The following is a 70,973-nucleotide window of genomic DNA, read 5'->3' on the forward strand; positions in this document are numbered from 1 at the left end:
TGTATTTTCTTTCTTCCATTTGAATTTTGAATAGACCTTGGATTTAGAACCTAAAACAGGGGTCCCCAAACTACGAATATGGCCCGCCCACGCATTTGGACCAGCCCTCAGAACAATGCCAGAGACATTTTTTGTCTTAAAAAAAAAGATATATACTGTATATATATATATATACATATATATACTGTATATATATATATACATATATATACAGTATATATATAAAAAAGAAAACCATTCACACTGATTAATATGCATAAGTAAGTAAATGTCTTGATTTCAATAGCAATGAATATGAAAAAAAAGTAATTATGATAGTAAAAATGCTCTTTTAATAGGCTATTTATCCCATGATGTGTACGGATGTACGGTGCATAACAAAATAATCTAGCATAAAATACATTTAAAATCATAAAAAAAACCTCCACAATAATACTGGTAGTCACTCCGGCCCATGTAATTTTCTGTTACAGACTGACCCGGCCCCACATTAAAGAAAGGAAAAATGATCTGGCCCTCACAGAAAAAGGTTTGGGGACCCCTGACCTAAAACATTCTAATTGTGGATGATACGTATGTTTTTGGTCGAGGAACCTTTGTCTTGACCCTGCTGGGTGTCAGCCAATCAGATCTGGACCTGCATGTTTTTGTGTTGGAGCAGGAGTCTAGCTTTCGTCCGTGGAACATGGTTTAAAAGACTCCGTAGTGATCTTGAAATATGCATTTAGGTGTAGTGGTCAGTGGTTTATGTTCAGGCACCACCAGTAGGCCTACAGGTGGGGGGTGGCGTTGTGCAGGAGAAGCTCTTATTCTTTACTCTGTGGTATCAGCCAATCAGATCTCATTCTTTTAGAGATTTAGGGCCTCGTACTAACGCTTTTGCACCCACTTCAGGCGTATTTGTTTCGCAATTTGCGTGTAAAAGCATGGCGAGATATGTACAAACATGATGCACTGAGGTAAAAGCGTGACTAAATGTAAATGTAAATGTAAAAGCGCAGACTGCCTGTCGCGGGAACTGAAAATGGCAAATTGCGGTTTTCCATGTCATGCATATGCATTTACTGGAGGGTCAAGGGGAAAGTTGGAGGAGAGTCGTAAAGTGCGCCTCATATATGTATTCCACGGTATGTACAAAAAAACGCCTGTAAAAGTCCACCTCTATTTTGCTGTGAAAATTCTCCGCCTGCTAAAGATCCTGTAAAGTGGACCTGGAAACGAGTTTTAAGTTAGCCACACCACAGAATAATGTGTTATTAACTACCCATCCAAATTCGAATTAAAAAATAACACCGACAAGTATGTTAAATTAGGCTTTGAAATCGTGAAAAAATCAGAAGTCTTCTCTGCTTGAGACTGGGGGGCGTGTCGCCTGAAGGAGCTGAAGCTCCGCCCCTCGCTGCCTAGTGCCTACCTCCGACCCAGATAATGGACGCTATGTCAAGCCGAACAAAACCGTATAGAATTAGAATTTATTTGTTCAATGAGTGAAACATACAGATGCATATAAATGAAATGTTCCCGTGAGCTGTGACAGTAAAAATGGACACCAGAGACAGCAGACAGTGAGCTCTCCAACTAGGCTACTTCTAACACATTAGCTACCATTTCACCAAAATACCATCATTCTACACCGAGTAGCCTAATATCAATTTAGCGGTTTGCACTAACTCATAGCAGAGATACCTCTGGAAAAGTTATCTAGTATAATTATAACAAGCACACAGAACTGAGTGATGAACTGCTGGCGGCGGTGGATGGTCCAGGTGCGACCTGAGGATGAACGGCCGGAGGGGCGATGCTCGGTACGGCTCCGCGCTGCAAGAGAAGCAGTGTGTTGGTGAACCCCGTCTGTCTCTGGTCCATGTTAAAACTGTCCGCTGTGAAATGGTCAGTGCAGAGGCGGCTGTTGGACTTTATCCGAAGCTTTCCATGAGCGTGGCTCTTCACAAAATCTATCCACCTATTTTTCATTATCAATAGGGAACTTAAATGGTGTTGCAGCGCAGCTGGAGTTCTTGCATCCAGGGAAGATGCAGTTGCGGGTGGTGGGAGACATCCAGAAGCTAGCTAGCTAGCTGATGTAGGCTACAATAACAGTACAGCAGGAGGAGCCATTCAGTGATCTGACGTAGATAGGGCATTTTTCGGCTCCGCCCATTAAAACCTGATCTGAAAACGGAAGAGAAACTGTTCTTCGGTTTAACTCCACATTTCAGTGTGACAAAGTTTTAGCGCTTTGCACATGCTTTCAGGAACTCATTTCACATGTATATAATGTACTTAGAAGAAAAACATGGAATTTACTTTACAGGATCTTTAAAAGCAGGCTTAAACCTATGGAAGCAAATCGTTACCAAAATTCAAATGCAAATGCATTTCCAGAAATGCATTTGCATTTTAAGAATGTGGCTGCATTATTTGACTCATAAATGAAATTAGTAATCAATCATCCTATTTGCATTTTAATTTTCTTCTTCAAGAGTGCTCAATCTTTCACTTAATTAAAATGAAAAAGAAATAGACATTTGAGATTTAATTTTCAAAACATGCCCCAGCAAATAGATACCAAAATTCAATTTGAAATGTAAAATGCATTTTAATTTTCAAGAACGTGGCTGCAAAATTGTGACCACAATTCAAATTCATTTCCAGAAATGGATTTTCATTTTAAGAACGTGGCTGTAAAATCGTGACCACAATTCAAATTCAAATGCATTTCCAGAAATGCAAAATGAACGAAAAAGCACGGCGCAGCAGAGTGGCGTCAGTAGCCGCTCTTCTTCAGCTCCCCGCTGACCGAGCTACCCATCTTGTTCGGTAGGGAGCGGTGTGCACATCTGCATTGCATTACATTGCAAATGTGCCGGGAAATTGATTGAATTGCCGGGTCTTTAGAATGTGCGATGATTTGGCCTAGTTTATTGGCAATGGGGCTAACGTTATTTCATGTTCCTGACTGTTTAATTGAAATAAATAAAAGTTTTGTCATGTAATTCTACAATTCAAGACGCATGTTTGTCCAGATCTATTTTTCAGTAATATAGCTAGAGCTAACTGAAGCTGAGTTGAATCACGATAGTTTGTTTGCTGTAGTGCTAACGTTACCCACCTAGGGCAATCCTGTTTGCTTCGACAACAGAAGTGGAAACAACTAGCGTAATCATTTCAAATGATATCTAGTCAATCTGTTGAAAACAGTGTTGTGTAGACACAATAGATTTATTTCTACGTTTTTATTTCAAGTCTCCACCTTCATGTTTCAGCGAGTGTTGGTAGTGTCGCGTCTTTGGTCCGCAGCTTTCTTTGTATTCTTTGTAAACCAACCAATCAGCGCGCAGCTCATGTATATATTCACGAGCATACCATAAAAGGAGAAAACCTAGCGTTTTTTCCCGGGAAAATTTCAATGGCTGTATAAGGGGGCATAGAACAGCACCCGGGCCATTTTCAGCCCAACTAATGTTACATACCCTATTCGGAGACATTAAAGGAGTCATTGATTGCAAAACCGATTTTACCTTGTCATAGTTTGAATAACGACAGTTCGGTGGGTAAAATGAACATACAGTGAACCTCAAAGTCCGTTGACACCTCTTTCCTATGCAAATCTCAAAATGAAAAAATTTGGTTGTAAAATGGTAGCTTTTCAACAAAGCCACCGGACTGACGTCAGTCCGGTGGCCCGCCTTTTTTTCCCTCTGGTCTGTATCTTTGTCACGCCCCAAAATGTACATCCAGACCAGCCCACTCACTGGTGTTCTTGCCCAGTCCGAGGTAGAGTAGATCTCCGATACTAGTTTAGCTGCGCGCTGTTCTGTGTAGGCTTCTTCTAAGGAACTACAAAGAAGAACGTTTTGAATTATAACAAGGATATTGAATATGGACCACGGTCGTAAATGCTGTGTTCCAGGCTGTACAGGGAAGGCTAACACTCATAGTCTTCCCAAGGAGCCAAACATTCGACAGGCATGGCTGCTGTTTGTCTATGAGAAGATCCCGGCGAAGTTCGACACTCAATTATTCATTTGCTCTGAACATTTCACCCAAGACAGTTTTGACAACCTTGGACAATTTCAAGCAGGATTTGCTAAGAAGCTGAACCTGAAAAGATGTGCTGTTCCGACCGTACGCTCATCTAACTGTAAGTAGGCTACAGTGTGATTGTCGCTAACAGTTATTAGCAATGCTAACGTTTCCTGTAGGCTATCTAGCATAGGTAGAATGCTAAATACGTTTCTAAACACATCAACATACTTTACTTAGCAAATGACTCTAGCTAGACTAGCTGTAGTCGGCATTAGAAGGGAAGCTTCCAAAAAAATATCCAGAAAACAAATAGCAGTCTGGCCTATTGCTAATGCCTGTCTAGATTATCTATTTGAAAGAACTGGAGAAAGGCAGGTGCTAGATACAGGATACGTTAGCATTGTTAATAACTGTTACCGACAATCATACTACAGCTTGCGGTTGTGATGAACGTAAGGTCGAAACGCACCTCTTTTCAGCAACAGCTTCATAGCAAATCCTGCTTTAGCTACATTGTCCCAGGTTTTCAAAACCGTCCTTGGTGAAATGGTTTGCGCAAATGTGTGGAGGGTCGAACTGCACAGGGATCTTCTACGCTATGGTATAGACAATCAGCCATGCCCGTTTAGTCAATGTTAGCTAGACTCTAGCTCATCTGCTTTTTATTAACGCTGATTTGCAAGGAATGCAAGAACAGCTAGATAGCAAAAACACCTAGACTGTTGGCATGTAAACTAGTTTAGCTTGCTAACGCAAGAGCATAGCTAGGTAGAATGTGTGATGATTTAGCCTATATTGGCAATGGAGCTAACGTTGTTTCATGTTCCTGACTGTTTCATTCAAATAAATAACCCGTGTTGTTATGTAAATCTACAATTCACGATGCATGTTTGTCCAGATCTTTGTCAGGTTATTTTTCAGCAAGATGTCTAGAGCTAGCTAACTGAAGCTGAGTTGAATAACGATATAGTTTGTTTGCTAAGCTGTAACGTTCTACCCACCTAAGTCAATCCAGTTTGCTTCGACAACAGAAGTGGAAACAACTAACATTATCATTGGGTGTGCTTTGCCTTCGGCAAGGGCACAACCTTTGTTCTCTCACATATATATTATTATTGTGAGAATGCTGCTGTTAAGCATTCTCACTATTGTTTTCCTGTTTCTCTTTATTGTGAGAATGCTGTTCAGCATAGGTATTAAGTATGCAGAACTAGTTAACTAGTTCTGCATACTTTCACCGATTCCTACAATTTTTGTATCAAAACGTTCAGCTCCTTCAGGAGATGTTGGCTATGACTTTTGGTATTTCTCACTTTTATACTTTTTAAGACATTAAGGTTTTAGTGCAAATTATTCTCCCATTAAAAGTAATGGTAAATCCTTTCAAATCATTAAACAGCGTCCTCCTCTTTCAAACGTAACTACTTCAGCATACTTTCAGCTAGAGACACCATTCAACCTTTAAAATGTTCACGAGACATTCAGCTATTCCCAAATGATTCAGCTTTTTCAAATATTCAGCCAATTTTGAATTATGACAGTTTGAAATACATTAAAATGTTTGCTCCTTCTTGATTTTTATGAATGAGCAGCCAGCAGAGTGGCGCACTCTGCTGGCTGCTCTTTTTCTGATATTCAACTAAATTGTCAAACAAATTCCTCTAACGTTCATATAGTTTAACTTACAGAAACAAGTTATACCTTAAAATGTAGGGAACATTGTCCTCTTTCAGCCAATGTAACTACTAAAGAGCTCACATTTACAGATTTTCAACTATGAGCCTTGAAGCGAGAGCAGCCTTTCAAATTCTCTCACTAACTTCAATGGAGAGGTGGGTAAAATTTGTCAGAGAAAGCGGTAGAGTCGTATTTCTGACCGCACAGACATATAAAGGACATCTCTGGTTTCGGCAGTGTCTTGGGTCTCGGAAAATATCCTTATATTTTGGATTGGACGTATAGTTTTGCGTCTAGGTTAACTTGTTTGAGGTGTGGATTCTAGCTACATTAGTTATTCTCTCTGCCCAGCTTGTTAGCGATCACAGCTGCTCCATCGCCGTGGCAACCAAACAAACACGCAGAAGGAACATGTTTTTGAAACTGCAGGTAGAGTCGTATTTCTGACTGCACAGACATATAAAGAATATCTCTGGTTTCGGCAGAGTCTTGGGTCTCGGAAAATATCCTTATTTTTTGGATTGGACGTACAGTTTTGCGTCTAGGTTAACTTGTTTGAGGTGTGGATTCTAGCTACATTTCTGTTATTCTCTACCCTCAGCGCGTTAGCAATCATAGCTGCACCATCACTGTGGCAACGACAGACACGCACCACTCAGTCTCTCACACAGGTGATTGGTGCGTTTACTTGACCATGAGAAACCCGATTACTAGCAATTGTCGGTTTATGCCAATTATACGATTACTCCGTTTAGATGTGTAATTAGTTATGCGATTACTCAATAAACGCGTCTACATGATTCTTTTTTATTAATCGTTGTATGCTCCACGGACAAAACTTGCACCATCATCCTTCTGCAACAAAGTGTCGCCATGTCTTCCTGTATCGGCCCTACTGCTGTATGTTTCATTCCATCAACACATTGAATCCTACTAAGAAAGCCGAGTAAACTCACTCAATGTTAGGCTACATCTGCTACTGCTATTACTATCCCAACTATAATTTCAGCTGTTAAAACGATAATATTCTTGTTACGACTAGCTAGCCTACTTCTTCTTCTGTTTAACAGTTCAGCTTTCAGCTTCTCCCGCATTGTAGGCTATTTTAGCTCTTAGCTTTGTTAAGATGATGCAGATGATGCAGTTCAGCTTCCACACTGCCTCTTTTGTGTCACTCACACATTTTTGAAATTCATTTCAGCTTGCGGGTATTTTCTCATTTCTCACTTTTATACTTTTTAAAATATAAAGGTTTTTGTGCAAATTATTCTCCCTTTAAAAGTAATGGTAAATCCTTTCAAATCATTGTTGGAATGCTGCTCCAGCCCCTTTCAAAAATACCTTTCGGTTGCTTTGAAGCTTCAGCTTATAACTTTCTACTAAATTTTCACTATTTTCAGCTTTTTTAGCATGGTCAGCTATCCCCATTCAGGTTTTCAGCATTCTCACTGCTGTTTCGCAGGAACAGCCTTTTCTAGTTAGTTATGCGATTACTCAATAAACGCGTCTACATTTACATTTATTCATTTAGCAGACGCTTTTATTCAAAGCGACTTCCAAGAGAGAGCTTTACAAAGTGCATAGGTCACTGATCATAACAACGAGATAGCCACAAAACATTGCGAGTAGCCAAAACATGAAGCACACATTGTGAACAACCAAAAATAAGTGCCAAAGGGAAGAACCATAAGAGCATGTAGTTAAACAAGTTACAATTAAACAACATGAACTGCTATAAGTGCAAGTGTACCTGTGGAAAAAGCAAGCAACAATAATAAAAACAATATATCACAGCGAGTACAAAAATTTAAGTCAGTTACCACTAACCACAAGAGCAACAAGTCTCTAAGCAAGAGTCATTGTGATCCTTGAGGAAACTAACATCGGGTCAAGCGAACCATTCCTAAGTACCGTTGTACTCCCGGAACAAGTGCGTCTTGAGCCTTTTCTTGAAGGTGGAGAGACAGTCAGTGTCTCTGATGGAGGTGGGGAGTTGATTCCACCACTGGGGGGCCAGACAGGAGAAGAGCTTGTGTTGGGACCGGGCGGTCTTGAGCGGTGGGACCACCAGGCGGTTGTCGGAAGAAGACCGTAGGTGACGGGTGGGGGGTGTAAGGCTGCAGGAGAGACTTGATGTAGACGGGTGCAGTCCCGTTCACTGCTCGGAAGGTCTACATGATTCTTTTTTATTAATCGTTGTATGCTCCACGGACAAAACTTGCACCATCATCCTTTTGCAACAAAGTGTCGCCGTGTCTTCCTGTATCGGCCCTACTGCTGTATGTTTCATTCCATCAACACATTGAATCCAACTAAGAAAGCCGAGTAAACGCATAGGCTACATCTGCTACTGCTAATACTATCCCAACTATAATTTAATCTGTTAAAACGAAAATATTCTTGTTACGACTAGCTAGCCTACTTCTTCTGTTTAACAGTTCAGCTTTCAGCTTCTCCCACATTGTAGGCTATTTCAGATCTTAGCTTTGTTAAGATGATGCAGTTCAGCTTCCACACTGCCTCTTTTGTGTGACTCACACATTTTTGAAATTCATTTCAGCTTGCGGGTATTTTCTCATTTCTCACTTTTATACTTTTTAAAATATTAAGGTTTTTGTGCAAATTATTCTCCCTTTAAAAGTAATGGTAAATCCTTTCAAATCATTGTTGGAATGCTGCTCCAGCCCCTTTCAAAAATACCTTTCGGTTGCTTTGAAGCTTCAGCTTATAACTTTCTACTAAATTTTCACTATTTTCAGCTTTTTTAGCATTGTCAGCTATCCCCATTCAGGTTTTCAGCATTCTCACTGCTGTTTCGCAGGAACAGCCTTTTCTAGTTGTGAGAATGCTGTTCAGCATTCTCACTATTGTTTTTCAACTTCTCAGTTCTTCCGCCGTTTTTTGGCCTTTAACTCGTTCTGCATACTTTAACCGATTCCTACAACTTTTGTATCAAAACGTTCAGCTCCTTCAGGAGATGATGGCTATGACTTTTGGTATTTCTCACTTTTATACTTTTTAAGACATTAAGGTTTTTGTGCAAATTATTCTCCCATTAAAAGTAATGGTAAATCCTTTCAAATCATTAAAAAGCTTCCTCCTCTTTCAAACGTAACTACTTCAGCTTACTTTCAGCTAGAGACACCATTCAACCTTTAAAATGTTCACAAGACATTCAGCTATTCCCAAATGATTCAACTTTTTCAAATGTTCAGCCAATTTTGAATTATGACAGTTTGAAATACATTAAAATGTTTGCTCCTTCTTGATTTTTATGAATGAGCAGCAAGCAGAGTGGCACACTGCTTGCTGCTCTTTTTCTGATATTCAACTAATTTGTCAAACAAATTCCTCTAACGTTCATATAGTTTAACTTACAGAAACAAGTTATACCTTAAAATGTAGGAAAAATTGTCCTCTTTCAGCCAATGTAACTACTAAAGAGCTCACATTTACAGATTTTCAGCTATGAGCCTTGAAGCGAGAGCAGCCTTTCAAATTCTCTCACTAACTTCAATGGAGAGGTGAGTAAAATCAGTCAGAGAAAGCAAGAAGGAACAAGATTTTGAAACTGCCGATAGAGTCGTATTTCTGACCGCACAGACATATAAAGGACATCTCTGGTTTCGGCAGAGTCTTGGGTCTCGGAAAATATCCTTATATTTTGGATTGGACGTATAGTTTTGCGTCTAGGTCATCTTGTTTGAGGTGTGGATGCTAGGTAAATGTTCATTTTTCTCTCTGCCTAGCTCGTTAGCTATCACAGCTGCGCCATCACCGTGGCAACCAAACAAACAAGCTCCAGGAAAGCAGAAGGAACACGTTTTTGAAACTGCAGGTAGAGTCGTATTTCTGACTGCACAGATATATAAAGAATATCTCTGGTTTCGGCAGCGTCTTGGGTCTCGGAAAATATCCTTATATTTTGGATTGGACGTAGTTTTGCGTCTAGGTTATCTTGTTTGAGATGTGGATTCTAGCTACATTTCTTTTATTCTCTGCCCTCAGCGCATTAGCAATCATAGCTGCACCATCACCGTAACGACAGACACGCACCACTCAGTCTCTCACACAGGTGATTGGTACGTTTACTTGACCATGAGAAACACGATTACTAGCAATTGTCGGTTTATGCCAATAATACGATTACTCCGTTTACATGTGTAATTAGTTATGCGATTACTCAATAAACGCGTCTTCTTTTTTATTAATCGTTGTATGCTCCACGGCCAAAACTTGCACCATCATCCTTCTGCAACAAAGTGTCGCCGTGTCTTCCTGTATCGGCTCTACTGCTGTATGTTCCATTCCATCAACACATTGAATCCTACTAAGAAAGCCGAGTAAACGCATAGGCTACATCTGCTACTGCTAATACTATCCCAACTATAATTTAATCTGTTAAAACGATAATATTCTTGTTACGACTAGCTAGCCTACTTCTTCTGTTTAACAGTTCAGCTTTCAGCTTCTCCCACATTGTAGGCTATTTTAGCTCTTAGCTTTGTTAAGATGATGCAGTTCAGCTTCCACACTGCCTCTTTTGTGTGACTCACACATTTTTGAAATTCATTTCAGCTTGCGGGTATTTTCTCATTTCTCACTTTTATACTTTTTAAAATATAACTCAATATAACACTCAATGGTAGGCTACATCTGCTACTGCTATTACTATCCCAACTATAATTTCAGCTGTTAAAACGATAATATTCTTGTTCCGACTAGCTAGCCTACTTCTTCTGTTTAACAGTTCAGCTTTCAGCTTCTCCCGCATTGTAGGCTATTTTAGCTCTTAGCTTTGTTAAGATGATGCAGATGATGCAGTTCAGCTTCCACACTGCCTCTTTTGTGTCACTCACACATTTTTGAAATTCATTTCAGCTTGCGGGTATTTTCTCATTTCTCACTTTTATACTTTTTAAAATATAAAGGTTTTTGTGCAAATTATTCTCCCTTTAAAAGTAATGGTAAATCCTTTCAAATCATTGTTGGAATGCTGCTCCAGCCCCTTTCAAAAATACCTTTCGGTTGCTTTGAAGCTTCAGCTTATAACTTTCTACTAAATGTTCACTATTTTCAGCTTTTTTAGCATGGTCAGCTATCCCCATTCAGGTTTTCAGCATTCTCACCGCTGTTTCGCAGGAACAGCCTTTTCTAGTTAGTTATGCGATTACTCAATAAACGCGTCTTTTTTATTAATCGTTGTATGCTCCACGGACAACTTGCACCATCATCCTTCTGCGACAAAGTGTCGCCTTGTCTTCCTGTATCGGCCCTACTGCTGTATGTTTCATTCCATCAACACATTGAATCCAACTAAGAAAGCCGAGTAAACGCATAGGCTACATCTGCTACTGCTAATACTATCCCAACTATAATTTAATCTGTTAAAACGAAAATATTCTTGTTACGACTAGCTAGCCTACTTCTTCTTCTGTTTAACAGTTCAGCTTTCAGCTTCTCCCACATTGTAGGCTATTTCAGATCTTAGCTTTGTTAAGATGATGCAGTTCAGCTTCCACACTGCCTCTTTTGTGTGACTCACACATTTTTGAAATTCATTTCAGCTTGCGGGTATTTTCTCATTTCTCACTTTTATACTTTTTAAAATATAAAGGTTTTTGTGCAAATTATTCTCCCTTTAAAAGTAATGGTAAATCCTTTCAAATCATTGTTGGAATGCTGCTCCAGCCCCTTTCAAAAATACCTTTCGGTTGCTTTGAAGCTTCAGCTTATAACTTTCTACTAAATTTTCACTATTTTCAGCTTTTTTAGCATGGTCAGCTATCCCCATTCAGGTTTTCAGCATTCTCACTGCTGTTTCGCAGGAACAGCCTTTTCTAGTTATTATTCTTTTTGCCCCCCTAAAACTCAGTCAATATTTGGCCTACATAGACAACCTAGGTGTCAAACGTTTCGTCCTGGTACCGATTGAGTTGCTTCTATTGGGATTTATGTTCCGTTGCACGGTTTAAGTAGAAATTAAGTTTTTGTGTCGAAAAGTGAAGCTAACGGTGGCTAACTTGCTAACCACAGTCAATGACGCTACTTACGTCACTAACGTCACGAAAACTCGCGTGACTACCTCTAGCAGAATATTAGTTTAGCAGCTCGTTAACTTCTGGGAGATAGCTAGGCTAACTATAGCTTTACTGCAAGGCAGCTGCAGAAACGCCACAAGCAAAGAGGCCAGGGTGATAACTATTTACAAATTTTACTTTGTGATATGACACACAATTGTGATGTGTAATGTACAATATAAGCTGATATTATTAAGGAAGTACATCTACTTTCGGAAACAGTAGTCTACTATAACATCCTGGAAGTCTCGCAGTCAGGTTTCAGGAAATATCACAGTACTGAAACTGCTCTCACCAAAATAATTAGTGACCTCAGACTAAACTCTGATGCAAATAAAGTCTCTATCCTTATCCTGTTAGATCTCAGTGCAGCATTTGATACAATTGTTCACGACATCCTAATCAATAGACTGGAAAAGCTTATTGGGTTCACGGATAGTGTATTGAACTGGATGAAATCATATATCACAGGAAGGAAGTTTTATGTTAGTTTAGGTGACCATAGGTCCAAGAAACATGAGAACTGCTACGGGGTTGCTCAAGGAAGCTGCTTAGGTCCATTACTTTTTTCTCTTTATATGTTACCACTCGGCGACATAATCAGAGAACATAACATAGATTTCCATAGCTATGGGGATGACACACAACTATATATATCCACTGAACCCAACGATGCAACGGCCATCAATTCCATTACCAACTGCCTGTTGGCAATAAACAAATGGATGAACGCTAACTTTCTTAAATTAAATGAAGACAAAACCGAAGTCCTACTATGTGGCCCCAAATCCAAAAGAGAGATGCTTATTAAGAATCTTGGAGGTTTAACCCCCTGTCTTAAACCAGAGGTGACGAGTCTCGGTGTAATCCTGGACTCAGATTTGAATTTCAACTCTCACATTAATAAAGTGACCAAAACAGCTTTCTTTCACCTGAGGAATATAGCAAAGGTACGACCATTCATAAACCAAAATGATGCAGAGAAGTTAATTCATGCTTTTATATCCAGCCGGCTGGACTACTGTAACGCACTTTTCACTGGTATTCCCAAGAAAACCACTGAAAGACTACAGCTCATTCTAAATTCTGCAGCTAGATTATTAACCAAAACTAAAAGGAGAGAACACATTAGTCCTGTCCTAGCTACTTTACACTGGCTCCCTGTTACCTTCAGAATTGACTTTAAGGTCCTTTTCCTCACATACAAAGCTCTAAACGGACAAGGACCTAGCTACATTGCTAACTCCTTTATAAACTACACACCAGCTAGAACACTGCGATCATCAAATGCAGGCCTATTAGAGGTCACCAGAAGCAGTCATAAGAAGATTGGTGACCATCTTAATTTTTGACTTTGACACAGATACGCCTACCTCCTGGAGAGTGTTCTTGATCTGGCCAACTGTTGTGAAGGGGTTTTTCTTCACCAGGGAAAGAATTCTTCTGTCATCCACCACAGTTGTTTTCCGTGGTCTTCCGGGTCTTTTGGTGTTGCTGAGCTCACAAGTGCGTTCTTTCTTTTTAAGAATGTACCAAACAGTTGATTTGGCCACACCTAATGTTTTTGCTATCTCTCTGATAGGTTTGTTTTGATTTTTCAGCCTAACGATGGCTTGCTTCACTGATGGTGACAGCTCTTTGGACTTCATATTGAGAGTTGACAGCAACAGATTCCAAACACAAATACCATACTTGAAATGAACTCTAGACCTTTTAACTGCTCCTTGTGAATGAAATAACGAACTCCCATGAGGGAATAACATACACCTGGCCATGGAACAGCTGAGCAGCCAATTGTCCAATTACTTTTGGTCCCTTAAAAAGGGGGGGGCCCACATATAAAATGTATTGTAATTCCTACACCGTTCACCTGATTTGGATGTAAATACCCTGAAATTAAAGCTGAAAGTCTGCACTTAAAGCACATCTTGATTGTTTCATTTCAAATCCATTGTGGTGGTATACAGAGCCAAAATGATGAAAATTGTGTCAATGTCCAAATATTTATGGACCTAACTGTAGGTATTATCCTGCTAAGCATTACCTCCTTAGGTTTAAGCTTGACATTTGTGTTAACTGCTCTTTTTGTGGAATATGTCCAGAAACAATGGTGCACCTTTTCTGGCAGTGTCTCTACACCACCACTTTCTGGAAAGATCTCTCTCGATACATTTCTGATAAACTTGTCTTTGATTTTTCCTTGTTGTGGAAAGATGTACTGTTTGGTTTCCATGACAATGAAAATAAGAAACAGAAAGAAATATATCTAATTAATTTATTGATCATTTTAGGCAAATATCATATTCACAAAGCCAAATTTAGTAACTCTAAACCTTCTTGTATTGCTTTTGGTAGGGAAACGGAACAGTACATCAAAACCATCTATGATTCAGAAAATAAGAAAGCTGCTAAAACCAATCAGTTCAGCTCCATTTTTAATGTATATATTTGAAACTCCCCCTGGCTCTCCTCTTGACTTATGTTTTTTTGTATCAATGACTCTGTTTGCCTGTCTTTACTGTTTGTATCGTGAAGATTTAATAAAGATTTATAAAAAATAAAAAAAACAGTCTCGGAGCAAGGAAAAAAGCGAGCCACTGTTTAACGCAGGACCGGAAGATCCGGATCTGGAAAGATGGCGCGGTCCATTTCGCGCTCTCGCTTGCCTCACTGCGCCACTGAAAACTTTTCATAGAAATGAATGGGGACGCCATCTTAGAAGACAGAAGTAGCTGTGTCTGTTAATATATAAGTCTAGGGAGTAGGAGTCTGAAAACAACTAAACAAAAAAAACGTTATTCCCTCTATCTAGATTGCAAACTTTCCAGCGGTCTGTGAACTATGTCGACCTCTGGCGATGACGGCTGTGTGCAGCAGGAGCGGAACAGACAAACCATCCTCCAATGCTGTAGAGGGCAATGTATGCAACAATGTCGATGTGGCATTGTTGTTGACTTGATGCAAAGAACTGAAGCACACGAGTTAAATGACTGACGTGGACTTTCATTGTAACTACAGACCGGAAAATTCAAGATCTACCAGAGCTCTTACATTTATATTTACAAATAGGTCTGTCTCGCCTTTCCTTTTGCTGGTTTTCAAACTGTCAACTTAAAACAGGTGAGTGTGGATCTTCTTGAAAACCATCCCACTTTATTGTATTGTCACTGTGCCTGTCATCGTGGGAACTGTTACCTTTTAGCCAGATTAGCTACATAGTCAGGTAGACAGAAATGGTTTAATTATGAACTGGCAGAAAAACGGATACACCAGGCTTACTTTTACGATAAATTAACCATTATGCAAACAAACCAACCGTGTCCATAAGCTTACAGTTTTTTGTACATTTTGTGTATTTTTCTTATACAGCTCTTAAGCCAAGGCCACAATGAGTAAAAGCAAGGTGATCAATCTGAAAGACAAAATCAATGGCAACGAAATGGACCTAAGTCTCTGTAACTTAACAGAGGTACCAGTCAAAGAACTGGTAAGTGCTTTTTACAAGTAGAAAGACTAAATTGACAATTAGTTTAGCAACAGACCTGTATGTTAAATTTTCTTAAATGTGCCACCACAGGCAGCATTCCCCAAAGCAACAGTTTTGGACCTGTCCTGCAACAACATCACCTCACTACCTGTGAGTAACACTTGCATCCTAACACACATTGTCTCTCCTCAAATTATTCTTAATGGAATATGTGGTTCTGACTGTGTGCAGCCAGAGATCTGCAACCTGACTCATCTGGTCAAGATAGACCTGAGCAAGAACCAGCTGAGCAGTTTACCAGAGGACCTGGGTCACCTAAGCAACTTGCAACATCTGGACCTGTACGACAACAAGCTGAGCATCCTGCCTGTTAGCTTCTCAGAGCTCAGGGTATGTACACACACACACACACACTGTACAAACTGGAATTAATTACTGGATTAATAACAGACAAATGTTCCTTGTGGTTTGTATGTGGGTCTGTAGAATTTGAAGTGGCTGGATCTCAAGGATAACCCTCTAGAACCACAGCTAGCAATGGCTGCAGGTGACTGTTTGGACGAGAAACAATGCAAGCAGTGTGCTTCTAAGGTAAGAAGAGAGAGATGTCATGGACAGAATGCTGCAAAGACAGTGAGACAAGAGAGAGGGAGAGAACTGGAGTATCTTTGTTGAAAACAGTGTTACTGGTTTATGGTGAGAAGGCTGTATTTTTTCAAAGGTTCTCCAGCACATGAGATTCCTTCAGGAGCTGGTGGATAAGGAGAGAGAGCGGCGCCTGTTGAAGGAGAAAGGTGGGTACTGCAAGTGTGTTTATCCCAGAGATGGTTGGCTGTTGGCTCATGAAATCAAACCTGCAAACCTATAATATTAGAGGTTGGTTTCTGAGCTTAGACATTTATCCACCAGTCTAGTGTCAGATTACAAAAAATTCAGTTTTTCCAGATGAGGGATTGATGATGATGATGTTCCATCTGCTAATCCTGCTTTATTTCATCTTTCTCTCCACTATCAAAACTAGAACTAGAGAAAAAGAAGGAAGCCCAGCAGAGAGCGAGAGAGGCAAAAGAGAGAGAGGCTCGTAAAAGAGAGAAAGCAGAAGAGAAGGAGAGGAGGAGGAAAGAGTACAACGCTCAGATGGCTTCCATGGCTGCTCAGGAACAACAGAAGAAGAACAAGGAGGAGAAGAAGAGGAGAAACGGACAGGCTGCCGGTAGGAAAGCTGCATTGCACTGTTGGTCAATCCATGTAAACTTGCTGGTCACCTCATCATTCATGTGTTATTTATTTCATTCACATCTCAAGACAAACAAGCAGTGGTGGACTCTTTCCCAAAAGCCAAACGCTCTCTCATTGGCCTGCTGTTCAAGATCTTCCTCCTGATGCTTCTGGGATTGGCCGGAGCCATAGGGGCTTGTCATCTGACAGAGCTACAGAAGGAACCTGTTTGTGTGCCAATCAATGTTGCTGTGGGTGACAGCCTGTTGTGGGCACGGGAGCAGGAGAATGTGGTCAGACAGCTGGTGCACAAGCTGTCCACTCTGGGTCAGGATCCACTGGAACGCCGGGCTCCGTTTGAAAACTAACCGTCTCTCTGCCTCCATGTCCCCCTCTTTACCAGCCCATGGCTCCCACTGGCCTTTACTATGCTCAAACATGGATTAAGTCCAAAGATCACATTTGAACTTTACAGGACATTGGGGTATGGGATTTGATTAAAGTGGGGGCCTTGCATTCTTTAACTCGCTGGACTGTGATGTGTGGGTTTGGATAAGGGGGGGTGATAAATTGGATGATCATCTTAAATTCCTATGGAATTGTTTTTGGTTCTTCAGTACAAGGTCCTTGTTTTTAAATCATGGCCTAGTATTAAAATGGCCACCTCTCCTCTGTATTACGCATGTACCTACAGCCTCACATGGCTATGTAGTGCCCTAGCATAGGGCTTGGAGTTGGAGAAGCCCAGCCAAACAAGTGGCCTTGTCTGTTGTGCATTGAAGTCCTCAGAGCCATCAGGACCAGATACAAGACACTGGTGTGTTAGGCATTCATGAGCATTTCCAAACCTGTGTGAATGTTGAGTTGTGTCACATATTTAATTATAACATCTAGCCTACTCTGTTTCAGACAATTCTTTAATCTATAAAGTCTATTGATGCCTCCAAGTTTTGCAATGGCTGTAATGCTTGACCCAAGTCCAAGGCTATAGCAGTACATTTGTCCTTGCTGATATTCTATCATGTTTCAGCTATGCTCAAGATATGTATGTCAACATAAATAAATGTCTGTGTGCTGGGCAACCATTGCAGTTGTTTTCTATAACTAAATAACCTTAATGAGGTGTGTTGGTATTGAAGCATAAAACGGATCAATAAAACAACTATTCTGCAGCAGCTGCAATACAATGTGAAAAAGAAATACAAAAGTTATAAAAAAAGAAAAAAAGACTTGGATTTAATATGCGCATTATATAGTAAACATTTATTACCCAAGCCCAATCGTTTACAGTTTCCAATATATTTGTGGAAAACATGAGATGTCCATGAACCTCAGAAAATCATCTACCCAATCGAGTATAGATCTGTAGAGAATACATCCCTAGATGGACTCTCCCATTCTCTGTCTTGGTGACCATTTACAGACACAGTAAACTAATACTTAAGTACTGAAAAGTACTCCACTTACACTTGGCACATGTACATTTCTTAAAAGTTGAAAGAAGGCTCGCCTCTGAAATGAGTCCCAAAACTCTGTCATTCTCTGACTCAGCCAGAGACCTGTAAGAAGAGTATAATTAGGTCTAAATGTATATTTGGGTCTAGGACATCTACTCATGTTCTTCCTTCCTGACTTTGACCAGAGCAGCATTACAACAAACATGTAGGACTACAGAAGGAGGTGGACCCTACATACCTGTGTATGTACAATTCCTGGGCATACAGTTAGTAAAAACAACAAGAGTTTCCAGTTCAGGTCAATGGTAGCCTAATGCAGCTGTATGCCTGGGAACACTTTGACCGTAGTCACCAGTTTGAAAACAGGAAGTTGTCGGGCAGGGTTCACAGGGAGGCATGTGATGTGTTTGGTAAGGTCCCTTCCTGCCGGCTCTCACGGGCCTTCCTGTACTCCTGCTCCTTCATGAAGGCCATGTCGCCCATGAGCTTGGTCCGCATGGCCTTGTCCACGGTCAGCCCCAGGGTCACCTCCTTGAACACCTCACTCACGGACAACTGGAGGACAAGAGTTGGAGCAGGATGACTACACATTGCTACCATGTCACTGACATGTCCCTCCTTCCGTTTATACATGATCATACTTTGACTGCCATACCTCATGGAAGTGGAACTTTTTGAACATGGCGATGCTGACTTTGTTGTCCAGTCCGATTTTTGCCTCAAACTTCTGGATTCCCAGTTTAGTCACCCCTAGAGGACAACACCATTGTCACCACAGAAGTGGGGGAAAAAACCTTCAACACATCTAACATATTTAAAGCACATCTTCTAATACAGGAGGGGGGGGGATTGACTGTACTGTGAAACACAGTACCATAGCAGATCATCATCCATGTAACCTCTTTCCCCAGGCCCTTTCCCCTGTAGCATGGCTCTGGAACAACATAAAAAGACTATCATTATCAGCTCTTATTATTCAGATCAGTTGGTGAAGAACCAATTGTAATTTTGTTGCTGTTTACCTGCGATCATTATCTCGAGCTCGGCAAGAGAGGGGTCGCTGGGATCTGTCAGGAAGATGTTGACGTCGCCCACCATACACTGCTCTTCCTGCATCGCTGGATCCGCCCAGCGCTGCTTGTCCAGGATGATAAACGTGCACTCTGGGAGAGGAATGAAAGGAGGAATGTAGAGAGACATATCTCCTGAAGACAAAAAGGCCACTAAGTAATAAAGGCTGACCACCGTTTCCTTTCTTTGGGGTGTGTGTGCTTGTGTGCTCACTATCATCATCCTCCCGCCAGCTGCTCTGCATGTCATACTCCTGTTCCAGAGTCAGAGGTTCTGAAGCAGTCAACTGCTGCAGCTCAGAGGACTCCATCCACTGGTGGTACCTAGCAACCACAGGGACATACAGAAGATACCTAGCAACCACAGGGACATACAGAAGATACCTAGCAACCACAGGGACATACAGATGATACCTAGCAACCACAGGGACATACAGATGATACCTAGCAACCACAGGGACATACAGATGATACCTAGCAACCACAGGGACATACTGAATATACCTAGCAACCACAGAAACATAGATGAGACACAGCTTACAAAAATTAGCTGAGCGTGGACAGGTAGCCTATTGGGTCTGAAATGTGTGCGGAGATGTAGTGCGCCTGCACTGTAGACAGAGGACGTTGTTACAGGTCCCTTAAGAAGCAGCACAGACATAGGGACGTAGTCTATAGTCAAATCTAGGCAAAACCTTTCAGTATAAAATACCTGGGTACATGATCTGCGTTGTAAGGCACCAACACAACATTCTTCCCCTCCAGTAACGTATCTTCGTTTATTCTCATGGTATGCCACCTGTCATACAACGGGTAGCGAAGTAACTGTTTATTAGCATCCCAACATTGCGCTCTAAGATTTACTTCACCATTTACTTACCTTTACAAGTACTGTTTGACTCACTTCCTTGTTTGCTAGCTTCGTTGGTTTGGTCCAGTGATGTTGGTCGTTATAGACAGCTAAGCGATCTAACCCGCCACCTACTGGTCTGGAATCGATAGTAGTGAGACCTGTGTCGAATCCTAGTGATCGTGATGTATTTTGATTTGGTGCTATGAAACAATAAATGTTTCAATGAAGTAAAACTTTATTATTTAGGTATCAGACAGCCTATATGTCTGTCTGTATCTGTCAGTGTCTGTCTGTGCTTTGTAAAGCAAATGAACCTTGTATTACATGAAAAAATAACACAAATTATGATATCAACAATATCGATTAAACCATTCTAAAGGTGGGAGAGTTTGTTTATTGAGCCAGCGAATGTATAATCAAGAGAAGTTGATTAATGAATGGTTGAATTGAACTTTATCATCAGGAAATAACATAAAATGTAGAGTAGAACAAGCAGAAGCAACTAAATAAATTATACTATAAAAGAACAAACGAATTTCACAAAAGAGATCCAAACTAAATGTAGGCCCTAATAACATTGTATTGCCAAATGTCAACAACAATGAGGATTTTAATCGTACAGTAGTTATGCCATCCCAAGACAGGGCAGATCTGACTGACAAAGCCAGCTCCTGTACAGTGTGCAAGGTTTATTTGTTTGTCTGAGGGTTAGTAAAAAAAAACATTAAAAAAAGTGTTGTGTTACAGTTCAGATGTGAGCCAGTTTTCTTGGGAGTTGTTTTTCTTGTAAAAAGGAATAACAAATGTTATTGGAATTTAAAGCATAACAAAGTATTTAATCATATGTCCCAAGAAAGAGGGAAATAATTGTGGAATGTTGGCTGGTGCACTGCAGAGTACCAGATTTCAACAATCACCATTGTTTCTGCATATTATACAACTCGGCTGCGCCTCGTGCCTATGACTGCAGCACAACCCATGGGTTGTTTGACGATATACCACACCCTCTCGAGGTTTATTGCTTTAGACATTTATAGCATATTTGGCTGCTATATGATACAAATAGAACCTGGTGCTTTGATAAGTCAGTCCCATATACACCTGTACAACTTAGATAATATAAAGCTTTTACAGGAATCCATCCTTACGTTCCCTTTCTAACTGAACCGAGAAAACAGAAAAGGAAACATTTAGTCTACAAGCTACAACCTAAACATCTGATATTCTTTTGGCAAGTGGTTGACTTAATTCCACTGGAATCTTGACCTACAGACATATTTATCTGCAGCTCCTTATCTCTTTAAAACACACAGTTCAAATAATACAACCCGTACTGCATATGTTAAACATTACAGTAAATATTGATGATGGAGAAGGGTGCAGGGCACAGGGGGAGCCACAGTCTAGACCAGCTGCAGGTGTGCAGTGCACAGGGGGAGCCACAGTCTAGACCAGCTGCAGGTGTGCAGTGCACAGGGGGAGCCACAGTCTAGACCAGCTGCAGGTGTGCAGTGCACAGGGGGAGCCACAGTCTAGACCAGCTGCAGGTGTGCAGTGCACAGGGGGAGCCACAGTCTAGACCAGCTGCAGGTGTGCAGTGCACAGGGGTAGCCACAGTCTAGACCAGCTGCAGGTGTGCAGTGCACAGGGGGAGCCACAGTCTAGACCAGCTGCAGGTGTGCAGGGCACAGGGGGAGCCACAGTCTAGACCAGCTGCAGGTGTGCAGTGCACAGGGGGAGCCACAGTCTAGACCAGCTGCAGGTGTGCAGTGCACAGGGGGAGCCACAGTCTAGACCAGCTGCAGGTGTGCAGGGCACAGGGGTAGCCACAGTCTAGACCAGCTGCAGGTGTGCAGTGCACAGGGGGAGCCACAGTCTAGACCAGCTGCAGGTGTGCAGTGCACAGGGGGAGCCACAGTCTAGACCAGCTGCAGGTGTGCAGGGCACAGGGGGAGCCACAGTCTAGACCAGCTGCAGGTGTGCAGTGCACAGGGGTAGCCACAGTCTAGACCAGCTGCAGGTGTGCAGGGCACAGGGGGAGCCACAGTCTAGACCAGCTGCAGGTGTGCAGTGCACAGGGGGAGCCACAGTCTAGACCAGCTGCAGGTGTGCAGGGCACAGGGGGAGCCACAGTCTAGACCAGCTGCAGGTGTGCAGTGCACAGGGGGAGCCACAGTCTAGACCAGCTGCAGGTGTGCAGTGCACAGGGGGAGCCACAGTCTAGACCAGCTGCAGGTGTGCAGTGCACAGGGGGAGCCACAGTCTAGACCAGCTGCAGGTGTGCAGGGCACAGGGGGAGCCACAGTCTAGACCAGCTGCAGGTGTGCAGTGCACAGGGGTAGCCACAGTCTAGACCAGCTGCAGGTGTGCAGGGCACAGGGGGAGCCACAGTCTAGACCAGCTGCAGGTGTGCAGTGCACAGGGGGAGCCACAGTCTAGACCAGCTGCAGGTGTGCAGGGCACAGGGGGAGCCACAGTCTAGACCAGCTGCAGGTGTGCAGTGCACAGGGGGAGCCACAGTCTAGACCAGCTGCAGGTGTGCAGTGCACAGGGGGAGCCACAGTCTAGACCAGCTGCAGGTGTGCAGTGCACAGGGGGAGCCACAGTCTAGACCAGCTGCAGGTGTGCAGTGCACAGGGGGAGCCACAGTCTAGACCAGCTGCAGGTGTGCAGTGCACAGGGGGAGCCACAGTCTAGACCAGCTGCAGGTGTGCAGTGCACAGGGGGAGCCACAGTCTAGACCAGCTGCAGGTGTGCAGTGCACAGGGGGAGCCACAGTCTAGACCAGCTGCAGGTGTGCAGTGCACAGGGGGAGCCACAGTCTAGACCAGCTGCAGGTGTGCAGGGCACAGGGGGAGCCACAGTCTAGACCAGCTGCAGGTGTGCAGTGCACAGGGGGAGCCACAGTCTAGACCAGCTGCAGGTGTGCAGTGCACAGGGGGAGCCACAGTCTAGACCAGCTGCAGGTGTGCAGTGCACAGGGGGAGCCACAGTCTAGACCAGCTGCAGGTGTGCAGTGCACAGGGGGAGCCACAGTCTAGACCAGCTGCAGGTGTGCAGTGCACAGGGGGAGCCACAGTCTAGACCAGCTGCAGGTGTGCAGTGCACAGGGGGAGCCACAGTCTAGACCAGCTGCAGGTGTGCAGGGCACAGGGGGAGCCACAGTCTAGACCAGCTGCAGAAGTGTGCAGGGCACAGGGGGAGCCACCATCTAGACCAGCTGCAGAGGAACCTTCAGATTCAGTTGTGTCTGCATAGTCCCTCTGACTCCTGATGGACAGGAGAAATAGGCTCAGTGTAAAGGTGTTGTAATTAATCTTTTGCCTAAAGTGCTGGTTAAATAATTGGACTAGAAGTGCACAGTTCTCAAATATATTACAGTGGTTAATTCCAAGGAACGGTTTGTATTTGACAAGACTCTATTACTGGTAGAGCAGAAACGTGTTGCCACAGCAATAGAGTTTTTACAATTCTTATTGATACAATATTTATATATATTGCATTTAACAAGGAACCATTTTATTGGTAAGATAGATCAACTATCTTGAATCTTCTATCTATTGGTGAACAAAGCATAAAATTGTATGCAGTCTTTGGGCCTCTAATATATCTATAATATTTTGTTGCATCTGTTTACCATCCACCACTTTTCAGAAATATTTTCAGAAAACTTTAATTGATCTTCTTCACTGATTCCGAAATGATTAATTAATTATCCTTAAGGATGTTTATCATGTCATCTGTCCCTCTATTCTCATCGCAGCAATATGTTTCTAATCTATCTTTCGACCATGCACACATCTGATCTTAATGCCCTATAGGTCGAGTCTTAAGGATGACAGAGATTGGGGGCTGATCCTATCTATGGCCAGAGGAACTACAACCTGGGTAACCTTTACCACCTACACACTCACACACACAGACACAGACATACACACAAGCACATACACACAATCCCCTTGTAGAGATTGGTCAGCTCGAACCACAGCTAATGAGATGAAAGGTTGTTAATCCTTGGAGTTAATGCTAACGTACTGCTATCACACACAAACACACACACGCATACACACAGTCAAAGACCCACACAGCTACTTTGGCACTATGTAAGATAAGCGCTTAAGACAAAGAGGCAGAGAAAGATACTGACCAAAAGGGAATAGAATGGAGAACATTTTAAAATGTTAATTAAATGAATTGTTGCAAAAGACGGCAGGGAATACAAAAAATGTGTGTGAGAGAGGAAGGGAGGTCGAGAGGAGAGGGCATACTGTGAGGTGTGTGAGGTACAGAAGAGTGAACACTGAGATAGAACACAGTTGTTCAAACTGGGGAATAAAGAGGAAACAACTCAACAGTTGTTGTTTTTTCAAAGGTAAGAAGTACTTACATGTGTGTGTTTGTCTTTAGGTGTTTGAAGTGTGTTTTTGTGTATATACTTTATACACAAATATACTTTCTTTGAAAGTATGTGGCTAAGATAAGGGTGTCTATGTTGGTGTTGGTTGGTTTGAGTCAGATGTTTGTACTGGGTATACGTAATTGGATAGCCACTTTTACAAGCAATGTCACAGAGGGCTTCACATATGCCCATAGAACTGCCCATCGATGAAAGAAAGTGAGCAGGTATCTGGGTGTGCGTGATTTAGAGTGTGCCCTTGTGTGTATGCATGTTCGTGAGTGTCTGAATGAGCTCCCCATGTTAAGCTGAAAAGCCATCTGCAGGGCAGCAAAGCCACACAGTCAGTACTGGACTCAATCAATCAATTGACCATTACACTTCCTTGAGTCACCTGTCTCCTCTTCTGCCCCTTGAGCTGTTTCTTTGACACCGACTACCACATCTAGTTTTATTATAAGGTAAGTTAGGGTCAAAACGATTTGGAAGTGTAAAACTGGATGTAAGCGTGGGATAAATACTTGTATCTTCAAAAGTGCAGAAAAATATGTAGGATTTAGGACCTGGAACCAAAGTTTACACTTGGTTTACTGGTACAGTAATTGTTTGACCTTTATTTTGAAAATCCTTATGGCTGACTTATCACCACCGTCAACAGCTGACTTTTAGCGTAAATAAATGACTCACATACAGCCTATCCAATTTATTGCGTTAAAAGGACAACTTCAATACTCTTAATTTAGAATGTTAATTTTGTATTTAGAAAATGTGTGATATTATTGTTTTCCAAGAGCACATAACAAACCAATTCAAAGCATTCACTTTGGAGAAGAATTTGTGGAACTATTGATGTAATATGCTAAGATCTGGTCCATCAGTGGGATTGCTTGAAACTCTCAACCCAAAATTGGCAATGAAACAACAGACCTATCACCTTAAAAAAATATTTGTTATTATTGCAAATATCACATATAGGCCTAATGTTAAAGAACAATATTTCTTACTCAAGAAGTAAACAATATAAATGATATAATTATTATAATTATTTTAAATATAGCTGCAAGCAGCAATGAGGTGGCCAAGCAGGTCAAATGACCCAAACTTTAGACATCCTCAGAACAGGGTTCCAAGTACATGCAGCAAGTTTTGGTGTAAATACATCAAAGAATTGCTGAGAAACGACCCAACTTCCTGTTTGGCGGCTTAGCTGCAGATTTTGATTGGATGTACCGGCCAAACGGTTTTGAAAATTAAAATCCCTTTGATAATTGGAGTGAGGATTGCTCTGACCATGATCTGTGTCAATTCTGGGGAAGATTGGACAACGGTTGTAGGAGGAGTAGCGAAAAACTTTTCCCTTACAATTAAAAATGGCGGAAAATCTATATAACCGAAAATTGACGCCATAGAGTGTTGAACTTGTCTTGATCCAGGGAATCCAATGTTACCTCATTTTGAAAATTGGCCATACAGTTCAAAAGTTACTTGTGTAAACACACATCCAACTTTGACCCGTTGGTGGCGCTAGAGTGCTGAAACTTGGTGAAAATAATGAGGAGGCTGTCCTTAACGAGTGTGCCAAATTTCACAAGTTTTTAACCATACGGTTCTAGGGGCTGCCATAGACTCCAATGCAAGCAAGAAACATCATAATAATAATAAAAGGAAGAAAAAACAAAAGGTGGTTTCGCAGCTTCGCTGCTTGGTCACCAATTATAATAACAGTCTGCTCCTGCGCGTCGAGAGGAGCCAGTTGTTCGGCCATCTCACTAGGATGCCTCCTGGGCGCCTTACAATGGAGATTTTCCAGGCACGTCCAACTGGGAGGAGAACCCGGTGTAGTCCCAGACTTCGTTGGAGGGATTATATATATCCTCCGACCTGGGAACACCTAGGGATCCTCCGACCTGGGAACACCTAGGGATCCTCCGACCTGGGAACACCTAGGGATCCTCCGACCTGGGAACACCTAGGGATCCTCCGACCTGGGAACACCTAGGGATCCTCCGACCTGGGAACACCTAGGGATCCTCCGACCTGGGAACACCTAGGGATCCTCCGACCTGGGAACACCTAGGGATCCTCCGACCTGGGAACACCTAGGGATCCTCCGACCTGGGAACACCTAGGGATCCTCCGACCTGGGAACACCTAGGGATCCTCCGACCTGGGAACACCTAGGGATCCTCCGACCTGGGAACACCTAGGGATCCTCCGACCTGGGAACACCTAGGGATCCTCCGACCTGGGAACACCTAGGGATCCTCCGACCTGGGAACACCTAGGGATCCTCCGACCTGGGAACACCTAGGGATCCTCCGACCTGGGAACACCTAGGGATCCTCCGACCTGGGAACACCTAGGGATCCTCCGACCTGGGAACACCTAGGGATCCTCCGACCTGGGAACACCTAGGGATCCTCCGACCTGGGAACACCTAGGGATCCTCCGACCTGGGAACACCTAGGGATCCTCCGACCTGGGAACACCTAGGGATCCTCCGACCTGGGAACACCTAGGGATCCTCCGACCTGGGAACACCTAGGGATCCTCCGACCTGGGAACACCTAGGGATCCTCCGACCTGGGAACACCTAGGGATCCTCCGACCTGGGAACACCTAGGGATCCTCCGACCTGGGAACACCTAGGGATCCTCCGACCTGGGAACACCTAGGGATCCTCCGACCTGGGAACACCTAGGGATCCTCCGACCTGGGAACACCTAGGGATCCTCCGACCTGGGAACACCTAGGGATCCTCCGACCTGGGAACACCTAGGGATCCTCCGACCTGGGAACACCTAGGGATCCTCCGACCTGGGAACACCTAGGGATCCTCCGACCTGGGAACACCTAGGGATCCTCCGACCTGGGAACACCTAGGGATCCTCCGACCTGGGAACACCTAGGGATCCTCCGACCTGGGAACACCTAGGGATCCTCCGACCTGGGAACACCTAGGGATCCTCCGACCTGGGAACACCTAGGGATCCTCCGACCTGGGAACACCTAGGGATCCTCCGACCTGGGAACACCTAGGGATCCTCCGACCTGGGAACACCTAGGGATCCTCCGACCTGGGAACACCTAGGGATCCTCCGACCTGGGAACACCTAGGGATCCTCCGACCTGGGAACACCTAGGGATCCTCCGACCTGGGAACACCTAGGGATCCTCCGACCTGGGAACACCTAGGGATCCTCCGACCTGGGAACACCTAGGGATCCTCCGACCTGGGAACACCTAGGGATCCTCCGACCTGGGAACACCTAGGGATCCTCCGACCTGGGAACACCTAGGGATCCTCCGACCTGGGAACACCTAGGGATCCTCCGACCTGGGAACACCTAGGGATCCTCCGACCTGGGAACACCTAGGGATCCTCCGACCTGGGAACACCTAGGGATCCTCCGACCTGGGAACACCTAGGGATCCTCCGACCTGGGAACACCTAGGGATCTCCTTGGAAGGTGTTGCCACCACGACCCACCCTCGGAAAAGCGGAAGATGATGGATGGATGGCTCGTAATAATAAAAGAAAAAACATGAAAATAAATATATAGGACGCATGAGAAATATTAAAATAGAATGTTAAATGTAGAACAAATGTATTGATGTATTCAAATAAAGTTTCAATTCGTTAAAAAAAAACTGAGCAAAGAGGCTGATAATTTGTAGCCTATAATTACATTTGTGGATGTAAAACAATAATATTTTGTTCTTTTATTGTTCATAGAGACACCCAAAAGAATATTCTTATAAGTTGCGTTCAGTTAGTTTCTATGCCGCCTTTGACATAAACAAAAGAAAATGTGGTGCTAGGCTCCCCAATTCGGATGTGTAGACTAATCGGTATTCAGAAAAGTAATTCTATGAAAAATGTATTACTGTATTGTGTTATTTGATTAGGCAAATCTCTATCTCACTTTTTTTACATACATGTTTGCGTTTCTTAGAGAAAGAGAATGAGCGATGATAGGACTGGGGAAAAATTAGTAAAAACTTTTGGCAGGTTAAAAGATTGATTATTTGGAAACCTTTCTCTCCTTTTTACAGATTGTATTCTTGTTGCCATGGCGAGGCGTCCACTCTCTGAGCACCTTCCCTTTGGCAGTGGCCATGTTAGATCCTCTCATGAAGCTCAGCTGGATGAAGAGGAGGAGGAGCATGGACCCATTATCTCTCTGTCCAAGAGCTCCATGGACATAGTCATGACAAGAGGGATGCCTTTCTTGCGAGATCCTGCCTTGGCAAGACTGGATCTAAGACGGAGCGCCAGCCATCAGACCCACACAAGTCAAGCCATAGCCCCAAACATACAGGCCCTGCAGCAAGCGTTCATTAAGACACCCCACAACAAACATAAACTACAACAGACAAACACATTTCAACCTACAAACTTATCCCAACAAGGAAACCCAAAATGTGAGAATTTTAACGTGTGTAGTGGGAGTGTGTGTAGTGGAAGCAGCACTCCAGACACAGTTATATGGAAGGAAGGGACTTCAAACCCCTGTAGTCATACTGAACAAGCCCTGTACTCTCCCGGATCTCCCTTCTCTAGACAGGCCTCTGCCCTTTCTACTCCTCCCTCATTCATTTCACCCCCTCAGACCCCAGTGGCATCTCCCTCACATACACGCACATGTGTCCCTTCCCCTCTGCTACTACCACAACAGAAACACACAGCCATCTCACCCACATCTACCTCTTGCTCCTCTGGGACGAATGTGGAGGGGATAGGCACATTTGGAGGGAGCCTGGTGGATGCAGAGTGCAGTGAGGAAGAGACGAACAACGGAGAAAGAACCCCCACCCTTTTCACCAGTTCCAGCGACACACATTCCCAAGGTGGACTTCCAGGAAGTCTAGTTGAAGCACAGAACTGCAAGACGCATGTACCCTTTGACAAACTGCAGAAGAGAGACAGAGTCTCCTGGCATCATATGGACTTTCCATGGTTATCAACAAACTGTCTGCCTGCCTCCTCCCCCTCCCAATATCAAATTGAATTCACGTCATCGCTCAGCGACTCACAAATGGATGGCGGCTTCTTCAAGTCTGCCCATGTGAAACAGGAGATGGCGAGCTTGGGGACATCCCCACAGCTGCGCCACGGTCGGGGGAGCGGTGCATGTAAGGAGGAGGGGACGATGACGTCCCAGATGGAGTTGAGAGACATGGCGGTCCAGGTGGGCTCTCCTTTTGGATCGATGTGGAACCTGGGGAGACACCTGGGCTCCTACATGGGATCCCACTCCATCCTGGGCTCTCCCCCAGGGTCGAGACTCAACCTGAGGTCATCAGTAGGTTCCCACTCTAACCTGGTGTCTCCCTCCTCCAGCATGTTCTGCGTGGACAGCTCTGGAGAGGAGGGGAATGGGGAGGACGAGGTGGTGTGGGAGGTCAGCACTCCCCCACCGGCACCTGGAGGGAGGAGAAGGTCCTGTCTGAAGGTCCAGACTGAGGAGGGGAGGAGGACTGGGGGGAGGGATTACACACGGAGGAGGAGTAGTATGAAGCAGGTGCAGTGGGATGAGGACGGGATGACGTGGGATGTACACGGAGCATCTCTGGACCCCGAGGAGTTGACCTCAGCCATACAGAAGCACCTGCAGAGGAAAACCTACAAGGCCAGAGAGAACAAGACCAAGAACAAAACCAAAACCACCAAGATCAAAAGTCCTGCCACAGTAACCGAGACACCGCCCACGGTCCCAGAAACCTCTGCACCAGTTGAGCTCTCTACTGCAGTAGAGACTGAAGCAGGGCCAGCAGTTGTAGAGCGAAAGGAATATAAGGTAGAGGGAGGACAAGGGGGAAAAGATAGAGAGGTACAGGAGGAAGATGGCAGTGCAAAGGAGAGGGAGGAGGGGGGAACCCAAACATCAAACAAGTCGCCCTCCCTTGAGAGAAGGAGAATCCGGACAAGGCGCAGGAGCGTGATGAGGTCACTGAGGAAGCCTGGCTGCTGTGTTCGCTCCAGCAAAGCCAGCGACTGATGCCGGCCGCTGCTCCTGTGTCTGTTTAAACTCACCGTGATTGTAAACGAAGGAGTCACATGGAACTTCTCATTCTGTATGTGTTTCCTTCTGTTGTGCTGAATAATTCAGTTTGTCAAACAATCATTGACACAGTAGCTAAAGGAAAAGGAAACACATTATATTTACTGTGAACAAATACGCAATTGCCTCAAAAAAGGATCAGTGTAATCTAATATCCAATGTATTACGTGTAATGTATATGTAAACATACCTAGCATAGATGAATATCAGACAGATGAACTAGAGGGGAATAAGCACTGAATTAGAGTAGACATTTACCAGGACTCATCTGTACTAACTTGTTCTTGTCCAGTACCTCTCTTCAGCCTCTGCAGGACAGGCCCACAGGGGCACGCATGGCCAGGGTTTAACTTACTGTATACAGTACGTCAAGTGTGGAGAATTTAGAGGAATGGTGTGCTGATAAAGAATGGAAGAATGCTGGACAAACGTCAAACAATATAATCTACTATTTGGACCATGACTGAATAAAATGTTTAAAATATATATATATTGTTATTGATCTTTCACTCATCTATAATATATACTTATTGTGTATTTGAAAATATGATGCAAACACACATTCACACACATTTTAGTGGGCTCACCCACAGACACACACACAGCTTGGTGAACCATGACGGTGAGAGCGGTGGACGGTTCTCTGTAAGGCCATTCAGGTGGTTTATGTTCAGATGAGCCGGCACATTCCCTGTCATTCACTGTACAAAAATGCTTCACTCTCTGGCTGCTTCTATTGGAGTTATTGTTGTCATATTTTACTCTTTAGAAACCAACAGAGCATGTGCGTGTGTGATACCATGTTGTTTAACAAAGCCAGAGCTCTCTCCATTCAACAATGTTTCTTGCATGCCTCTAGCTGTTTGAGTAAAACTATAAAGACCTTGTTCCAGCAGGCGCAGAGACACAGGGTGTCCTGGTTTGGGGTTGGATGGGGGGAATGAGATTAGTTAAAACTGAGTTTAGAAAGAGGTTCATCTGCAGGGCAGTGTGTCATGTGACATGACACTATGTAACCAGGAGGTGGGGGGAGGTGGGTGTTGTTTGTTTGTGTTGAAGTGAATGTATACAGTAAGGCCATGTATTCTCTGTCTGCCTGTGTGTGTACTTATGTTTTTTTAAATCGCTGAAGGGACTCCCAGAATCCCAGCAGCAGTGGAAAGCCCAGGCTGCAGGAGAACAATCCAGTGTTGGGGCTTTGTGAACATGTTTATTGTCCCTGGAGGGGCGTATATTTGTGTGTGTATGCGTGTTCTGGGGGAGTTTAAGTCTGTAAGCATGCGTGTGCATGCATGTGTCTTGAATGAGTCTGTGTGTGCGTTGTGGAATGTGTTTTGATCTACATCTGTATCTTTGTATGTGTCTACTTGTTACTTCAGGAAGATACGTTTGTATATTTGTGTGTGTGTGCGCATGGGAGAGACAGAGATGGTTTGTTTTTTGGTATTTGTGTGATTGTGTGTTCGTGCGTGCATGTGTGTGTGGGGGGGAGGGGTGAAAGAGAGGTGGTTTGTATGTTTGTATTTGTGTGATTGTGTGTGTGTGGGAGGGTCCTGAGGCTGCAGTATAAATAGTGGGGCCTGGGGACAGGGTAGTGATCATGTGGAGGATGAAGGCTGTTCCTGGGAACCCTCTCCTGCTGCTGCTGCTGCTGCTGGGCCAGGCTCCCCCGCCAGCCGCTGCACACACCCTCAACAGCCCCGGAAGTCAGCCCCAACACAAAGTATTGCACTTGGGTGAGAAACACACACACAGACAGACACCTAATAATATTCAAATGCATAACAGAAATACACAAACATAAATGCCAAAATAATTTTCAGTTCAGGATTTCAGTTACTTGGATCTCAGTCTTTGAAAGGTAATCACTCAGTTTTTGTTGCTGACCTGAGATCAGTTAGAAATAAAGAAGTAGCTGTTTGTGTATGGCTGGGACTGTTTCATGCCTGGTCTGTGATCAGCATCCCTGTGCTTCACGGATTGCTTCTCCTCTCCTTCCAGACTGGCCAAAGGACTGCGGCATGTCCCACTTCAAACCCAACATGGCTGAACGGATCGTCTCTGGTAACGAGGCCCGACCTCACTCATGGCCGTGGCAGGTGTCCTTGCAGGTAACATATTATCTACCAAGAACACAGACATTCAACCAAGAAGTTGACAATGATGTACCACTCGTGTGTTTATGTGACTCGAGGACATTATGTCATGTATTATCCCTCTCTGTCAGGTCCGTCCTCGGGGCAGTAAGCACTACATCCATGTGTGTGGAGGAACACTCATCCACAAGAATTGGATCCTTACCGCTGCACACTGCTTCCAGAAGTAAGAATTGTCTCTCTATCATGCACACACATTACTGAATGCTTTGAAAGTAACCATAAACAAATTCTGGAAAGAATCCCCACAAGTCAGTCCCCACTGTCTGTTTCTCTCAGGGGGAAGGCAGAGGATGCTGGGAGCTGGAGGATTGTTGTGGGGAAGCACCAGCTGAAGCGGTCTGAGAAACCTGAAAGGATTTTTCCAGTGAAGCGTATCTACAGGCATGAGCACTTCCGTTACCCAACCCACAGCGAGCTGGACTATGACATTGCCCTGGTGAAAGCTGGCACAGACATCGTGCCATCCAACTTCATTCGCTACGCCTGCCTGCCGCGCAAGCAGACCAGTCTCAAACCAGGCCACTACTGCTGGGTCACTGGCTGGGGGGACACACGAGGTGAGGAGGGAGGGACAGGAAGGTTGAGGAGGGAGGAAGGTTGAGGAAGGAGGAAGGTTGAGGAGGGAGGGAGAAGAGACAGGAAAGTTGAGGAGGGAGGGAGGTTGAGGAGAGAGGTAGGTTTTGGAGGGAGGAAGGTTGAGGAAGGTTGAGGGAGGTAGGTTGAGGAGGGAGGGAGAGGAGACAGGAAAGTTGAGGGGAGAGGTAGGTTGAGAGGATGAAGTAGGTTGAGGTAGGAGGAAGGTTGAGGAGAGGGGAAAGTAGAGGAGAGGGGGAACTAGAGGAGGGAGGGAGGTTAAAGAGGGAGGTTGAGGACACAGGACGGTTGAGGAGGGAAGTTGAGGAGGGAGGAAGATTGAGGAGGAAGGTTGAGGAGACAGGGAAGGTTGAGGAGGGAAGTTGAGGACACAGGGAGGTTGAGGAGACAGGAAGGTTGAAGAGAAAGGGATGTTGGTAAGGGGGGTGGGAGAACAAGGCTGAGGTTAAAAGGAATGAGTGGAAGGTTGAGAAGGGGCAGGGGATGAGAGGATCTGACGTTCTGTCCCCTGGATCTAAGGTGGGAAGGAGAACGTGTCTCTGGCTGAGGCTCTGAACCAGGCTCGTCTGCCCATCATTGACTTTAAAACCTGCCGGCAGAAGAAGTTCTGGGGTGAGCGTGTCAGAGACTCCATGATCTGTGCTGGCTTCAGAGACACCGAAGGTCCACCTGCAGCTTGTCAGGTAAGATTATCTCCAAAGGCTTTCCCTCCCTGCCTGACCGACATGGGCATCAGAATACCTGTTATTTACTGACCCAATAGAAATAAAAATACAATACACCTTAAAGTACACAACATGGATGGATGCATATCATTTTAAGGACTGGAGATAGGAGACAAGTCATAACAATTATTTGGTCATACATGTCTCGACTTGCTTTCCCAATGTTCAATATGTTTGACCACCTCCTCCACCTCTCCTTCAGGGGGACTCCGGTGGTCCTCTGCTGTGCCAGGTGGGACATGACAGCTGGGAGGTGCATGGGGTGGTGAGCTTTGGACCAATTGGCTGCACAGTGGAGAACAAGCCCAGTGTGTTTACGCGCACAGCAGCCTACATTCCCTGGATCGAGGCCACACGCATCAGAGACTTCTTCCTTCACTAAGCCTCTTCATATATTCCGTATCTCTTCAAACACCCCGTACTTCACCCAACATCCTGTGTCTGGGGACCCGGAGATATACTCCTGCCTAGTCCCCGTATTTTAAGAACTTGTAAGACTTGCGAGATAAACACACCTGTGTTCTTTGTCTAGGGTTAGGATATCAGCATCTATGACACTCATACAGAAAACTGTCTAGCTGGCCTATTTCCCAGGTTGAAGCTCTAATATGATTAAAGGAGATATACACCAGTGGCTTCTACAAGCCTCTGATCTAACTTCCTTATTTAACACAATACCTAGTTTATTTACCAATTAAAGTTTATAAAAGAAAAACACTGGTGGTATCTGTTCTTCTTGACAGTCTGGTAGTGTGGTAAATGAGACATGGACAAAGAGAACACACACATACACACACCATACCTTTGAGAGGTCATCGTTTACTCACTCCAGGCTTCCATGTCTAACTGCCACTAAACTAGTACCCACATATTCATTACAACAGTATTATTTTTAAGACTGTGCTGGGGTGAAATGCTTTCAGTAAGTTATGATGACACTACTAGGCTTTCTTTGAAGAGCCAACATTAAAAACATATATTTTAATATATTTTATCATGACATCAATAATATAATGTACTCCAACTGTAGGCAATCAGACATGTAACCTTGCCCAATTTTAAATGTACATCAGCTGAGTTGGAACAACAACTTGGGCTTAATATTAGTAAAGAATGAGGAGTTTCATAACTCTACCAAATAACTTCACAAATAATTGCTGGGAAAACAAACAATTTAAATTTTTGTCTGTGTGTGACAGGGGGACTCCTCCGGTGGGTGGGAACTTGTCAGAAACTTGTGGGGAAAGAGCATATACTTTAGGAGGGCGTGGAAGTGGAATTCAAGTCGTTATTCAGTCCATGGTTCAACAACTTGCTTCCAACAGCATCGCAAAATGCTCCTCTCAGAAGAAGTGGACAGTGATTCTGGGAAAGCTGAAAAGGTGACTGAGGACACCTGGTGGTAAGTTCAGTACAGACTTGAAGAGGAGGATGAGCCGGTGAGGTGATCCCAGTTGTTATAGAGAGCGTAGGCACTAGACATGGCCAAGCCTGCGAGACCGCCGCGAGCCACACCCTTCAGGCCTCCTGTTCACCACCAAACACACAGGGGATGAAAGAGTTGTGAGTTTACCTGCGTATTTACAAGTGTGTATTTTTTACTTTTCATTGTAGTCAGTACTAATGTTGTCACAAAAATCGTTACTCCGGTACAAAGTCGGTACTACGGTTCTACCCAGTACCCATGCAGAGTTGAATGCTGACACAGTGTTTCCAAACTAATCTCACCAGTGGCTCTCTGAAAAGTCGCTAAATTAGATTGTTTGTCACTAGGGAAGGCGAAAAGTCGGGGGGGGCGTGCCCCCGGCTCGATTTTTTTGTGATTTTAATATGCAAATGAAACATGTCTGAGCGTGACTTAAAGGTCATATTGCAGGTTAAACATCACTGATGATAAATGGGTACATGAAGCACTCAAGATATGTATATCATTTAAAAAATCTCCAAATTGTGTCTCTAAATGGTGTTAAAGACCAGTTTTTGTCGTTTTTGGTGTTAGCATTAGCATATATAAGCGCAATTTGGTGATGACGTCACGTTGGGGAGACGTGGAGGAGACTAGGCATAGATATCCATAGACATAATATAGATATCTATGGAGACTAGCCTCAGATTAGTACTAGAACTATGGCGAATGACTGCAACTCACCAGGGCGCTTCACCAACTCCATTCTCCTCGGACCATCTAACTACATAAAACATTTACACAATTTCTCCAGAATGAAACACTTTCTGTTATGTACGCTATTGCAGCTTCGTCGCAAGATCTCTACTGACCATGCAGCTAATTTAATGCTCAACACTTTAACACATGGGCTTATTACTTGAAAGAGGAACTAGAGATGGTACAATTTCTGGGGGAAATTGTAGGGCGTGCGTCGGTTGCAGATGGGTCCGTTTGTTACGAAACAAGCCGAACCCCCTTTGAAACCAAGCCTCCACCCGGCCCCGGTGGATGTAGGTGGTATTGCATTTCTTGTTAGACTTCCGGCTCTTCCGGTCGTTTTTATTCTATTAACTCCAGTCAACATTTACAAAATTATCTCCCCCAATAATTTTTGTTCGATTCTCGAACCTGGCTCATACTACTAGCTTTTTAATAAAATTATTTTTCCTGATTTTTGCTAAATGTGAAACCAATCCGAAATGGGTAAACTAGCACCCCATTTATTTGCTTACGTCAATAAAAGTTGCCGGCAAATGTGCTCGCGGATACTAACAGGGCACGAGCACAAAAGTTCACATTGGCCGATAGCCGATTTACCTGGAGCTGAATGAGCCATATTGAATGAGCACAGGGAGAAATGGCTTGAGTTGCCTGCCCTGTTGTAGCAAGTTTAGCAAATGGTTGTCACACATACATGAAATGTTGTTAAGAGTTTATTCCTGTTATTTTAAAACAGATTAGATTTTTCTGTCAAGAACGTGTTTACGTTCATGACATGATGGCAAATATTACATTATGTTAAGCGTGAGCATAGATTGTTGACGTCTATCTGGAGCAAAGACGAAGATTAATACTTTAACTGATAACCACAATAATAAATGATATAAATATGATTAGTCTTGCCTTCAGAAGCTTTTGTTAAACACACCCATTATTCTTTTTTTTAATCGTGTCATCAAGCCAGACTGCTTTTCCTCAGTGACTGTTTCACCCCCACTTATATCTGATGGAAACGTCTTGTATATAGGCCTCGTTCTGTTAATATGCCCCTTTCAAAGGCAAATGTTAAATAAAGTATATTTTAGACACACTTCTCAAGCTTTTATTTATTACATTAATTCCAAGTCTTGTTAGATCACGTTATATCCATTAATAGGCGCTTGGTTTTGTAGAACATATAAAACACAGGCCACATTTCTACACTGATATGTAAATTGAAGGCAGTGTGAATTTCGTGGCATTTCGTTTGGAAATACAGTTGACAGTAAGCTATGGTAAGTCTGCATTATGGAATATTTCTGTTACCAAAATAACTATTGAGCTTTCTTTGCCTGGCGAGAACAACGACGGAGCTAGGTGTTCATGTTAACAGTTTATTTAATCCGATACAATGCTTTGGAAATCATACTCAAATCACAAGAAAGAAAGCAACTTATGTGATGAGTTCCATCTAGAATAGATGGAACTCATTCTGCCACTGCAATGCCTTAGCTCACACGCTCGCAACCATATAAATCTATGCTCGCCACTGGCTGTCGCAAAGTATGACGTGTACAGCTAGTTGCAAGCGTGCACGAGGTCTCGGAGCTAGGGGAAAAAAGAGCCACTGTTTAAAGCTAGACCGGAAGAGTCGGAAGTGGAAAGATGGCGCGGTCCAGTTTCGCTCTCTCGCTTGCCTCACTGCGCCACTGAGCACTTTTCATAGAAATGAATGGGGATGCCATCTTGGAAGACAAAAGTTGCTTCCTCTAGTTATATTAACTCTATGTTTGAAACTAGCTATTCTAACAACGTTGTCACCAGCAGTATTTTTCAGATGGAATCGCGATTCAAACAGTACCATCTGCTAACTGAAAATATGCCCCCAAACACGTAGGTTAAATAAGCTTGATATTTATTTAGGGGGAAATGGTTAATTCAAAAGAAGTTTGCTGGAAGCGATCATTGTCAGTAAAAAAAAGCCGACCATTTGGTCTCAGTCTAGAGCCCTGCATGGAGAAGCTGCATGAAGAAGCTACGAGCCAGCTAGCCTAGCTTTTGTTGCTAGCCAAACTTCACTGAATGTGCCGGAAATGAAAAACGTTTCTTTTGACATAACCTAGTTTAGCCTGTGGCATTGAAGACAGCGACGCACCACACAAGCTTGAGTTTAAATAGCTACATTATTTAATGTGACATTACTTACTGCACATGCAAGTCTTGAATTGCTTAAATGTATGATGCTGCCAGTACACCACGGCACGATAGATAGTACTTAAGCTACTACTATCTACTAGTACTAGTAGTACTGTGCAACAGTCTATCCCATATAGTGCTAGTTCAATCCAGCCTAGCACATATATGCACGTCGTATCTACTGCGTCATCTCAGTTAAACTATCAGGGCTTGGAAATACTGCGACTTGCTAAACACACAGCTGCCTGCAAGACCCAGTGAAATGTTATATACAGCTAGCAAACTAACGTTAGCTAGCATCGCTAACGATATTTGCTAACTCAACTTCGGTAGGCAAGCTGGCCAGTGCAAGTAACAGTTGACGCTGTGTGCTTAAAGATTCTGACGCAAGTGCTAAGATTCCGATTGGTCAAGAGAAAAAGTGCTAAGATTCCGATTGGCCCAGAGAAATGTCAATTATAAGAATTATCCAATAATGTTTTGCAATTCTAAGCCTGCATGGCATACAGAAGAAGGGCAGCCTACACCCCCCCCCCCCCCCAGCCACACACATTTTTTGCCTTTACAGTGCGTGTCCACTGCAGCGACGCGAACCGCTTGCCATCGCTCGCCTTCCCACAGTTCACCACGCTCGGGGGCGTTTCAAACAGATTAATGTAAAATGTAGTTCTCTAAAGTCACTGTTGTAGTTGTCATGGCCAAGTGTGCAGACTTGGGTTTACGTACTCGCAACATCGATCAAAATACAACTTGTATACAAAATACAAAACTGTTTAATAGACATAAACGTTGACATGTGTAAAAAAAGTTTTATTATATTACTCAAAGTCTGCTAATCTGTCGATACGATAGGGAGTTCCAGCCGGGCTAGCTAGCTACTGTAGTTACCACAGAACGAAGTTACGTAATGTGACTAGACTGAATTTGAAAGTACAAGCACCAACAACTTCGGCAACCTTGCGCCATGCATCGTTTTTTATTAACATCTCCGTACGAATACAGCTATGTATCGTACAGGACTGGGTAAGCAGACACACAAACGATTAGTTTCTCCTCCACCTTGAAACCTAGAAATGTTCACCATGGTTGCTACGTTACGAGAAACAAGAAAACACTCCGATTGGCCATCGCTAGCGAAAATCGCTCATTTGCATAACGTTTTGAAAATCTCAACTCGGTCGCGTCACTACCCACAATGCACCACGCAAGCGATTCGCCTTGCTCCATTGAAAATGAATGGAAAACATGTTGTCGCTCGCATCGCGTCGCTGCAGTGGACACGCGCTGTTAGGCGTACATGCATTGTGATATGTATTCTGTTGTTGTCATTAGTAGGCTACAGCCTTAGATATTGTAGGTGACTGTTACTGTCAACAAATGAGAGTTGTTCAGTAACCAATTTGTGTTTTTTGCTTTGGTATCGAAAATGGTATCGTGTACAGTGAAATTTCACTGGTATTGGTACTGACTACTGAAATGTTGGTACCGTGACAACATCAGTTGACATCAGTACAAACATTAAAGTAGATCAAACATACATACACACCTTGAAACACCACTGATATTTCTCAACATATTCATTCAAGATTCTCATAGTATGAGAGACAGGTAGGACAGCCATTCATTGTCATCCTCCATGGATGGAATGGAGCCTTCTCACAGATTAGCATTAAGGAGGATCATCAAGGATCTCAATACCTTTTAATCTTCAATCTTTTAAATAGCACACTGTGCATTGATTTTTGTTATTTTGTAGGCTAATTACAGACTTGGCCTGAGAAACAAACAGTGGTCTGAGTATTAATCATTTGTTAAAATAAAAGCTAAACTAAGTATGTTGAAGCACACACCTGTGGCTTTGAAGAGCATCCCTGTGAGTGTTCCAGCAGCCACTGTGTTGACGTCGTCCTCGGCTCCTCTGGCCTTCTCAATGGCCACACCAAATACACTGTACAGCAATGCTGCAGGAGGGCAGAACACACCCAGCTCAACAAACAGCACACCAAGGAAGGCACATCTGTTAAACACGGCGGAAGAACATGTTCAGTTAGTGTGGTGGTGTTCTGGGAGAAGCAGGTGAGAGCTTACCCACTGAGCCCAGTGTGTTGGCCCATGACGCACCCTGACGAGTCACCATGTTCAAAATCCTGAGGAAGAAATGTCATGTCAAACCAGGTGAGACCTCTCACTGGTCTAGGCTCATCATTCTTAACAACGTCAAACCAGGATCCAGTTGTTAAGAATGATGAGCCTAGACCAGTGAATACAGCGTGCATCATACCATGACTAAAACTGATCATGTCTGTTGTAATCCTAATTTCACTAGTGGAAGGTATTGAGAGGTTGCTTACTGGACATTACGAGGTTTGGACCAGCCCATGTCCCGTGTGTCCTTCAGGCCCAGTCTGAGACCGTTCACCGTGCCGAACGCAGCACCTGCATAGTAAGCGAGGGATGAGGAGGGAGAAGACAAATTAGACAAGATAAAACTAGAGGCTTACTGAAAAGACACTGACAGTGTGTGCGTGGATGGGTCAGGAAGGAGGCCTCACCTGTGATGCAGCAGCCGCCAATGGTAAAGAAGGCCAGTTCAAATCTTCCTCTGGTCTTACTGGCTCCTGTTGGCAGGATGAACTCATCTGTATCCTGTGGAACCACAATGTAAGAGTAGTTTATAACACTGACGGACATACGCTCTTCAGTATAGTATTTGTTAACGTTGGTTTGGCTTCTCAGCAGTGCAATACAAACCTGAACCAGGTAGCGTGGGTCGACATTAAGGTAAGGAGAGAGAGGGCTCATTCCTGTCACTTGGAAGTACCAACAGCAGCATTAGTACAGTAGCAGTGGGAAATATCAAACTATTGAAAACTGTTGCCCTAACAGGCCTACTTAAGTAAAAGGTTTGATACCTAACTTGTTAGCAAACTAACGACGACTTTGAAGAAGCTAATCAGGCTAAGTAGTTTGTCTGAGACAACTCAATGTAATCTGCTGTCGCAAGATAGACTAATCGCTCAAATGGGTTTGTCCTCTCAGTCCTAGAGCAATACAATGAACGACTAGTTCATGTAACTTACATGGTACACCAGCTAGCTCGGTGTTGGAATATTCAGGAGCACTCCCTCCAAAGAGATTTCCGAGTCCGCCTTTGAAACCACCCGATCCCGGAGCGTTGTTATCCATGTCTGGTGCGACTTTAATATTTTCCAGTAAGAATCGTTGAGGGAAGATGTGGCAGACAGCTAGCTAGATAGAACAGCTAGCCTAACTATCCGGCCTCTTAGGATTGCTATCCCGAGAACGTGATTCAGACTCCCACTGATTAAACGCATGAATAAAAATAGATAGGTATGACTAAGCGGTATAAAACACAGTGTATCAATTTACCTTCAATCTAAATCGCATCCGAAAATAAAGAACTCATATTTTCATACTGAACTGGTTATTGCTTTTTCATTTCGCTGTCTTCCTCTTGACCTCCAACATGCTTTACAGTAAAGCGAGTTAGCGACAGTTGAGCACGAATACGGTAGGTTACTCTAATAGTAGGTGCGTTCGACTTCATGCAGCGCCGGCGTCGCCTGCAGCCGCCTGCAGCCCGGCTGACTTGAAGCAGCCAATGGCATTCTCAAATTCAAGGCAGCCGGCTGCAGCCGGCTGTCGGCGCCGCCGGTGCTGCATGAAGTCGAATACACCTAATGTCTTAGTTATAACGTATTTTTGTAGGCTAACCGGAAAGTTAGCATCACCCATAGAGTTATATAACTAGACCAAGCCAAATAGTTCAAACATTTTCTTTTTGCAAAAACACAAATCATTACAAAGGTATTGATACAGTATGTAAAAAAAAAAAAAAAACATTAACAAAAATACATACTATACAAACAGTAAAATATTTCACCAACTTCCCTTAGGGGTCCAGTTAAGCTTCAACTCGTGTTTGTGTAGATGTAGGGCTGTTGTAGATTTAAGAAACTTCAGCGAATCTAAATAAAGTGACATCAACCTAATTTAAGAATCTTCTAAACATGGGAGGGGTTTTCAATCATTTACATTTGTGCATGAAATATTTTGCCAGTATTATTAAATTATTAAATAAAAAATGTTGTCCTCCATTATTAAACCAAATCTGTCATAACTATAATTTAGGGGTGGCATAATTAAATTGTATCTAATATCCAATTTTGAAAATCCTTCCAGAATAAGGCAGATCTATTACAGGAAAAGAACAAATGTTCAGTAGTTTCTATCTCTATTTTGCAGAAAGCATATTCATTTGAGTCTACCTTAAATCTAAGGCGTAGAAATTCATGAGAGGGATAAATGTTATTAATTGTCTTAAAATGTACTTATTTTGTCTTAGGGGATATAAGGAAAAGTAGATATGTACTCCTGATTTTCGCACTTCTAATGTACTCTTGTAGCACATATCTTCTTTTTAAAGATGAGGGAAAACATTCTCTAGTAAGAGAGGATATTATGAATTTGTTTTTGCATTTCTTGCCCAAAAATGAACATCCCTCGCTAAGCAGGAGGGGGGGGGGGGGGGCTGGGGTTGGGGGTGGTGAAGCCTCCTCCCTCAAATAAGTCTCTGCAGGTTGGGATGTCTGTGCATTAGGAAAAGGGATTCTTCTCTTGTTTTATCGGTTTTGTTGTAATTTAAGTACAAATTGTCAAACGATGTGCATGGGGTAGATGCAACACTGATACGAGGTGTCATGAGAGGATGGGCAATGGGGTATATTTTATCCCATTTCCCAACCCAAAACAAGACAGGGCCAAATGTCTACGGTGGATAAAGCTGTGTGGCAGACCACACAGTCAACTCAACGTAACAAAGATAAACAAGGATGTCTACATTTGTTCTAAGGTAAGACTAGGTAAATACTTAAGTTTGTTTTGTTTGCAGATGATACTAATATTTTTTGTATAGGTGATAATTTGCAGCAGCTTTTGGCTGAAATCAACTTAGAATTATGTCAACTTAACCCTGTGAAGCCTGACATATCAACATTTTTTTTTGTTATTATAGTGTTTATTGGACCTTAAGTCAAAACATATAAAAAAAAATCAAAAATGTAATTTACATATATGATATTTCATTTGTATCACATTTGATACATCAGGCATATTCGTCAATGTATTTATCACAACACTATTTTTTTTTAAACAATAACAAATGATTTTCACTGCTTTTGGAACATTTGAGGTGGTTTGGTTCTTATTTTTTCCCAAACAGGAACCTTTTTACAGTCTTTGTAATATACATATACCATCAGAAGCTGAACTTGTAAAGTGCAGACAGCATATCTGGGAGGTCAACACCTTCCATGAACTTGTTTTATGTTTCAACAATTGCTGGTCTGGGAACTATTATGTGAGTTTTGGATTTTCAATCACAGTGTTTCACACTTCCCAGGGGTTTAATGCCAAAAAATGAAAAAAGTAGGTCCACAGCTTTGTTTTTGTATATAAAACAATTCCAATCTAAATATGTCTTACTATGACATCCTTACTTTTAATTAGTTTAAAATTTAACAAAATAGTGTATTTGGCATTGTGATATGACAAAATCCAGATTGCATAATGAAATACAATATATTGGCTATGCGGGAAACTTGGTAAAATATTACTTTATAAACCTGCTGTATCATATTTGATACATACATTTTCAACACGATTTTACTATAAAATAATGAATGAACATTAATCAATTATAGGCTGCTTCAACACAGTAAATATTCATATTGAAAAATCAGAAACACTATAAATGTTATTCTTACTGTAACTTTTTCAAAATTAGCAACGATCGTCCCTAACGAAAACGAACGAGTCACTTTGTGACGGTGGCCATTTTGGAAATGGTATTTAAATGCCTGATACTGCCTGTAGTGCATTGAAAATCTACCAATTGGCAGAAGACATATCTAGGATCGTATGCAACAGTTTTTTTAGGAAAGTATTCCTCATGATAATGACGTAGAGGTCTCTGAAACTCTTGTATCAAATATGATACAAATGGCGCTACAGGGTTAAGATATGGTTTGATATTAATAAATTATCACTAAACTTGGATAAGACTAAGTTCATGTTGTTTGGAAACTGCAAAAGCAAAACAAATTTGCAAATCTTAATAGATGATGTGTCGGTGGAGAGAGTTAATGTAATTACGTTTTTGGGAGTGATGATAGACCATAAGATTTGCTGGAAACCGCATATTAAATGCATTCAGTCTAAAATATCCAGAAGTATTGCTGTTCTCAGCAAAGCTAAACATTTTCTAAATTATGCTGCACTACATATTCTACATTGCTCACTTATCAGAATCAGAATGGGTTTTTATTCTCCATGAAAGTTTGCACAGACAAGGAATTTACTTTGGCAGGAAGGGCCTACCGAGGCAGCCATTATCGGCGCCAACTAGAAAGTAGAGGAGAGGGGAGGGGGAAAAAAGGCAACCCCCAGACTATGCTCCCAGGGGAGTACATTGTGGGAACAGGCAAAATACACCTCAGCACATAAGCACATACATTGTACATTACAGAAACACATGACTTGCAACGGGTAGGGGGGTAAACAGCAACATCTGGACCTGCAACCATAGTAGGCGCTGGTCACAGACCCGCCAGCCACCCTGGGGGACCAAGCAGGCGAAGGCGTTGGATGGGGGAAGGGGTGTGATAGCATAACTGTAGTAAATGAAAGTTAGTGTATGAGTGTGCCTGGGTTGGCGCCTTCGCCTAGGTCACAATCAGTCAGATTCTCAGTTCACAGATAATATTGCCATGGAGACATCCTTGGTCATGACCCAAGACAGAGACACAATCCACAGGTGTCTGTGGGAGGGGGAAGGGAAGAGAGTCTCACTGCAGCGCTCTTCAGGGGAGTTGTTGTTCCAGCAACGGCCTTGGCCAAGGCCTGAGCTGGTTACGGGGCCGAAAGCAGATAAGATTGGGGTAGTTGTTTGGTCGAGTAGGTGCCTTCAATTCCACGTCTACTCATCATTATGGCCTCCCAAGTCGGTTCACTTTCCTTTGCAGAGCCGCTAACTTCTCCATGATGTTATCCAAATTGCGTTCAACACGTTGTAATGTCACAGTCTGAGTGCCACCAGCTCTGCCCACCGCATCAATCATGGCGGGCAGCCTTACGGGGCTTTTGACAGCTGCAGCCGTTTCTTTAATTTTCCGATATACCAGGCCAGCGCCTGGTATCTTGCCTTACTTGAGTTACTGTGTGGAAGTATGGGGCAACACCTATAAAACCTTGTTGCGACCGTTATGCACATTACAAACAAGAGCCATCAGAATGGTTCATAAGGTAGGATTCCATGACCATACTAACTTATTATTTATAGAGTCCTGCCTCCTCAAACTCAAAAAAAGAGTGGGGGGCTATGATTACAGGGAAAACCTTAACTTCAGAACCTTGAGGGTTCGAACCACCATGAAGAGAATGTGCATTTCAGTCAGTGGCGTGAAGGTCTGGAATAAACTTCAAAAAGAGCTGAAGCAAAGTCCAAGCACGAGTCTGTTTAAAAAAAGGCTCAAACTGGTGATTTTCAACAGGTACTGTGATGAAGAGGGGAGGTGAATGCTATCACTACTCAGCACTGTATATATGTGTGTATGCTGTGTGTCTGCATGTGGTGCATTTAGGGGTGCTTGGCCCACCTCACTTCTCCTGGTCCTCTGTTGCTGCATCCTAATCCAGTTGTTGAAGCCCGGCTTCTCTCGCTGGTCCTCGCTCTGTGCCTCGTGGTGGCTGGGGGGGAGTCGGGGTTCAGGGGACTCTTGCGGATGGGTTTGGTGAGTTGAAGTGGGGCGCGGTGCTGGCATGGGTTTCTGGGTCTTCTGTATTGGTGCCGGGGACTTGGTGCAGGTGTCTTCCACCCCTCTCTGCAGTTGCTGGGACGGCTCTGCTCCTTGGCTGGGGTCGGATTGTCCCTGGGGTCGGCTGGGTGGGCGCCCCCAGCCCGCTCCAGGGGTGGGTGGACTGCGGCCGGGGGGTGGGGGGGTCTTGGTGACTGGTGGGGGGGTCGGGTGCGCCTGGGCTGGCTCTCCGGTATTGGTGCGGGGGACTCGGAGGCCTGTGTTGGTGTAGTGTCTGCACTTCGCTCCTGGGCTGGTTCGCGGGGATCTCAGGGACTTTGTCCTCCTCCTGGCGCTGTGGGGTGCAGGGTTGGGATTGGTGTGGGGGCCTAGGGACTGTGGAGTTGGGTTGTGGCACAGATGATTGGGGGTTTGGGGAGGGTCTCGAATGCTGATGTACAAGGGTGTGAATGTGTATTTAGGTGGGATCGTCTCACAAGGGCCTGAGGTAGGGTTGTTGTTATATAGGTTTGAATACAGTTTGGTACGTGGATGTGTATGTACATGGATGCATGTATATGTGTGTGTATATGTATGTATGTATATATGTGCATGTGTAACAGACGTGGTCTTGCAAGCTCCGTCAGAGGTATCGGGCAAATCGTCCCGCACTGGGTTCGAACTTACCACCTCTGGCTTCCCAAGCGCCACCACTACCAACTACGCCAACGAAAAGCTAGCTATTCGTTGATGCGGGTGGCCTGTTACATACCTGAGGAGTGAGTTTCACCGATACACACCGGCTACATTCACCCCTCAAACTCACTCCGGCCGGTTAGCTGATGCTAACCTAGCGATCCGGGTCACGGCACCAGTGTAACAGACGTGGTCTTGCAAGCTCCATCAGAGGTATCGGGCAAATCGTTCCGCACTGGGTTCGAACTTACCACCTCTGGCTTCCCAAGCGCCACCACTACCAACTACGCCAACGAAAAGCTAGCTATTCGTTGATGCGGGTGGCCTGTTACCAGTGGCGGTTCTACATTGAATTACACCCAGGGCGAGACGCCTTCAAATGTTCGTCTTTGAAACTACCTACAGATTTGAAAATTCAGTTGGCTAATTACAGGGCCTAACCTAAATAATGAAAATAAATAATAACTGAACTTGTAACAGTTTTGTTGCAAAGCACACTATTATGGTGAAATGTTATCTCGTGTTTGTTGAGTTAAAACCGAAATATTGTTGTTGCATAGCAAGCATCATAGCAAAAAGGCTAACAAACGTAAGAGTTAGCCTATACCCATTTTTTTTCAATTCGCCATTTCACACAATTAAAAAAACAAAAATGTGCAGGAACTTTAGGCCTATATTTATAATATTATGAATTGTCCGTTCCATTTGGGAGACCCAGTCAGATGAGCTGTCTGTCCCTCTCCCCTTTTTTCACACAGCTTCTGTGCACGGCACCTTCTCAGCAAGCAGGGGTGCCTGCACCTGCCTGAAGGGGGGGCCAATTTGCCAATTCCCTACACAGTGAAATTAGCCTGGCTGCCAGCCCAACTTCGTCCCGCCCACAAAAAAATTTGGTCGGGAAGTTGGGTCTGGAGGGTCTCGTATTGTGGACAACTACAGAAAACCCAAATCTGGGCGGACCAATGACCAATTGCCAGGGCGGGCTTTATACGATGATGGACAGATGAACAACAGTAACGTAATCACCCACGTCACAAAAGAGCGCTTAAATTGAATTCGTTTTGAACAAACATGGCTACCGCTGGAGATCTGGGATGTTATGATTCTGCCATCGAGTCTGTTTTAGAAGACATCGACAGCGCATTCATTTTGAAAGAGGAACAGAGAAACGCAATCAAGGCATTTGTCGATGGAAAATATGTTCTTGCCGTCCTTCCTACGGGATTCGGTCAAAGTTAACATACTACGTTGCTCTGATTGGTTGTAGATCTATCCAATTGAGCGAAGAGGCATTTGTTTTCCAGGTTCATTTGAAACACGCCCCGTAGTCACAGCCCAACGGAGAGTTCTCAGACTCATATTCTGACTAGAATTATGAGTATGACAACGTCAGGCTACAGTGAAATGATAGAAAAGAGAAAACCGCTTCGCGGAGCAGAGATTTTTATTTATTTATTTTATGCTCGTGCGCCCCCCACGTGACATGAAAAAATGCCGCCCCGGTCCGCCAGTGCCTAAAACCGCCCCTGCCTGTTAACATACCTGAGGAGTGAGTTTCACCGATACACACCGGCTACATATGTATGTATATATATATATATATATGTGTGTGTGTATGTATGTGTATATATGTATTTATTTTTTGTTTCTTATTTATTTATTTTTTTGTGAATTTTGGATAAAAGCATAGAAATCAAACAGGAACGTTACTATAAGGGCAATTAGAGGGAGAAGGGGTATGAATAAATAAGTTTTGCTTCTTCATACCCCTTTTCAGACAATTTGTTTTAATTCATGTTATATCTGAAGGTATATATACTTACAAGTTTATTCAATTGGAAATCTTGTTTATATTATTAGTTTCTATTTATGTTCAAATTTATATATGAATATGTAATGCGATGTTGAGCTAATCAGACCCTCCAGGAATTTGCGATGTTGCGATCGCAGCAATTCACGCGAATTCAATGATTCCCTGCGAAATCAGCGCGACGTTGCAATTTTAACCAATTACCAGAATTTTCCCGCAACTGTGACCAATCATTGTCGTCTCCCACAACTCTCTCCAGTAGGGGTTAAGTCCAGTGTTGCGCCTGAACGCGTTCATTGAACGAAAGTTCATGAACTCGTTCATAATTTTGGTGAATGTGAACGTACTGTATTACTGCCTGATGAACGATACTGTGAACGTGTTCATTCTGGTGTTTGTGAACTCTTTCACTCTTTTTAATTTCGTTCAATAAGGTGCCAGATTTCTAGACTACCAGGCGAAAAACACACCGTTAACAGTCCTGTATCCAGGGTTGCCCAACCAGTCAATCGCTGCATGTGCTTTCTTCTACTGTCTATGCCTGGCAAGCGTGAGAGCGCCGAAGTTGCGTAGAGGCCGAGAGCGGTATTGGAGACAGATTTAATCTTTTTTGTAAAAAAAAGGGAGATTCCTCCCTTCAATGCGAATGTAAATCCTGGTTGGATAAGGATTACAAATTGGATATGATGAAAATTGGCATGTTGGTAAGGTTATTTAGGGGACCATTTCTCAATGGTTTTATAAGGGTGACCAGTTTGAGTCAATTTGAGTTTGTGAAAAAGAGGACACTTCGTCGGGTCGAAGTGGGGGGGGGGGGGCGGGGGGCGGGTAGTGCTGGTCGTGTAGGTCGTGTATTGCATGCCGCACTATCTGATTAAAATTACAGTTCTCTCTACAGTCAGTGTTCGCGCAAGAAGGTGGAACTTAAGGGAGCCCTTCCCAAAACTTGTAAGGGCGTAATAGTTTGTGAAAGACCCAGAGAAACACAAATATGCGACGAGGCAAAATCCCGGACAATTTTGGAATCCCTGCCGGACAAATTGTTTAGGTCTCGAAAAGAGGACATGTCCGGGTAAAAGAGGACATCTGGTCACTCTAGTTTTATTCTTTAATGAATGTTTGTTAATTACTTAATTTTCAACCAATAACTCAATTAAAATTACAAAGAGGGAAATTCGCAACTTTTTATCGCAACTTTCACTTGCTCCCGCAATTTCATCGCAACAAACACCTAAAAAACACAGCAACTTTCATCGCAACTTTTTGGTAAAGCTCCCGCAAAATCAGGAATTTTAGCCCTCAACTATCACAAAAAAGGCCCGCGAAATCCTGGGGGGACTGGCTAATACTGGTGAATATGTACAGTTAGGTCCATAAATATTTGGACATTGACACAATTTTCATCATTTTGGCTCTGTATACCACCACAATGGATTTGAAATGAAACAATCAAGATGTGCTTTAAGTGCAGACTTTCAGCTTTAATTTCAGGGTATTTACATCCAAATCAGGTGAACGGTGTAGGAATTACAACACATTTTATATGTGGCCCCCCCCTTTTTAAGGGACCAAAAATAATTGGACAAACTAACATAATCATAAATCTAATTGTCACTTTTAATACTTGGTTGCAAATCCTTTGCAGTCAATGACAGCCTGAAGTCTGGAACCCATAGACATCACCAGACGCTGGGTTTCGTCCCTGGTGATGCTCTGCCAGGCCTCTACTGCAACTGTCTTCAGTTCCTGCTTGTTCTTGGGGCATTTTCCCTTCAGTTTTGTCTTTAGCAAGTGAAATGCATGCTCAATTGGATTTAGGTCAGGTGATTTACTTGGCCATTGCAGAACATTCCACTTCTTTGCCTTAAAAAACTCTTTGGTTGCTTTCTCAGTATGCATCGGGTCATTGTCCATCTGCACTGTGAAGCGCCGTCCTATGAGTTCTGAAGCATTTGGCTGAATCTGAGCAGATAAAATTGCCAGAAACACTTCAGAATTCATCCTACTGCTTTTGTCAGCAGTCACATCATCGATAAATACAAGGGAACCAGTTCCATTGGCAGCCAAACATGCCCACGCCATAACACTACCTCCACCATGCTTCACTGATGAGGTGGTATGCTTTGGATCATGAGCAGTTCCTTCCCTTCTCCATACTCTTCTCTTCCCATCATTCTGGTACAAGTTGATCTTGGTCTCATCTGTCCATAGGATGTTGTTCCAGAACTGTACAGGCTCTTTTAGATGTTTTTTGGCAAACTCTAATCTGGTCTTCCTGTTTTTGAGACTCACCAATGGTTTACATCTTGTGGTGAATCCTCTGTATTTACTCTGGTGAAGTCTTCTCTTAATTTTTTACTTTGACACAGATACGCCTACCTCCTGGAGAGTGTTCTTGATCTGGCCAACTGTTGTGAAGGGGTTTTTCTTCACCAGGGAAAGAATTCTTCTGTCATCCACCACAGTTGTTTTCCGTGGTCTTCCGGGTCTTTTGGTGTTGCTGAGCTCACCAGTGCGTTCTTTCTTTTTAAGAATGTACCAAACAGTTGATTGAGCCACACCTAATGTTTTTGCTATCTCTCTGATAGGTTTATTTTGATTTTTCAGCCTAACTATGGCTTGCTTCACTGATGGTGACAGCTCTTTGGACTTCATATTGAGAGTTAACAGCAACAGATTCCAAACACAAATACCATACTTGAAATGAACTCTAGACCTTTTATCTGCTCCTCGTCAATGAAATAACGAACTCCCATGAGGGAATAACATACACCTGGCCATGGAACAGCTGAGCAGCCAATTGTCCAATTACTTTTGGTCCCTTAAAAAGGGGGGGGGCCACATATAAAATGTATTGTAATTCCTACACCGTTCACCTGATTTGGATGTAAATACCCTGAAATTAAAGCTGAAAGTCTGCACTTAAAGCACATCTTGATTGTTTCATTTCAAATCCATTGTGGTGGTATACAGAGCCAAAATGATGAAAATTGTGTCAATGTCCAAATATTTATGGACCTAACTGTATATGTAGTTCGGGATTGTTCTTTTTATAACTACGGTTTACCAATCACTTTTTGTGGTAATTGTCTGAAATAAATTCATTTATTGGGTGTGCTTCTTGGGTGTGCTTTGCCTTCGGCAAGGGCACAACCTTTGTTCTCTCACATATATCTTCTTATTATTTTCCCACCCCTAAGGATCAGTCAATATTTGGACTACATAGAAAATGGCGGTGTCAAAATGTTCGTCTTGGTCTCGATTGCGTTGCTTCTATTGGGATTTCCGTTCCGTTGCACGGTTTAGGCTGAACTTAAGTTTTTGTGGCGAAAAGTGAAGCTAACGGTGGCTAACTTGCTAGCCACAGTCAATGACGCTACGTCACTAACATTAGTTTAGCAGCTCTAAACGCAGTAAACAGTACAGTCAGTAGCTAATAGTCAGCGGCTGTAGCTACAGCCGCTGACTATTAGCACAGCCACATAGCCAATCTTTTATTCCATACCAGTCCGTTTGAAACGATCGAAAAAATGTTGTCCCTTTTGCTGCAGTAGTCCATCCAAGTCTGGCGTAGACCTCCCTCTTGCTTATATAACTCATTTTTTGAATAAAATCGTTCTTGGAGAAATTCCTCAACTCTGTGATATCGGCAGACACCGCTGCTGTCATTTTGACTTGAATTTCGCGGGGATTACGCTTACAATGTAGCTGGTGTAATGACGTTAGCTGTGCAAATGTCCAGTAATATCTCATTTTAATTGGTCCATGTTGGTGATTACTGGCATAACATGCCAGTTATGTTAAGTTATAACAACTTACGTGCAAAGGCACAGCAGGGTTGTGCTTTTCTACGTACATGTTGAAGAACACAGGATCAAATTGCGCATGCGCAACATGAGTTTTTCGCTTGTCGTCCGCAGTGAATGGACAGTAAAAGCACTGCTTATTCTACAATTTTTGGTGTAGTTTGATTATGCGTTACTGCTACATTTGTCATCGTAACGTCTAAACAATTGGAATAACACACATATTGCATATATAAATCACAAGAATATATGATTTAATAAACATTTTTACGTTTGAATTTTGGCAGTACAAGGACTGGGGCTATGGTAGCAAAACTCTGTCGTCCATCTCCAAAAAAGAGGTACAGCAAACTTTAAATAGGCCTACTTATAAATATTGGCATGGTTAATATTGGTGAATTAAGTTATTTCTGTAACTTTGAGTGCCACCAATTTATCTACCATTTATTTGCAGAAGGAGATGTGAATCAGCAGTCACAGTGGAGGACCAAGAAGTCAGAGAAAGAGGTTAGATACATTTCTTGTCACAAAAGTTATTTACATGAAATTCACGAAGCTTTGAAATCATTGCATTGATGAACTTGACATCTCTGTCAACTCTCTCGGTGTTAGGGATGCGTATTGATGAGATTTTAACGATTCCGACTCCTTATCAATTCCTGCTTATCGATTCGATTCCATATCGATTCTCTTATCGATGTTCCCCTCTGGATTTGATGTTAGCAGTTGTGGTTTTTTGACACTTTGATGTCTTGTCCATTGATGACCACATAGAAGTCTTTGATGGTTGAGGCTGCCTCTGTTACGGTCATGTCTCTTGCTCCAAAAGGGCACTTAATTTCCAGCAGTCCAGTTTCCCCGTCGTCACATATGATGGCGTCTGGTGTTGCACCAAGAAACTGCAGCTCTGGCTGTAGCATCAGGCCAGCATCATGTACAATGCAGATTAGGATACTTCTCTTGGTAGAGCTGCTTGGCTCATTGGCAGTGCCGTAGCTTGTTGCCTGAATGAACTGCTCTGTGACCTTCCTTTTCACGATCGTTCACGATCGTTCCAAAGTTGGAGGCTGTCAATCTTCCCTCTCGCTCTTTGTGCCATTTGTCACAGGCAGCCTGCGCCTTTGTCTCAACCTGAATCTTCCTTGTTTCCTCCAGGTTGAAGCTGTGATTGCACTGTAGTGTAGATGTTGGTATGTCTGTGTCTGGAGAGAGGGGCATGGGGATGTTGTCCGCACCGGAACAGGATATGGGCGAGGAGGATGATACCGGCTTGTTTAACAGTGGAAGCTACAAGTAGAGAAAATAAAGTCATGACATGAAACATGACAAAATATTTGTAAGCAATAACATATGAGAGGGAGTGGTATATTGTGGTTATTGGCACCGGTGTGCTGCGGTCTTGATAATCATGATCAACATTTTGTATTGCCTTTCTTCCAAATTAACCATAAACTTGTATTTGCAGAGCATCCAGAGGAAGAGCAACCACAACTGGACCAGCATCTGCCATCAGAGGACCTGTTGAGATTAAAAACTATGCTGGCTCAGAGGGATGCCGAAATTGATGTATTGAGAAAAAAATCTGATTCCAAATAGACTGACACCAGAAATCTTGCACCACAGCAATATCGCAAATTATTTCCAGTATTGCACTGGCTTTAGTTTAACAAGTTTAACAACCTTTGCTCTGTCTTTGTAGTGCCAAGCACTGAAACATCTGCACAAACTAGTGTCCCACTGAGGTATAAGAGGGTGGATCAAGAAATTAATAAATTGCCACTACGTCACCAACTATTGCTAGTTCTTATGAAGTTGCGGCAAACCTTAAAAGGGCGATTGATTGCAAAACCGATTTTACCTTGTCATAGTTGAAAAATGACAGTTTGGTGTGTAAAATAGACATACAGTGAATCTCAAAGTCCATTGAAACCTCTTTCCTATCAAAATTTCACTTCTCACTACTATTTTGAAACTGCAACTTGCAAACGCTAGCTTTTGAAACAGTGCAACTTGTGACGTCACTACGGTGGCCCACAGGTGCACACCACAGCAACATTAGCGAAGCAAACAAAATTTGAAAACACAACAACATTAACACACAACACAACGACATTGACAAAAACGAAACATTTATAAAAAAATAAAAAAACACAAAATAAAAAAACAAAAAAAAACAATCTACTACTTACAACACAACAGCATTGGTTCACACCACCAACATCAGCCGAGAACACAACAGCATTAGCCGAGAACACAACAGCATTAGCCGAGAACACCGCAGCATTAGCACAAAACACAACAACATTTGCAGAAACGCTGCATTTCAAGTTCACACCAAATCGTTCTCCAGACCACTAGGGGCAATGCATGCAAAGTGTGGTTTTTGGTGTTTTACCCAGTGTTGCCAGGTCTGCGGTTTTCCCGCGGAATTGGGCTACTTTTGAAGTGTTGCCGCGGGTTGAATTTTTTGTCCGCTGGTTCGGGTAGACCTATTTTGCATGTAAATCACATGAATATCTTTAAATAAATAATAATAATTTATTTATACCCAAATCCTACCAAACTGACTCCAGATCAGCACGTACACACATTGACATGGGACAAGCCCACATACACACACGCACTGTGCGTGTGCACACGTGCCTAATGCTCTCAGTCTCCGGAGAAAATCTCCTGAAAACTGCTTTTAATGCTGGCATACTAAACATTTGGTGTTACTTTGTAGATATTACAATACATTTGGCAATGATAGCAATGCTGTTGGACTTTAAAAGCAGTGTATATGGTTTGGAAGGGGCATATTTTGAGTTTTGATATTGGGCTGGTTTTTGGGCTGGTTTTGTCACACAGACCTGGCAACCCTGGTGAGAACCCAACTAATTCCACTTTGCACTGCCCCTAGTGGTCTAGAGAACGATTTGGTGTGAACTTGAAATGCAGCGTTTCTGCAAATGTTGTTGTGTTTTGTGCTAATGCTGCGGTGTTCTCGGCTAATGCTGCGGTGTTCTCGGCTAATGCTGCAGTGTTCTCGGCTAATGCTGTTGTGTTCTCGGCTAATGCTGTTGTGTTCTCGGCTGATGTTGGTGGTGTGAACCAATGCTGTTGTGTTGTAAGTCGTAGATTGTTTTTTGAAATGTAGCGTTTTATAAATGTTTCGTTTTTGTTAATGTCGTTGTGTTGTGTGTTAATGTTGTTGTGTTTTCAACTTTTGTTTTCTTCGCTAATGTTGCTGTGGTGTGCACCCGTGGGCCACCGTACGTCACAAGTTGCAGCATCAACTTTGTCACGCTACAAAATTTACATTTACCCGCCCTCTGGTTTTCTGGTCCAGGAACATAAACGGAGGTCGCGTAGATCTCCGACACTTTTATAGCTAGCTGCGCACTGCTCTGTACTTCCACAGGAATTACAAATAAGAAAGTTAATAAGTTTTCAAGATATTGAAATTGGTGCACCGTAAATGAAGTGTTCCAGGCTGTACCGGGAATCCTGACACTTTTCACCATCTTTCCAAAGAACAAGACACTAGACAGGCATGGCTGACATTTATCTATGGGAATATCCAGCGTTAATATTTATTAACGCTGATTGGCAAGGAATGCAAGAACAGCTAGATAGCGAAAAACACCTAGACTGTAGGCATGTTAACTAGTTTAGCTTGCTAACACAAGAGCTTAGGTAGAATGTGTGATGATTTAGCCTAGTTTATTGGCAATGGGGCTAACGTTATTTCATGTTCCTGAATGTTTCATTCAAATAAATAACCTGTGTTGTCATGTAAATCTACAATTCAAGATGCATGTTTGTCCAGATCTATTTTTCAGCAAGATAGCTAGAGCTAACTGAAGCTGAGTTGAATCACGATAGTTTGTTTGCTAAGCTGTAGTGTTAACATTACATTTTACGAATACAGTGTACACAAATCTGCACATCACACCAATGTTAACACCACTGTTAAGGAGCTGGAAATATTAATCGGCATCTACCTGCGCATGGGTCTTTGCCAACTGCCGGGAAATCATGCATACTGGGAAAATGACTGGGAAGATGTGCCATGGTGGCAGACATCATGTCACACAACTGTTATCAGACCCTGCTGGCATCTCTACACTTCACTGATAACACTGATTTGTCAAACAGGCAAGAAGAGGATAAGTGATGGAAGATCAATCCATGGCTTAAAATGTTTTGCAAACAATGCCTTGAGATCACCCCAGAAGAGCACAACTATTCAAGAGCAAATGTTGTCTTTCAGAGGGACTCACAGCCCAATAAGGCAGTATGTCAAGAGCAAGCCCCACCCTTGGGGATTGAAAATTTGGGGCTGTTGCACTTCCTCCGGAATGCTCTGTGATTTTGTGGTCTATGAAGGTGGTACTGGGAAAAAAACCTTACTTGCCATGGAAGTTTACATTGTGGTCAAGCTGTGTAAATCTCTCCCATCAAACCAAAACTACAAAGTGTTTGCAGACAACTTGTTTTCTTCAGTAGCACTGGTGGTTGAGCTTCTTCAGCGACAGATTTACTTTACAGGACCACTCTGCAGCACTCGCTTGGCTGGTTGTCAACTTGAAGATGAGAACAGTCTTACCAGAGAGGCAGAGGATCTGTAGATGCCAGGGTGGAGAAAGAGGGATCCATGGCCATTGTCAAGTGGTATGATAACAGATCTGTTAATCGGATCTCTTCCTACTCTGCAGTTGAACCTCATGACAAAGCTCGACGCTGGAGCAAATCAGACAAAGCATTTGTGGAAGTCAACAGGCCACACATTGTGAAGGAGTACAACACATTCATGGGGGCCAGCAAGCGCCATAATCATTGCATGACTGCTGCATGCGCAATCGACCCTGGAGCGCCAATACCTGCCATCATTGAGGGGGTCCAGAAGATGGACAAAGCCCTCCGCTTGAAAATGGTCAATGTTATGCACACTGCATATTATGTGGCAAAGGAGAAGCTGCCTTTTACTCTGTTAACATGCTTCCAGCAAGCTTCCAGACTGTTATGCCACAGACGAAGCTTGCTTGAGTATAGTGTTCCACGTACACTGTAAAAAAAAATCTGTAGCTTTAACAGTAAAAAAATGTTAATTATAAAACATGAATTAACCGTTGAATTCACAGATAAGTATTGTTAATGTAAATACAAGAAAGTTTGATTTTTTTTTTAAGTTTGAACTTTTGCATTACTGCTTTGTAAAAACTATATTATTTTACCATATAAACAACAGTAAAGTAGACAAAAACACTAAACGGTAAATCACTGTGTTTACTACAGATGCATGCTGTTAGAACTCATTTACCTGTGTTTTTTCATAATAAATCACAATGATATGGTCAACAAGAAAATGTACCTCTATGAAAATAGCCTGCACTAAAAAATGCTGGGTTGAAACCCAGCGGCTGGTTAACATTTAGTCATTTGGCAGGTTAAATATGAGAGAACACACGTTGGGTAACTCAGCAAGATTGACCATGTAACCCATGCAAGTTTATCATTCAACCCAAATATGGTTCATATTGAATTGACCAGAAGGCTGGGTTAATTTGACCTCATAAATGGGTTATTGTTATAGTCAAGTTTCCTTACAGTTAAATCTAAAATATTTAGCTAACGCCTAGCTAGCATTACCAGAACACGCTATAGCAAGGCTGGGCTGCCAACTTTAAAAAAAACCTTGGAGTGAGATTTGGTGGGTCCAACCAAATGTTTGCTGCGTACAAAGCAAAGACGAGCTTTCACGGGTGTTCGCGCGTCTGTATTGCTTCATTCAGATCTGTGCCTCGTCAATTACTTACAACGTTAACAGAACTACTTGGTTGGCGTTGCCTTCTTAGCTAAGAAACACATTGTGTGGCGTGAGAGCGTGTGAACTGGTTGAAATGCGTGTGTCTCACAGCCAATGCGTGAGAGTTGGCAGACCAGCACATGCAACTATTTAAATGGTTTATACAAACACGGAGATAACTAACGTTGTTAGATACGGTTTTATTTTCTGTTTAAAGATCCTGTAAAGTGGACCTGGAAACGAGTTTTAAGTTCGCCACACCACAGAATAGTGTGTTATTAACTACCCATCCAAATTCGAATGAAAAAATAACACCAACAAGTATGTTAAATTAGGCTTTGAAATCGTGAAAAAATCAGTAGTCTTCTCTGCTTGAGACTGGGGGGGCGTGTCGCCTGAAGGAGCTGAAGCTCCGCCCCTCGCTGCCTAGTGCCTATATCCGATCCAGATAATGGACGCTATGTCAAGCCGAACAAAACCGTATAGAATTAGAATTTATTTGTTCATTGAGTGAAACATACAGATGCATATAAATGAAATGTTCCCCTGAGCTGTAACAGTAAAAATGGACACCAGAGACAGCAGACAGTGAGCTCTCCAACTAGGCTACTTCTAACACATTAGCTACCATTTCACCAAAATACCATCATTCTACACCGAGTAGCCTAATATCAATTTAGTGGTTTGCACTAACTCATAGCAGAGATACCTCTGGAAAAGTTATCTAGTATAATTATAACAAGCACACAGAACTGAGTGATGAACTGCTGGCGGCGGTGGATGGTCCAGGTGCGACCGGAGGATGAACGGCTGGAGGGGCGATGCTCGGTACGGCTCCACGCTGCAAGAGAAGCCGTGTGTTGGTGAACCCCGTCTGTGTCTGGTCCATGTTAAAACTGTCCGCCGTGAAATGGTCAGTGCAGAGGCGGCTGCTGGAGTTTATCCGAAGCTTTCCATGAGCGTGGCTCTTCACAAAATCTATAAACCTGTTTTTCCTTTCATTATCAATAGGGAACTTAACCCTCGTGCTGCCTTCGGGTCACATGACCCAAAGGTTCATAACGAACCATCATTGTGTTTACCCAATTTTACCCAATACAAAAACAAATAAAAATACTTTTCTTTTAACCTTCGCAATGTGGGGGGTCTGAGACAGCCCGACGGTTAAAAGAAAATGCTTCACTTTGTTTTTGTATGCGGTAAAGTTGTCGCAATACGACGGTGGGTCACAATGACTGATGGGTCAGAACGACCCGAGGAGAACACAAGGGTTAAATGGCGTTGGAGCGCAGCTGGAGTTCTTGCATCCAGGGAAGATGCAGTTGCGGGTGGTGGGAGACATCCTGAAGCTAGCTAGCTAGCTGATGTAGGCTACAATAACAGTACAGCAGGAGGAGCCATTCAGTGATCTGACGTAGATAGGGCGAAATGACGTAGATAGGGCATTTTTTGGCTCCGCCCATTAAAACCTGATCTGAAAACGGAAGAGAAACTGTTCTTCGGTTTAACTCCACATTTAAGTGTGACAAAGTTTTAGCGCTTTGCACATGCTTTCAGGAACTCATTTCACACATATATAATGTACTTAGAAACAAAACATGGAATTTACTTTACAGGATCTTTAATTTACTATAGACTACCTTTCTATTTGTATCACCATCCACTTTGGAGCCTTCACGTACAAGCAGCCATTTAGATGTAGTTATCTAGACTATCTACTAAGAGCTAACTCTACGGTAAACATTCAAAAAGCTCAGCCAGGTGCAAATAAAAACTCCTTAACAAAATCGTTTGCAGTAGGCCTTCAGTAGCCTACGTATTTTGGTGGGGTGCTTCTGTGTTAACAATAATCTCACCAGTCACTGCGACACCACCGGACTGGTATTTTTGCTTGGCAAGTCCCTTTCACCCTTTAGACCAGTCAAAACTAAATATATCAAAGACACTTTTTAATTTTGCACCTTGGCACATGAAAGCCTCCGGGTTAAAATGACCCACAACATCATTGTATACAAAATCTACAGACATTTCACAACACATCAGTGTGTCCACATTTTGCAGTTAGGTTCATGACCCTAAATGAGGAAAATTCATTTAATTTCATGTTGAAAAAGCGAGTTTAACTAGTATTTTAGACAACTCAAAAGTGTAAATGGGTCAAATTGACCCGCAACATATAAGACCGCGGTCTCCCAGACTAGACGATTTCAATTACTCCTTGTTGAAAAGCATAATTTGTGTGTGTTGAAGCGCAGTCTTTTTTTTATTGGCTTTTCAGTTGTCCAATATGTGCCACGACGCTGCATAATATAAAGAAACCATATTTTTAACAAGCATTTTGTTTTAAACTTATTGTCTTTTGAATTGTCCAATAAGCGCTTAAGAAGTTGCATCACGTGCGCTCGCGCCTTTTGCCCTTGAACTGGCGGTTTTTCTGGAACAGACTGCAAGCAAGAATAAAGTCACAGACCATAATCCAACTGTGCCCTTATTTAACCTTGAAAGGGTATCTGAAGAACAAGTAGAGAACATCATCAAATCATTTAAACCCAAAGAGTCAAAGGACATCTTTGAAATGGACTCTGCCATGGTTAAAGACCTTTGCGTGTTGTTAAAAAAGCCTACTACCCATATTGCTAACTTGTCATTCTCTCAAGAACATGGGTGTTTTCCGGATCACTGGAAACCTGCAGTTGTAGTTCCTATCTTTAAAAATGGTGATCCTCACTCAGCAGCCAATTACAGACCTATTAGCATACTTCCCATAATGTCCAAAGTTTTAGAAAAATTAGCAGTCGAGCAACTCATTTATCATCTTAACTCTAATCAGCTTTTACACCCTATGCAGCATGGTTTTAGATCAAATCACTCCACCGAGACTGCAACGGTCTATTTTATTGAAAGGGTCAAGTCCCTTATGGATAGAGGAGGAGTTGTGGGTGCAGTATTTCTGGATCTTCGGAAAGCGTTTGACACGGTCAACCACAACATACTTCAGTCTAAGTTTGATCAGTTTAACTTTTCTTCTTCTACATCCAGCTGGTTCAAATCATATTTATCAACTCGAACTCAGTGTGTTAAAATAAACAATGTATTATCCGACTTCAAAAATCTGTCTACAGGTGTTCCCCAATCCTGGGTCCACTTCTTTTCAGTCTTTATATTAACGATTTACCATCAGTTTGCCAAGACTGTGAGGTTCTGATGTACGCAGACGACACTGTGATCTTTGGGTGGGGTAAGAATAATGTAGAGGTCGCTGCTAGGCTTACAAAGGTCATGGTTAATGTGTCTGACTGGTTAAACAAATGTTGTCTTCAGCTCAACAATTCCAAAACCGTTGCTATGTTTTTTTCTAAAACCAGCAAGTCTCACACTGAACCCGATGTGTTTATTTCTGATCAAAGAATCAAGATTGTGAAGGATTACAAATATCTTGGTATCTTGATTGATAATCAACTTACTTTTAAAAAACATGTTAAAAAAATATGCAAAAATTTAAAATTCACCTTAGCCAACTTTAGGCATCTTAGAAATCACATGTCCACCAAGGCTGCTAAAATGTACATGTTCTCGTTGTTTTTATCTCATATGAACTACTGCTTACCCACCTGGTCTACTGCCAACTCCACTACCCTTAAACCAGTAATGTCTCTTTACAAACAGGCTCTCAAAATACTTGACAAAAAACCTAAATCACACCATCACTGTTCAGTCCTCCATAAATACAGACTTTTAAGTTGGGACAACATGATCACATTCAAGAACTGCTGTTTAATGTTCAAAATCCGGTTTAACCTGGCCCCCCCCCACCACTATGCAGCCTAGTCAAGTTTAGAACACCAGCAACCAGTGCTACTCGAGGGGCAGCAAGAGGAGACTGTGTTATTCCTTAAAAAAAAAGTGTATTTGGACAGTCGGTTTTCTCAATTAGGTCAGCCCGGGAATGGAACCATCTCCCTCAAAACATTAGAGAATCAACCTCATCCAACTGTTTTAAAAGTAATCTCAAAACATGGTTGATAAATAACCAAAAATGTGATCACTAGTGGGTAAGCAGTACAACTTGTATATTGGGATTGTATTTTATTTTTTCTTATTTTATTTTTAAATTTTTGTATTTATTGTCAATGTTATGTTTGATATACGTTAATGCCTTTTTTTTTAGGTTGTATAGCCTTTTTCCCTCTGGCAGAGGCACTGCCAATGGAAATTAGCCTTTTGGCTATAATTGGGTGCATTTACATTTTAATGTTTATGAATGTACACTGTCCCTCTTGATCAAATAAACAAAATTGAATTGAAATTGACCATGGCAAGCAACTGAAAAATTAAAAAAATTCCCACACGAAATCTGTCTGGTAAGCACAAATAAAGAAGTTGAAGTTAAATAATATTTTTACAAGCTGTTGACTACAGCATGTGTGTTGTAATGCGTTTATTTTATTTTCAAATACTTAGCCTAATGTCATTATCGTAAATGACATGGACCTGTTGGCTGTCTTGGTGGAAGCTAACGTTTTCTCTTTTTAATAAATATACTTACTCATTGGAAATACACAAATTCGCTCAAATTTCTTTGATTTTAAACGTTTTTAAAGAGGTTTAGCAGTAGGCTATGGCGTTCTATGACAATTTGCTAGGCAAACTTCATGTTTAAAAGATATCTTGCATTGTGAAGGACTGAAATTCGTTTGTGTCTATTCCAATATGTAATGATGGTATTCAATGACACAAGTCTGTGTTCTAGAAAGAGTGGTCTGGAGTCGCAGAGGTCCGATAATATCAGCTTTAATGCAGCAGTTGGAAATCAACTAGTACAGAGCTCTGGGGTTGTCTACGTTTCCAGCATATATTATACAGTGCAGTAAAACAAAAAACACAAGAAGAGGGTTGAGCTTGTTCTCCTGTGCAGCAGGGAGTTGTTCTTGCCTACGCGTCCCACCTGCTCGGGTGCCGTCTCCACCCGGTTTCAAGGTTGTTTCTGAAAATGAAGAGATAGAGACACAAAATACAGCCTTTTTCCCACACTGTGGTCGAAACTCGTCTGGATTGTTCCTCTTTCTCCACCCTCACCCCTGACTCCCCCCGCCCTGTGTGAGACACAATGTTTAAGCCTGAGCACACTTCTAAGTTTATAAGACAGAACTTTAATAAGCACAATGCATAACTTTAATAAGCACAATATATTCTTTAATCCCTCTTTTGATCTCTGAAAACACCAGAGATCAATCAACATAGCCCGGACCAACCACAGTCTTCTCGTCCTGGTCAGCCAGCCCCAGCAACGGCATTTGGAACCCCGTCTTTGGGTTCTCCACAGCCGAGACAATGATCCGGTTGCACAGGGACCTGATACACGGGATACAGCAACAATCATGTTGATATTGATATAGCACACTTGGCAGCCGTATGACTCCTCCGCTTATTACAAAAATGACCAGGACACAGAAGACCACAAAAGATGAGAGATATAATATAAAGCTACTACGTTTAATTTTACATTTAAGAAGGGGTCAAAGATAATTATGTTAAAATAAAAGGGAAAACCAGCAGTCTTTGGCTCAGAATTAATGTCCACAGTGAACGTCTTGTCTGGTCGTTTTCTGCTGTGTGGTCGTTCTTTCTTTCTCGTGTGCGGCCGTCCATTCCTGGTCCGTTCGACCCCCCCGTCCCTGTCGTGCCGTCCTCTCTTTATTTTTTATTTATTCATTTGTTTATTTGTCAGGGACAATGCAGCGCACATTATTACATACATAGATAATGTTGTAGATGTGTTGCATAAAAGGTTTTTAGCCAATAGGCTCATTTGCAACCCCAGTCCCTGGTCAGACCTTTCTAAACAGTTAGGCAAATACAATTTACTGCATAGTGTGAGTTACACAATCATGCAGCAGATGCAATATATTAATATATCAACATTTCACAGATTCATGACCACATTACACACAACAGCACATCATGTAACAACACAATACATTACAACAGGGACGTAACAACACAATACATTACAACAGGGACGTAACAACACAATACATTACAACAGGGACAACAGAGACACACTGTGTGCTCCTGCCTTTATGGACCTGACTTAGTGGCTACATGTTTGGTTTACTTTCAGCCAGTGTTTCACCTTTCTATTGAATGTTTTCAGTTCGGTTTGTATTTTTATTTCAGTTGGTAAATTATTCCATAAATGGGTCCCTATCACTGAAAAACATGATTGGCCGAAAGTGGTTTTGCGCACCTCTACTATGCAGTTGCCACCCCACTGCCCCCCTAGTGGCCACTCTTCTTGTATTTGTTTTTGTCACAAAAGGACAGAGTACGGCTGGGGCTAAATTATTGGAACATTTAAAAGTCAGTTTAAGAAAAGCGAACTTCATAAAACTATCAAAATTAAACAGCTTGTATTTCTGTAAAATCAAACAGTGGTGCCACATAGTTGGTTTCTGATCCATTATTTTCAGTGCCTGTTTGTGTAATGATGTGATGGGTTTGACTGTTGTCTTGGAAGCTTGACCCCATACAGTAACACAGTAGGATAAATGAGAAAGTATCATGGCATGAAAAAACAGTAAAGCTGCCTTGACAGGTATGTGATGCCTTATCATTCTGAAACAGTTCAGATTTGTCCGGACAGTCTTACAGAGTTTGTTAATGTGTTTGTTGAATTTGAGGTGGGAATCCAAAATAATACCTAAAAATTTAAATTCCTCAACTTCCTCTATTGCCCCTTGGTCTATTTTTATAGGACACTTGCAGCGTTTCCCACAGATTAGAAAGCTATTTGTGGCGGGGGGGGGGGGGGGGGGTCGAAATAATTCACAAAATCAACAACAACAAACAAATAATTTCTGCATATGCAGGTAGCGACGCTAGTGCTAAATAACTATTTAACCCTCGTGCTGCCTTCGGGTCACATGACCCAAAGGTTCATAACGAACCATCGTTGTGTTTACCCAATTTTACCCAATACAAAAACAAATACAAATAATTTTCTTTTAACCATTCCAATGTGGGGGGTCTGAGACAGCCCGACAGTTAAAAGAAAATGCTTCACTTTGTTTTTGTATGAGGTAAATTTGTCGCAATACGACGGTGGGTCACAATGACTGATGGGTCAGAATGACCCGAAGATAACACAAGGGTTAACTGGTCGGCTCCATGACGCCGGGTAAGTAGCTAGCTCCTGAGACTTCTCACCAAAACAACGAAGGGGAACCTTCGATTATGTCCGTAGGTACATAGCGAAAAGTAGCCTCAACTTTCCTTGACCTTAGCTACGGCCCTAATGCTGAAGGCTCGCTGATATAGCTGTCGGTCTTACTAGAACGGCGTAGGTATGCATCGTTGCTAACGTGTGCTGACGTTGTGATTGTGCTTATGTGAGAAAGACGGAGAGACGGAGGGAGAGCAGGGAAAGGAAATGCAGCTGAACGAATACGCTGCGTGTTTTTACCTAAATAGTGTAATTTTTTGTGTGTGGACGAAACACAATATGTGGCGGCCGGTGTTGATTCTGTGGCGCACCGCCACGAATTAGTCTATGTGTGGGAAACACTGACTTGGCTTTCCCTCTTATAGAGAAGCACATAGATACCGTCTTTTTGACGTTGAGCGTCAGATGGTTATCTTTGCCACTGGGATATACCCTCCATCTCCTTGGTCAGGGTCTCTGCTGCTGCACTTGCTGTCCTGGCTGATGCATAAATTACTGTGTCGTCAGCGTACATTTGACAGTTGGCTGACTGACAGCATGTTGGTCAATCATTTATGTATAAGCTAAAGAGCAGAGGCCCCAAGATGGAGCCCTGTGAGATACCCATTGTGGATTGTAGTGGCGTTGAGAGTTCAGTGTTTATTTTAACACGTTAGCATGTTCAGAGAAGTTGAAGGTGGTGAGTTTATTCAAGAGTATATTGTGGTTCACTGTGTCAAAGGCCTTTTTTAGGTCTATAAACACAGCTCCCACAACATTACCCTTGTCCAACTTACTCTTGATGTTCTCGGTAAGGTAGCAGTTAGCCATTTCTGTAGAGTACCCTGGTCTAAATCCGAACTGTTTGGAGTTGATAAGTTTTTGCTTTCCAGATGCTCTACTAGCTGTTCTGTAATAATCTTTTCTAAGATTTTGGAAAGAGCAGGCAATATTGAGATTGGCCTATAATTGCCCGCTTGATCCTTTGCACCAGCCTTGATAATTGGGGTAATGATGGCTTGTTTCCAACTTTTGGGGAATTTGCCCACTCTGATGGAAAGGTTTACCAGGTGGGTTACAGGTTTAACCAGGGAAGAACAGTGAGTTCTGATAAAGGCAGTGTCCAACCCAAACACATCCTTTGCCTTAGACTTATTTAGTTTATTAATGATTTTATGTACTTTTTCCTGACTGACCTCCTTAATTAGGAAAAGCTTTGATGGCTCCGATTTTGTGGTCTGTGCTATGGTTGCTGGTTCAAAATTCTCAGCAAGCTCCTTCACTGACTGGATAAAGAAGTTATTGAATTCATTTGCAATAGATGAATTGTTAGTGCTGATAAGTCCATTCACTTCCAATTCTGTAATTGTTTTTTGTTGACTAGACTTGAGTTTAATAAGACTGTTGAGGTGCTTCCATAGGGATGCACTATTTCCTTCAGATTCCTCAATTAGTTGCATAAAATAGGCTGTCTTTGCTTTACGCAGTTCTCTGACTACTGCATTTCTCAGTCCTTTAAAGATGAGGAGATCGGTATTTGTTTTGGAGAGCAGCGATTTTTTCAATGCATAGTCTTTTTTTTTCATTAGCTGACGAGTGTCATTGTTCAGCCATGGTAAGGAGACTTTTTGTTGCATACCTTTGAATGTCTTAGTGTATTTCCCAATCAGGTTTGTGAGGTTTTTTGTCAAGGAGTTACAACTATTTTCTAAGTCATTCGATTGTAGAACGTTATTCCAGTCAAAATTATTTATATCATTTTCAACTTGTGTCAGTTTATTTTGAGGGATACCCGAGTTCCATGGTTTACTAAGTTTTCGGACAGCCATGGTCATATTGTGATCAGAGAGCCCCGTTAGTAAGTTGTACGTTCTGATGATTCGCTGGGGTCTGTTAGTGACTATCAGATCTATCATAGTTTTACTCGTTCGCGTAATTCTAGTTGGGCCCTTTATCATCTGCTGAAGACTGTGTTTTGACAGCAGCCTCTTTAAGTTTTTTCTACGGCTCTTCTCTAGCCAGTTAACATTAAAATCACCAAAAAAGATTGATTCAGTGCGACTATCTACATATTTCAAAAGTTTATCTAGGTTATCATAAAATGAAACATAATGGGATGGTGGGTTATACAGCACTACAATGTTAAAATTCATCTTGGGGGATAATACAACATTCAAAGCCAGACATTCTAATTGTGTATCCAATTTGATTTCATTACATTTCATAGTGTCTCTAACATAGAATAGTACTCCTCCCCCCCTGACCTTGTCAGATGTTCTATCCTTTCTGTGACAAGTGTAACCGGGGACATCAATCATACTGGTCGGGATGTTACTATGCAGCCAGGTTTCGCTCAACGCTAAAAAATCTAAATTTGAGTCATTTAGCAGATGTTGAATCTGATCACATTTTGGCAATATACTCCGAATGTTCAAGTGTCCACCCAGAATGCCCTTAGGTTTAGACAAAGGCTCCCATATTACTCTTGCGTGATTTACAGTCTGAAAAAATCGGAATTATCGTTGTTTTCTTATTGATTGGATACTGTTGTCACCATTTGGAATTCTCTCGGCGAAGACGTTCGTCCCGGAGTTCAGTTGCCACCCGTGCAGTCCATCTGTTGATGCATCCTCCGTGGAAAGGTTAGTAGATGGGCCTGGGTTTAATTGCACGTTCCCAGACAATAGGATCAGAATCAAGAGAACATTGAAACCATGCCAATTGCCTCTTATCTGGTTGTCCTGCTTGCTCGGCGTGTCACGACGGGGTATCTCAAATTTTTTCGAGCAGATGGCAAGGTTGTTTTGTCGAATTGATCCAAGATGGCGCCGATGATGGCTGCCTCGGTTGCTAGGTGCGCTCTGTTTTGTCTTGTTTTGTCTGTTAATTCAGTGTTCTGACAAGATTTCCGGGGTTCTCTAACAAGAGAAGTACTTCTAAACATCAGGACTACAACTCCTGTGGATTTGTTTCCCACTTTTCTGCTTCCAGCGGCAGATTTAGTGGGAATTCTAGCCAGTGCCGCGCTATGCTTTGCTCATGCAGTGAAACGCAGAAGAAGGGGAAAGCGAGCGGGAGCGCTAGTTCGGCTTTGCAGACGTGGAATCCGCACAGTGCTTCCAAGTTTTTTCCTCTCCAACGTACGTTCACTGTGCAATAAAATGGACGAACTTCAGCTACTGATGGTGAAAAACAGAGACTTTCTTTCATCTTCGGTTTTGTGCTTCACGGAGACATGGCTGTGCGATTTGATCCCGGACACTGCATTACATCTGGCAGGCTTTCAACTCGTGAGAGCTGACCGGGACACTGCACTCTCCGGCAAAACCAAAGGCGGTGGTATTTGTTTCTACATCAACAGTGGCTGGTGTGTAGATTTGACAGTGATTCTGCAACATTGTTCTCCAGATCTGGAATCATTTTTTATAAACTGTAAACCTTTTTACTCGCCACGAGAATTTGCACCGGGTCCACAGGTTAAAGAGGCCCAACGCATGCTCGCCGACCAGATTCTGAGTGTGGAGCGAGCAAACCCAGATTCCCTTGTTATCGTACTCGGTGACTTTAACAAAGGTAATCTCAGCCACGAACTCCCTAAATACAGACAATTCATCAAATGCCCAACCAGAGAAGAGAACACTCTGGATCACTGCTACACTACAGTCAGTAGAGCCTACCAGAAATTAAAGCTCTGTAAACCTGTTGTGACGACATCAAAACAGTGGACCAGTGAGGCTATGGAGGATCTGCGGGCCTGCTTGGACTGTACTGACTGGGATATGTTCACGACTGCTACCAATAGTCTGGATGAACTCACAGAGGCTGTGACATCATACATCAGCTTCTGTGAGGACTGCTGTATTCCAACACGCACCAGGGTGAACTTCAACAACGACAAGCCCTGGTTCTCAGCAGAGCTCAGAAGGTTGAGGTCAGAGAAGGAGGAAGCATTTCGGAGTGGGGATAGAGACAGATTCAAGGAGTCGAAGAACAGGTTTAGCAAGGCGGTGAGAGAGGCTAAACGACTGTACTCAGAGAGACTGAAGCGTCAGTTCTCTGCTAACGACTCTGCTTCTGTCTGGAGAGGGCTCAGGCAGATCACCAACTACAAGCCCAGAGCCCCCCACTCCACTAACGACTCCCGCCTGGCCAACGACCTGAATGAGTTCTACTGTAGATTTGAAAGACAATTGGACTGTCCTGATCTACCCCTTCCCACCCACGGGGCCTCCTCTCTCACCCCCTCTACAGTGACAACTCTCTCCATTCAGGATAGTGAAGTTAACAAACTTTTCAAGAGGCAGAAATCCCCGCAAAGCAGCTGGGCTGGACTCTCCTGCCACCCTCAAGCACTGCGCTGACCAGCTGTCTCCGGTGTTCACCCACATCTTTAACACCTCCCTGGAGACATGCCATGTGCCAGCTTGTCTCAAGTCCTCCACCATCATCCCAGTGCCCAAAAAGCCAAGGCCAACAGGACTCAATGACTACAGACCCGTCGCCCTGACCTCTGTGGTAATGAAGTCTTTTGAGCGCCTTGTGCTGGCACACCTCAAAGCCATCACAGACCCTTTCCTTGACCCACTGCAGTTTGCCTACAGAGCCAACAGATCTGTGGACGACGCCGTTAACATGGCCCTCCACTTCACCCTACAGCACCTGGACTCCCCAGCATCCTATGCCAGGATCCTGTTTGTGGACTTCAGCTCTGCCTTCAACACCATCATCCCTGCCCTGCTTCAGGACAAGCTCTCCCAGCTGAACGTGCCTGACTCCACCTGCAGATGGATCACAGACTTCCTGTCTGACAGGAAGCAGTGCGTTAAGCTGGGAACACAAGTCTCTGACTCCCGGTCCATCAGCACCGGATCTCCTCAGGGCTGCGTCCTTTCCCCTCTGCTCTTCTCCCTGTAAACCAACAGCTGCACCTCCAGTCATCCGTCTGTCAAACTTCTGAAGTTTGCGGACGACACCAACCTGGTGACCTGGTGTAGCCAGAACAACTTAGAGCTCAATGCTCTTAAGACAGTGGAGATGGTTGTGGACTTCAGGAAGAATACAGCCCGACTCACCCCCATCACCCTGTGCGACTCCCCAGTCAACACTGTGGAGTCCTTCCGCTTCCTGGGCACCATCCTCTCCCAGGACCTCAAGTGGGAACTGAACATCAGCTCCCTCACCAAAAAAGCACAACAGAGGATGTACTTCCTACGGCAGCTGAAGAAATTCAACCTGCCAAAGACAATGATGGTGCACTTCTACACAGCCATCATTGAGTCCATCCTCACCTCTTCCATCACCATCTGGTACGCTGCTGCCACTGCCAAGGACAAGAGCAGACTGCAGCGTATCATCCGCACTGCTGAGAAGGTAATCGGCTGCAATCTGCCTACAATTTCTTTCCATCTGCTACTGGCCTCTTCAACAAGGCCAAGGACTCCCATTGACATTCATTCACTTATTTTAACTATTATAAGTCCATCTAATGGCAATTCAGTATGCATAAGCCACTTTATCTCAGTATCCGATTGCACTATGTTGACCATTCACGCTGCTCATTCTATTCTTATTTTTATATATATTTTATTTTATATTTAAATTGTTGTATTCTTAGATTGTTTAGTTCTTAGAAATAGTTAAACTTTTGTACTTTTACTTAATTTAAGATCTGTATATGTTTAGTGTTTTGCACCTCCCTGCCAC

At 43.0% G+C, this 70,973-nt stretch overlaps 5 protein-coding genes across 5 annotated transcripts; 3 read left to right on the forward strand and 2 right to left on the reverse strand.

Annotated features, from left to right (window-relative positions):
* Positions 1-14,648: 14,648 nt before the first annotated feature.
* On the forward strand, positions 14,649-17,573 carry lrrc59 (leucine rich repeat containing 59). Its single transcript, XM_062474953.1, has 8 exons — positions 14,649-14,906; positions 15,156-15,273; positions 15,364-15,423; positions 15,505-15,663; positions 15,760-15,864; positions 15,995-16,067; positions 16,295-16,486; positions 16,579-17,573. Exons 2-8 carry the CDS (start codon positions 15,175-15,177, stop codon positions 16,857-16,859), a joined length of 969 nt encoding a protein of 322 aa, XP_062330937.1. The 5' UTR covers positions 14,649-14,906; positions 15,156-15,174; the 3' UTR covers positions 16,860-17,573.
* A 131-nt stretch (positions 17,574-17,704) lies between these two features.
* nat9 (N-acetyltransferase 9 (GCN5-related, putative)) lies at positions 17,705-20,022 on the reverse strand. The gene is made up of 7 exons (XM_062474954.1): positions 19,899-20,022; positions 19,731-19,817; positions 19,233-19,342; positions 18,971-19,111; positions 18,823-18,882; positions 18,604-18,698; positions 17,705-18,503 (listed from the first exon to the last, which is right to left on the reverse strand). The coding sequence occupies exons 2-7, from the start codon at positions 19,805-19,807 to the stop codon at positions 18,333-18,335; spliced, it is 654 nt and encodes a 217-aa protein (XP_062330938.1). The 5' UTR covers positions 19,808-19,817; positions 19,899-20,022; the 3' UTR covers positions 17,705-18,332.
* A 4,133-nt stretch (positions 20,023-24,155) lies between these two features.
* On the forward strand, positions 24,156-30,269 carry LOC134031620 (uncharacterized). Its single transcript, XM_062475328.1, has 2 exons — positions 24,156-24,243; positions 28,324-30,269. Exon 2 carries the CDS (start codon positions 28,341-28,343, stop codon positions 30,267-30,269), a length of 1,929 nt encoding a protein of 642 aa, XP_062331312.1. The 5' UTR covers positions 24,156-24,243; positions 28,324-28,340.
* A 1,526-nt stretch (positions 30,270-31,795) lies between these two features.
* On the forward strand, positions 31,796-35,132 carry zgc:112285 (uncharacterized protein LOC561476 homolog). The gene is made up of 6 exons (XM_062475067.1): positions 31,796-32,068; positions 32,334-32,443; positions 32,560-32,654; positions 32,768-33,048; positions 33,605-33,768; positions 34,013-35,132. The coding sequence occupies exons 1-6, from the start codon at positions 31,933-31,935 to the stop codon at positions 34,190-34,192; spliced, it is 966 nt and encodes a 321-aa protein (XP_062331051.1). The 5' UTR covers positions 31,796-31,932; the 3' UTR covers positions 34,193-35,132.
* On the reverse strand, positions 34,772-41,668 carry timm23a (translocase of inner mitochondrial membrane 23 homolog a (yeast)). Its single transcript, XM_062475068.1, has 7 exons — positions 41,233-41,668; positions 40,904-40,962; positions 40,705-40,798; positions 40,504-40,588; positions 40,241-40,299; positions 40,003-40,113; positions 34,772-35,337 (listed from the first exon to the last, which is right to left on the reverse strand). The coding sequence occupies exons 1-7, from the start codon at positions 41,336-41,338 to the stop codon at positions 35,219-35,221; spliced, it is 633 nt and encodes a 210-aa protein (XP_062331052.1). The 5' UTR covers positions 41,339-41,668; the 3' UTR covers positions 34,772-35,218.
* Between the last annotated feature and the right edge of the window lie 29,305 nt (positions 41,669-70,973).

The sequence above is a fragment of the Osmerus eperlanus genome, chromosome 12 (genome assembly GCF_963692335.1).
Source record: "Osmerus eperlanus chromosome 12, fOsmEpe2.1, whole genome shotgun sequence".
NCBI classification, from domain to species: domain Eukaryota; kingdom Metazoa; phylum Chordata; class Actinopteri; order Osmeriformes; family Osmeridae; genus Osmerus; species Osmerus eperlanus.

What these genes read in the sequence shown, in the direction of transcription:
- lrrc59 (XM_062474953.1), top strand. Translation starts at nt 15,175, where the DNA reads ATGAGTAAAAGCAAGGTGATCAATCTGAAAGACAAAATCAATGGCAAC. An exon ending in TTAGCTTCTCAGAGCTCAGG is followed by an intron (nt 15,664 to 15,759) that starts GTATGTACACAC and finishes GTGGGTCTGTAG; the next exon opens with AATTTGAAGTGGCTGGATCT. An exon ending in GCAAGCAGTGTGCTTCTAAG is followed by an intron (nt 15,865 to 15,994) that starts GTAAGAAGAGAG and finishes ATTTTTTCAAAG; the next exon opens with GTTCTCCAGCACATGAGATT.
- LOC134031620 (XM_062475328.1), top strand. Translation starts at nt 28,341, where the DNA reads ATGGCGAGGCGTCCACTCTCTGAGCACCTTCCCTTTGGCAGTGGCCAT.
- timm23a (XM_062475068.1), bottom strand. Translation starts at nt 41,338, where the DNA reads ATGGATAACAACGCTCCGGGATCGGGTGGTTTCAAAGGCGGACTCGGA. An exon ending in TGGCGGCTGCTGCATCACAG is followed by an intron (nt 40,589 to 40,704) that starts GTGAGGCCTCCT and finishes CTTACTATGCAG; the next exon opens with GTGCTGCGTTCGGCACGGTG. An exon ending in CAACACACTGGGCTCAGTGG is followed by an intron (nt 40,114 to 40,240) that starts GTAAGCTCTCAC and finishes GCCCTCCTGCAG; the next exon opens with CATTGCTGTACAGTGTATTT.
- nat9 (XM_062474954.1), bottom strand. Translation starts at nt 19,807, where the DNA reads ATGAGAATAAACGAAGATACGTTACTGGAGGGGAAGAATGTTGTGTTG. An exon ending in GCTCGAGATAATGATCGCAG is followed by an intron (nt 18,883 to 18,970) that starts GTAAACAGCAAC and finishes ATGTTGTTCCAG; the next exon opens with AGCCATGCTACAGGGGAAAG. An exon ending in AAAAGTTCCACTTCCATGAG is followed by an intron (nt 18,504 to 18,603) that starts GTATGGCAGTCA and finishes CTTGTCCTCCAG; the next exon opens with TTGTCCGTGAGTGAGGTGTT.
- zgc:112285 (XM_062475067.1), top strand. Translation starts at nt 31,933, where the DNA reads ATGTGGAGGATGAAGGCTGTTCCTGGGAACCCTCTCCTGCTGCTGCTG. An exon ending in TGGCTGGGGGGACACACGAG is followed by an intron (nt 33,049 to 33,604) that starts GTGAGGAGGGAG and finishes CCTGGATCTAAG; the next exon opens with GTGGGAAGGAGAACGTGTCT. An exon ending in GTCCACCTGCAGCTTGTCAG is followed by an intron (nt 33,769 to 34,012) that starts GTAAGATTATCT and finishes CCTCTCCTTCAG; the next exon opens with GGGGACTCCGGTGGTCCTCT.